The 72,089-nt window shown below is 42.5% G+C and overlaps 1 protein-coding gene across 2 annotated transcripts; it reads left to right on the top strand.

Annotated features, from left to right (window-relative positions):
* Positions 1-16,687: 16,687 nt before the first annotated feature.
* GRM3 (glutamate metabotropic receptor 3) lies at positions 16,688-70,629 on the top strand. 2 transcript variants are annotated; one of them, XM_009981514.2, is made up of 5 exons: positions 16,688-17,185; positions 34,062-34,917; positions 56,689-57,755; positions 64,876-65,050; positions 70,515-70,588. In XM_009981514.2, the coding sequence occupies exons 1-5, from the start codon at positions 16,688-16,690 to the stop codon at positions 70,586-70,588; spliced, it is 2,670 nt and encodes an 889-aa protein (XP_009979816.1). The 2 variants fall into 2 exon arrangements, with proteins under 2 accessions (XP_009979816.1, XP_086465829.1); XM_086609703.1 differs by lacking the exon at positions 56,689-57,755 and having other exon boundaries at positions 16,718-17,185; positions 70,515-70,629.
* The last annotated feature ends 1,460 nt before the right edge of the window (positions 70,630-72,089 follow it).

The following is a 72,089-nucleotide window of genomic DNA, read 5'->3' as shown; positions in this document are numbered from 1 at the left end:
TCTGCGAACTGCAGTTCTTTTCCCCTCCAAACTGCCGTGTGGTTTAAAGATCCAGGATGTTCTCAAAGCTACTATTCTGCCCCAGAAAATAAATTTCAAAATTTCCCTTCAGAATTCCTTCACATTACCATACATGTTCCCCTTCCACAATTTCCCTCTGTCCAGGTGCTGTCAGTGAGACCCCCAGAATTTGTCCCCAAACTCAGCAAGGGCCTGACCTGCTGCTGAGCTATTGCTGGAGCAGAGCCACTTGCAGGGCTGCTGTTTGCTTCCAGACTTTTATCCTTGCACAAAGACATCTCTGCCATTCATCATCTGTGATGTAGGATCCGGCTTAAGAAGGACATGGACCTGTTGGAGCGCGTCCAGAGGAGGATCACGAAGATCATCAGAGGGCTGGAGCACCTCTGCTATGAAGACAGGCTGAGAGAGTTGGGGCTGTTCAGCGTGGAGAAGAGAAGGCTCCGGGGTGATCTTATAGCAGCCTTCCAGTACCTAAAGGGGACCTACAGGAAAGCTGGAGAGGGACTTTTCACAAAGGTGTATAGTGATAAGACAAGGGGTAATGGCTTTAAACTGAAAGAGGGGAGATTTCAATCAGATCTAAGGAAGAAATTCTTCCCTCTGAGGGTGATTAGGCACTGGAACAGGGTGTGCAGAGGAGTTGTGGCTGTCCCATCCCTGGAGGTGTTCAGGGCCAGGGTGGATGAGGTTTTGAGCAACCTGATGAAGTGGCAGGTGTCCCTGCCCATGGCAGGGGGGTTGGAACTAGATGATCTTTGAGGTCCCTTCCAACCCTAACCATTCTATGATTCTATGACTCTTCTCAGACCCATGGGACTGGCATGGGGGGTAACACCACAGTCTGAGCCTCCACCCACTCATTCCCTCCCCACACATCTGCACAGTGGGAAGAACAGATGATCTGCAGAGATCATTCTGCTCCATCATCTTCCTGCCCCATGAAACAAACTGTGGATCTAGAACAATATGCCCTTGAGGGGAATGCAGCCTGGATCACAATCTGGCACGTGCAATTCCTAACCTACTTTCTTCGCATGCACCTGGTCTTGTGGTTCCCCAGCTCACATTTTTCAATCACTGTTCGACGGGAGAATTTGGGGCAATTATCATGGAATAACATTCATTGTGTGCCTGCTGCCAAGTGGACAGTTCTGCTGGTGTTCCTGCGGTCAGTAGAAATGTTGGCAGACACTGAGCTTCTCCCCGACCAAAGTCGGAAAGTGCAAGTAAAGCAAAGAAATCCTCACCCCTGGTTCAGTTTTGTTAACAAATACAAGTAGTGACTCTTGGCCAGTTCCTGAATTCTTTAATAGGATTATTATTCATTCATGCTGGCCTCAGTGAAATTTAGGATATAAGTATTAATCTTAAATTGCGATGAATATTGTAATAACAAGAAAGCTTGTTATTACAAGGCACACAGGCCACACAGAAAGAATATTCAGCTCTGGCCCTCCCAAAATAAATCAGATCCAACTTTTCCTGGAGTGAGAGAGGAGTACATCCCTAGTGTGGACCGTACCTTTCAAAGAAATAATAAACCTCTATACAAACAGCCATGCAAAACAGTGTTAACTCTTCCTTGACCAAAACTCTCTGTCTACTGTCTCTACTCTCTGTAAGGGATGAAAAGAGCACAGTTAAGACCTGGATTCATCCTGCTTGGCTTTACGCCTTTGAAGCAGTGAAGTTGGGGTCATTTTCACCCTAAGCTTCTGCTTTCCACAGTGGAGGAAGCACCTGTAGAGCGTATTTCATCCCACTCAGGACAGGAATTGCCATTTGGAGGTTCCTATCTCCATTCATGCATTGTAAAGAAAACCAAACAAAGAATCTGACTTTAGATATCTAAAATTAGATATGAACACTTGTTTTTAGTGCACAATTTTGGAACTTGCCTTATCTCTCCTAATTATCATCCAGACATATTACCTTTTTCAGTATAAGAATGAGGCGACATCAGACAGAGATAGAAGGAGGCAGGTTCAAATAAATAGGTGTGTTTTTACCATGAAAAAAAAGGTGTTTTTCCTAGCCAAGCTCCTGAATCCCATTTCAAAGCTTTAAAAGTCTTTTGGTGAATGTTGATAGTTTCATGGGTTCAAAGGGAAAATGTACAAGATAAATCTATTGCTGGTTAATAAATTCACAAGAAATCACATGCAGCACAGGAAACCCCTGAGTTGTAAGTTGTTGGGAATTGAGAACATGTTCATGGGAAGTGGTACAATTCACTTGTTCAATTTTTGCTCACTCTCGTAGGCATCAACTTTAACCACTGCCAGAGAAGGATATAATAGGGAAGGTGGCCTCACGCAGTGCATCTGTTCACAATCCCTCTACAAATTAAGGTCTAGATTCTCACTACTAGTGCACTTCTGTCTTCCCAGTGAAGTCAATCAAGAGACACCAGTTTCCACAAACTGTGAAGCAAGTCTTAATTCAGTAAAGTCTCACAGCCCTGTGCTTTGTAAACAGTGACTATGAGGTACAGAGAACTTGGATTTGCTGTCTCACATATTGCAGCACACTGGCCAGCAGCAAGAGTTGAGCAGCTGTTGAGCAGCTCAACAGTATCCTGGCAAGAGAACTCCTTGCCTTCACCTATTCTGAACGTGTAACTGACTGCCTACCCATGTACTCCTTCCCTCTGTAGCAGAGGAGACAGTGAACGGTCATCACCCACACCCTCTTGTTCTTCATCCAAAAAGTAAAGAACAAATAAGCATACCTGCATACCTGATCTTGTCTTATGTAAGATATGGCCATATGTAAGAACACAGAGTAAAGTTTGTGCAGGTTTAGAAAAAAAGTAAGCGATGGACTGAATTGCCAGCTAGGCAATTCACTAGGAATTTTGGAGATTTTAAGTGTTGGCCCTTCCTCTGCTCGATCATCATGTCTGAGATTTGGCACCACAGAGCAGCTCATCGCAAGGAGAACTGTCACAGACATGTGGTGTGCTTTATCCTATGACTCAGCCAGGTCTTTCATCTACCATCAGGCATGTTCATGCAGAACACTGGTACCATTCAAGAGACTCTAAACAGGGCCTATACCTTTCCTTGCCTTCATTAGGAAGAAATTCCCCCCTCACACTATCAGACCATGAAGTATTCTGGCAGAGATATTGAGGACCATGCTGGTCAGACTGTGGATTTGGTTCTGTGGCTGATCAGATGGCTGAAATGCCATTTACAGTCAGCACAGAGAAAAAGAAAAAGAAATCTAGAGTTGGAGAAAACTATTTCCCATGCCACGCTGAGAAGAAGGTGCCAGACCACAGGTGGCAAGGTCTCCAGGGTGTCCTGGAACAATCGCCGACTGGAGCCACGGCAGGTCATCAAACCATGGCTTTACGCTGAAGGCTGTCACATATCTTCTTTCATAATGTGTGCTAAGTGCCTCTCTAAATTTTGAGTTAAGCAGTTGTTGCCATAGTGATGGCCATTTAGAGCGAGAGAAGCAGCAAGCGTGTTGGGGATGAGAGGTTCTGATTCTTCACATAAAATATATATATACTCGTGTATATACACTGCTGTGGGGCTGCATGAAAGGAGCCAAGCAAACAGCTTACACCAGATCTGAAGGGTGGATGGGTGATACGGAAAAAGGAGCAGCTTGCTGCAGTTCAGAGGTGTTCGTTTCAGGAGGGACCTTCACCTGCAAATAGCTGGGTCCAAACCGCAAACGAGCCTGAGCGGTGACTGACATATTTGGTTTCATACTGGTACAAGTCACTCCCCTGGTCAGGATGAGGCGTGTTTGTTACTGCCTTTGTAGGATACCTCTGCAGAAATAGGAAAAATTGGCTTTCACAGGTTTATTTTTATTAAAAAAAAACACCTTATTCCTGGCTTTTTAGTCGGAAATACTTTTCAGCCATCTACTCCCAGTGTTTATACTAGTTTATTTGTCAAGGCACAGGCTGCCAAAAAGTCAATAAATAATGCGAGTACTGTGTTTCTTCATTTTAGAACCTCTTCTAAGATTTTTCTGCACTCCTAGCACTTGCATTTCTAGCAGTCACAGCAAGACAGAGTCAGAACTCCTGGGGTTTATTCCTCGCTTTATGCCACTGCTTTGTGGGGTGAGAAAACAGTAAGAGCTTAAATACCTACAGTTCGGGCAAGATCCTGCCCACATACCTGAGCATATTTCCCTGGGGTCTTAGGCAGAGTTTAGTCTTCCTCTGACTAAATTTGGCTGATAAGTGGACTTAGGTGTCACCTTGATTAGCAAATGCAGGCAGTGGCTGAAGTTAAGTGCTTTGAGAACTCTTGGCCTGAGAGTGATTTTGAGGTCCCCGTAGCACTAACTGATGCAGAAGGGCAGGCGGTTTGCATCACTGACTGGGACTCGAATTCTTTCAGAGTCTCAAATCAGACTGATTGTGAATGGCCTTTTTTAAAGTCCATAAACTCATAGCAGAGCATCCAAGTTTGAAAAATGTAGCCATAAACTTACTGTGGCATACCTCGTCCATCCGTGAGGCCAGACAGGGTCACATACCAGAATTAGACATTACACAAACATTAACATATTCATCTTCCTAATACATATACATTGTTATTCTCTTAAATGATTGGTTAAGATTTCTTCGCCTAGAATGCAAATTAGAACACATGCTCAGTTTCCTACTGCTATTGTTCTCTTTGGAGTAGGTGACATCATTTGGGTAGGTGGTCAATGAGTCGGTGGTCGTGATCTCCCTCTGCTGGAATTACCTTTCCCCTACTTACTACTTTGGTAGTTTCAGATTGGTTTTCATGTGTTGCTGATTAAGCTAGTAATTCATCACTTTAAACTTCTGCTTTAGCCAGATACATACAATGATGCACTGTTTAAGATCCTGGTTCCACAATTTCCCTAAGTCTGGTAGAGTTAATTTCTAACCTGTAGTATTTCGACATCAGTACGAGTACACAATTTAAAGTTTGAAAATAATTTTGGGCCCAAAAGAGAGACACAAATGTGGGTATTTTCTAAGTATAGCTCTGTATTGTTGTTTGTTTCTCAGCAAATAGAAACCTCCAGCTCCTCTTCCCTATCAGTGACATCACCTGCTTCTAAGGGCAAGCCAAGTGAATGGCAGGTCTGAGAGACTGAGAATATTGTTTCCATCAAGCTTCCAGTGGTACTTTCTGGCAGAGGCAAGCCAGTCTCACACCTTTCTTTGCTGACTGGAAAAGAAAAATGCAAATACGATCTCTAAGTCAGTAAAACCCGTAGGTTTCAGTAGTTTACTGATTTATAATAGCTGCAAATCAAGTTCAGTAAAATTTTTAGAACAATCCAGCTTCTGTAGATAGCTGAAGGCAGCTTTTGTTTCCAGTAAACTTCTGTGACATTTGTGATTAAAACTATAAAGGCAGTAAGAGCAATCCACAATCAACTATGTTTTATTAATGGTTTTTTAATACACGCCACAGCCCAGTAATCATGAAGCTGTTCAACAGTGTTGTTCTGAAATCAGCTAATAGCAAGATGTAATTTGCAGCCATCTCTGCTCACTTACAAAACGCTTGCTCCGTTAATTGTGATTTCACACTCCACTGGATGCTGTAGCCTGGAGGTAACATTCGTGTGATGGAAGAGTTACCAGTCTGGGCTCTGGTGAGGGGGAAAGGATCATTTTGTGAGATGTTACTAATGTTAAATTTTTAATCTTTTTATGTTAAAAAAAAAAACAAAACCACCAGCAACTCACCAGCAAAAAGCTACAATCTATTGCTAAATAAATCTCTTCTTTCTTCATAAAACTGAATAGCCTTTCCCCATTTTGATCCCTTTCTAACGCTTTGTGTTGTTATCAAGAACACAGTAAAGCATAAATGACCCTGTTCGTGCAATTGGCCACCTACCTTGATCTCATCCTGTAGATGCTCGGTGAAGTAGTCTGCCTAAAGTGAGTGCCTGAGTTTTCCTTAGAAAGATTCTTGTGTCTTTGGAGGTCTCCAGAGACACCTTCTGTCTTTCTTAAATCAAATAGGCAGGAGATTCTCCTGGGGGAGGTCAAAGGTGCCTAAAACGTTGCCATATGTTAAGCATGCAAGTTAGGCAGATTGAATCTCATCAGTAAATGGTCGGTGGCGATGAGACAGAGCTCAGCACTACACAGCCATGGGCAAGGCAACAGCTCCTGCTCTGAAGCACTTCCAGTGCATATGTCAGAGGGAGAAATATTGCCTCATTTGACAAATAAGAAGAGCCATCTTAACCTGGAAAATTCCCAGCTGAGCTTTTGATATTGCTGTGGCAAGCTGTGAGATATCCCTTAGACCAGACAGGGACTGGAGCACCAACCTGGGAAGGCTTTTATTTGACTTGTGACTAAGTCATGGGAGGACAAGAAGGAGCCATGGTTGGGGATGTGGCAGGCACCGGGCCAGGTTTGAGTGATGCTACTTAGGGGTCCAGGCCAGGATTAGGTGTCCTTAGAGCAAACTAGGTCACAGCAGAAGTCATCCCATGTACAGATGGAGAAGACGAAGGGTGCACACTTTGCTGCTTTGCAAGGCTGGCATGACTCGAAGGCTGGCTGTGCTGGCAGCCAGATTACATCTCAACAATCAGTGAGAAAGGACTCTCTGCCCCACACATGCACAGAGGCTCAGCCATATTTTGGCCCCGTTGCTGCTATGTCTTGACAGAGGAGCAATGATAGTGAAATCTGGCTGATCACATCGACATCATTCAGAGGGAGCCAAGAATGCACAGGCAGAGCACAGGCAGAAGCTCACGGAGAGGTCTGGGCGCAAGAAAACCCCTGTAGATGTTGCAGAGAGCTGAAAAGTGATTATGAGCACAAGACAGAAATGAGCTGCATGAGGGCAGAAAAAAATAGATGCTTAAAAATCCAGTAAGAGGGAAGGGCTAAATACTTGTCCAAAGACTAAATGCACACAGTCCTTGGAGGGCTATACTTAGATTGGTGTTAACTTCACTTAGTTAAGCTTCATTTGCTTTAAGCACAAGTGTTAAAGCTCCTCTTAGCTAAAAGTTGCATCCAAGGACATGATGCTGAAGACGCCACAGTTCACTTTGTGCAGGACAACTCTACACTTATGCCACTGCTGCTCTCACTCAGCCTTTGGCATCGCTGACCTCAGCATGGCAATGATGTCCCTGCAGCACCTAGCAGGAATAATTGCTGTGGCATCCACAGGTCACAGAAGCCAGCTGCTCCTTTGTCCCCAGAGTCTCTATACTCTCACTTTTCCTCTTCCATGTCTTCCTGGGACCACACAGAGACACAGAAACTAAAGTCAACTAGCATGCAGTCAATAAGCAGACAGCACTTGTCTCTGCTGGTATGCTTTCAACTGTCACCAATGCCCAGAAGAAATAAGCAGATGGATAAAAAGCAGTAGGATTCAGCTCAATCCAAAAAAGACAGACGGGAAGATGGTGGGACTTTCAAAGGTCTAACTCTGCATTACATCAAGATCATTACACCACAAATCGTCCAGATGGTGCAAAGCCTCAGGCTCATGGCTGGACTTCTCAATACACTTGAATATACTTATTATCAAAGTATGGAAGAAACTCTAACGAGTTAGAAGACTGCATGGCCTGACCCAGATCTCTAGCTCTGGTGGTCTGCTCTTTCCAACACCCTCTCCTGAGGCCAAACTCACTATAGAAGGACTCATCCAGTGCCAAATGTACTTTTTTAATTTTACAAGTAGCAAAGACCCATATTTCCACCACACGTTAATGTCCGGTAATATCCAGGGGCTCCTTGTTCCTCACAGGACTAAAATGACCTCACAGGTCTTGTTCTAATCTATAGGGTTCTTTAATATCTAGAAACTTCAAGAGTATCACATCAGTGACATCTGTTTTCCTGTATGATTAATATTTTAAATTCTCTTTTAGAAACAGGATGAATATATCATACATCTCTGAGGAAAGGGCTGGGCATCTGTTGTATGTTGACATTGCAGAAAACATAAAGCATCACTTGTTGATGTTAAGAGAGTCAAACAATAATGCAGTGTTCTGATTTTTTTTCTTCTCATTCTAAAGGAACAGAATATGAGTTTGTATTTTAAGAGGAATGGTCTCCTTCTACACTGACATATGATCTCTTGCTTTATATGTCATTCTTTATATTGAAATTTCCCCTAAGTTTTTATGGCTTTTCAAACTCTTCTCCAATATGCTAGGGATGGGATGAACTTGTATGGCTGTACTCTCACACTGCTGGCAGTGGTAATTGTATTAATTACTGTTTTTCATGTATGGATTTTTAAGTTAAAATGAAAGGCGCAAAATCATCTAGCTGTAAAGCCATTTTTGTCATTTTTCCCAAGGAAAGAAAAAAAATATCTGAGATATAACAGGCAGCAATTGGAATTTGAAACATTTTTATTCATTTTCAAAAAATTTATGTGTCTGCATCTGATTAACATTTCATGAAGGAAATTTCTTCATTTCCATAGAAGAAATTTACTTGTTTTCTCTCCCTCACCACACAACTTTTTCCTCTTTTCTTTTTTACTTCTTTATTTAAGTTATCAGATTCCAGCCAGACAGAATCAAGATGTGACCACTTTGTGTACCTGGCACATATCACTGTAAGGCTAGGGTTCCTTTACAGATATTTCTCTTCCAGAGTTAACAGAATCTCTAATTACAATTGGTAAGGAGACTCAAGATTGTCCATCACTTTTTTCCAACAAAGTAAGACATCTTACTTTTCGGTGCAGTTCTCATCAGGCATTAAGGTCAAGTTCTGGCAGAGCACGTATAAATGTGCCTAATCTGTTGGATGAGCAATGTTGCTGTGCAAGTTATCCATGATCTCTGAGAGAAAGAAATCATGGCATTTAACTTGTTGTGTCAGTCTTAAAAGATGTTTCACATTTTTTGAGCCAAAATTTGAATATTTTTAGAAATGTGCTTCCCTAGGTTAAGATTTGTAGGGCACAGCAAGGGCTTAGGGAAAGATATCTCTCTGATGGGGCGTCCTTGGAGACAGATATATTGATGGAACTATTAATTTAAATGTTGTAACGGGCCACAAGAGCATAGGCATGGGGAATCTCCCTTGTGACCTTCCACCGAGCACAGACCGCCTCCAAATAAAGTTTACTAAGAGTGGTAGGTGATAACAAGTTGACATATGGCTCCAGGCACCACAATATCACATAACAGTTCTGAATAATGCAGTAAAAATGCATGACTGCCAAGAGGGAGCCACCCACAATAAAGCTAAACATAATCTTCTCCAGCACCCACATCAGCTCTTGTTACATCCTTTCTCAGGAAGCTCAGTAAACTGACGAGCCCTGTGAAGTACTGCAAAGGGGAACGAGGGTGGAGGAATTTAGGATATAGCACATGGTAGGGACGAGGGGAAAGCCCTCCAGAGTTTTAGCCTGGTCATGTAAATTGTCCTATTTGCTAGTAAATGGCATTGAAAAATAGCTAGGAGATCTGAGGTGCCTCAGCTCTCAATAAAGTTTCCCATTCTATTCTTATAAGTGGAAAATTGGAAAGTCTACAGTTGTTGGATAGACTTCCAATGTCAACCGTTGGTGTTGATATGGTGGAAGGTATCAGCAAACTTGCCATTGATGTATGAACAATTATACTTGACTTACAAATCATCTAGCTAAATGAAAGATTTAACTGCACTTCTTTTTGGATTTCGAAACCTAGAAAAACAGACTGAAGACACTTAGCCTAATAAGAATTCAACCCTGTGGATAGCACAGGTGGAGTTACTTTGTAAGCTGAAAACAGAAAACCTGCAGAAGACCAGAGCCATCATGTGAGTACAGACTTGGAAGAAAGCCATGAAAGACAGGTTTAGTTTTGGAGATTATATTGGTGAGATACTGAATGGGGAAAACCCAGACACCCTTTCTTATTCTAGCTGCTTTCACAGAAACAAGAATGTGCACGTCCTTAGTAAATAAGCCAACTTGCACCAAGAAATACTGGACTTGTGCAATCAAGTTTTTATAGGCACAGAAATATTCCACCAAAACTGATTATTCAGATGAAGCTTGAAGGTTGTTTTCAACTAGAGCAGCACAAATGCCATTTAACACGACTAAGTGAGTTGCTTTTACTGAGGGAAGTGCTGACAGTGTCCCCCAAGAGCAGATGTAGCTCTGCCCTGTGGACCTTTGCTGGTGGAAAGAGAAGGAGGTCTGGAGTGCCAAGTGTAGGTGTTTCACAAGATGAGTGCTGCTGGCTAAAATTCACATAGGGAAGTGTTGGCAGAAGCCTTCTGATCGAGACATGGAAACTTTTGTCCTTCTACCTGTTTCTGCTTGTTTTTCATTTTGATATATGGATTGCTTCTACACGTAGGCTCTACATCTATTTCCACCAGGGATCCAAAGCCCATAGGGTTGAAGGGCACATACTTTTGATAGAAACAGAACGCTTAGAACAGTATAACCCTGCCTGTAGCTGGAGTTCAAACATTAAATACAAACGAAAAACAAAAGAATTGGAGCTTAATCAAGAGATACTTTTATTTTTTTAAAAAAAAAAACGTCCCAGAAACATGCTTTTAGTAAAAGAGTTTGGTAGGAAATGGCAAATCTCAACTCTGGGGTGCTACTTTCATCACGATTAAGGGAGGAATACAGGCTGTATCAGCCTGGAATAGGTACAAAATATTTTTTATATAGTACTGAATTATGCAAGCTGCAGAGAAAGCATGTGGGAGGTGCATGCCGGAGACAACAGGAGAGGAACTGAGCTGCTAGCCCATCTTTGCAAGCTGCTTTAAAATAACCTCCCTTCTTCACATCGAGCTGCCTAGTTCAATGTCACCATAGTGATGCTGCTCACCGGCCACCCAAACCTGCCTCACAGCTCCCTTCAGCAGTCCCACTGCCGAGAAGCCAATGCTCCTGGAAGCATCCCTCCCTCACTGCCCGAAGGAGAAACCTCCCCTAACAAACCAGCCTTGGCATCAATGCCTCCGCTCGCTGGGCTGTGCACAGCACCCTTGCTCCTCAGCAGGACACAGCGATGCCGCTGCACGGGCAGCAGTGCACCAGCTCCCAAGACTGCAGAAGGAGAGAAGCACGCTTGTTATGCAAAGCTGTGTTCTTGGTAACTGTCTCCTATTTATAAACAAAGGACTTGAACAAGTAAGATAGGATGATCGTGTTTTCCTGGAAAGCAGGACTGCACATGCGTGGTGTCTCCCTATGGTTTCAAAGCCCCTGTGAAAGGCTCAGACGTTCACAGGAACTGCCCAGTGGGGAGGCTATGGTGGGTGGTGTGGGTGGGTGTCCCCTACTTTTGGGAATCCCTTGCCAAGCTGTGTGTCCCCAGATAGAGCAGAGTCATGGGGCTGAGTCATCACCAGCCCAGCTGAGGTTCCTATCATCTCCCCTCTTCATATCCCTGGACACCTTCAAACCGGTGCTCTCGACACAAAGCGACAAGGAGGAAGCAGAAAAATGGTCATGCCTATTCCCAATCCTCACCTTCTCCAGTCACTCCTTGACTTTTTTCTGGGACTGATCCTCTGCTTTGCCATGACTGATTTTGATTTCCCTCAGCAGGGCGACTGTCACAAGCTTAAGTGGTAAAATACAGAAATCCTTTGCATTCTTTGCAGGGAAAATCAGTTCTCTCTATAGCATCATTCATTTTACATATATGCTTTTTATCTGCAATGTCAAAATAGTTTTCGGTACCTTTCTAGACTTTATTGCTGACGTACCAGAGGCGCATCGATCCCCCAGACACAGGTGGGATGCAAAGTGGAGGGTGACACTGTTCGCAGCAAGTAGCAGCTATGAAGGAGTCCCTTACTGTTCAGGGTAAATCCACTGTAGCTTTAGGCATGTCCCAGACAGGTTTTAGAAAACCTTCTAGAGGATCCCATTACAAGCCTTTTCTTTGGCAAAGTTAGTTGTTCTTGGTAGTGTTGAAGGGCTGTTGAAAACAGGCTGGTTTTAATATGACCTTACAAAAGACTCAAATAAAAAACAGAAGAAGCAATGGGAAACAAGGGAGGTTTATTGTTAAAGTATGAGAGGAGCACAGGAAAAGATCAAAGTTTGGTTCTTGACTGTGTTGATGACATTAGGTAAGTCATTCAGGAACAGGCTTGGAAGAGACACCAGCTTGCTTAGGAAGTTTTTCAGCGTCAATGTCTCAACGGGAACCATGGGGTACAGGGCACAGTTGAACGGAGGTTCTTCAATTCCTGAGGGAAAGCAGAGACCTTTTCAAAGTTTGATAGTGATTGTGAATGCTGAGTAAATCAAAATCTGAAGTTAGACTCTTCTGAGAATCTCATTTCATCTTTCTGTGCCTCTTTTTCCCCAAGTGTAAAGAGGGAAAATAAATATTTTACCAGTGTTGTAAGGATAAATGTATGAATACTTGCTGAGACACAGTGGTGACAGAAGATGAAGAACTAAATAAAATGGATATTGCAGTCAAAAATATCCAAATCCTGTTTTTATCCAAATGGTGGATTAGTGACGAGAACAATGGACATCAGTCCAACTGAATTATTAACCACACAACCTTTTATGTGACAAATGTCACTTTTTTGTCCTATAATTATTTGCAACGGGGTAGTATCATAGAATCATAGATTCATAGAATCATAGAATCGTCTTGTTGGAAGAGACCTTCAAGATCATCAAGTCCAACCATTCACCCTGCACTGTTAAGAGTCCCTAAACCATATTGCTCAACACCAAATCCACACAGTTTTTAAACACCTCCAGGGATGAGGACTCCACCACTTCCCTGGGCAGCCTGTTCCAATACCTCACAACCCTCTCTGTAAAGAAATTCTTCCTGATATCTGACCTAAATTTCCCCTGGTGTAACTTGAGGCCATTCCCTCTCATCTTGTCGCTCATAACGTGGGAGAAGAGACCGACCCCCATCTCCCTACAACTACCTTTCAGGTAATTGTAGAGAGCGATAAGGTCCCCCCCGAGCCTCTTGTTCTCTAAACCCTTCACTAGTTTTGTTGCCCTTCTCTGAACTCGCTCCAGCACCTCAATGTCCTTCTTGAAGTGAGGGGCCCAAAACTGGACACAGTACTCAAGGTGTGGCCTCACCAGTGCTGAATACAGGGGGACAATCACTTCCCTGCTCCTGCTGGCCACAGTTTCTGATACATGCCAGGATTCCGTTGGCTTTCTTGGCTGCTTGGGCACACTGCTGGCTCATGTTCAATTGTCTGTCGACCAGCACTCCCAGGTCCTTCTCTGCTGTGCAGCTTTCCAGCCACACTTCCCCAAGCCTGTAACGCTGCAGGGGGTTGTTGTGGCCCAAGTGCAGGACCCGGCACTTGGTCTTGTTGAATTTCATACAGTTGGCCTCAGCCCATTGATCCAGTCTGTCCAGGTCCCTCTGTAGAGCCTCCTGATCCTCAGGCAGATCAACACTACCTCCCAATTTAGTGTCATCTGCAAACTTGCTGAAGGTGCACTCAATCCCCTCATCCAGACCATTGATAAAGATGTTAAAGAGAACAGGCCCCAACACTGAGCCCTGTGGAACACCACTGGTGACAGGCTGCCAGCTGGATCTAACTCCATTCACCACCACTCTCTGGGCCTGGCCATCCAGCCAATTTTTGATCCAGCGAAGCGTACACCCATCCAAGCCATAGGCAGCAAGCTTCTGCAGAAGAATGTTATGGGAAACAGTGTCAAAGATTTTGCTAAAATCGAGGTGAATAACATCTACAGTTCTACCCTCATCCACTAAATGGGGTCATTTTATCATAGAAGGAGACCAGGTTGGTCAAACAAGACCTGCCCTTCATAAATCCATGTTGACTGGGCCTCATCATCTGACTGTCTTGTACATGACGCATGATAACACTAAGGACGATCTGTTCCATGAGTTTAACTGTCACTGAGGTCAGACTGACAGGCCTGTAGTTCCCTGGGTCTTCCCTCTTACCTTTCTTGTAGATCGGTGTCACGTTTGCCAACCTCCAGTCAGCTGGTACCTCCCCTGTTAGCCAGGATTGTTGGTAAATGATGGAAAGTGGCTTGGTAAGCACTTCCACCAGCTCCCTCAGAACTCTTGGGTGGATCTCATCCGGCCCCGCAGACTTCTGCACATTTAAGCTGTGCAGCAGCTCACTTACTGTTTCCTCTTGAAAGAAACCTTGATAAAGCTCTCCATCTCCGCCATTTGGTTCTAGAGGCATATCACCCATTGAGTTCATCTGACCACTGAAGACTGAAGCAAAGAAGGCATTGAGTACCTCAGCCTTTTTTTCATCTTCAGTTGCTATTTCTCCCCTTGCATTTAGCAAGGGGTGGAGATTCTCCCTAACCCTCCTTTTACTGTTAAGGTATTTGTAGAAACTTTTCTTATTGTCTTTTATGTTAGCTCTCAGATTAAGCTCCAGCGGGGCTTTTGCCTTTCTAATTTTCTCCCTGCACCAGCTGGGCTTTTGCCTTTCTAATTTTCTCCCGGTAACAACATTTAATATGCCCTGTATATGCTTGAATAATATTTGGTACATTATCGTACTGAGTATGACACAGAAGGTACTACTGAATAGAGCTACTTCATTACTCTTCCTAATATTACCAGAAAACATGTTTTCTGGACCTGGTTAGTAAATTGCAGCAAACTAACTTACTTATATATCAGTGAGGGATGATGAAGCTTGTTTTCCGTTGACATATCACTTATTTCTGAACGGAAAATTCTTCTGAGGCAGCCTGCAGCTCAGACTACACACATGTTACCAGGATTGCAGAGAAAGACCTTTAACAGTGCATCTGTCACGCTATTGATTTATGAGAGAACAATGTTGGACTATATATGAATAAAAAGATATTCTTTCACACAACTCGGTACAGAAACATTGAAATTGTACCGAGAGAAACGACTGCCTTGCAATAAACAGGCTCATCCATCATTCAGTGTTAAATCTTAGTTGTTGCTTATTTCAATTTCTGTGTTTAAAGTGTTTCCAAATTATAAATAACTCTGAAACTCTAATAATATATACTCTGTTAAGGAAAAGGTAAGTACAGGAATAAATTATTAAAGTGATCTATTTAAATATTACCACATGATTTATCTGTGGATCTGGAGATCAAGACAGCCACTCTGTCATATTTGAAGAGATGTTGACAAGGACTCTATGGACAAATCATGCATCTTTATTGCAGAACTAGGCTTTGTGTATGCATATTTAGTTACAAAATTTTTACATGATCTTCACTGTAAGGGTTGATTTTTCTCCTTTTAAGGTCATTTGCAAAATGTCTTGACCTTAGTGAGAGTAAAATCCTATCCTGAGTACATACATCACCGCTCTGTTCTCCCCTTGATCTGAGCACTGAGCTGTGATTAACATTAAAGAGAGCAAGTCCAGCTGTAAGCATTTTCATGCCCTAAGCAACCATCAAGTATGAGACTCCTTCTTGTCATGTCTCTTCTTTTTCTCTTTCATCTCTCTTTTTTTATTATTATTTTTTTTTATTTAATTTGCTTGCAAGAGAATCTTTTGTGCCTTAAGGAGGGATGGGTTTGTGATTAAGGCATTTGATGGAGAGCCAGGTTCAATTTCCAGGCCTTCCATATAATAGCTACCCTTGGTAGGTCACTTAGTAAAGTGCCTTACAGAACTGCAGTGGAAATAATGAAATGGACCACAGACCATTCTCTGTTGGTGATGTCAACCAGCATGAAACAGCCGAAACACTGTGACTACATGGAAACTGTTTATTGGGAATGTTCTCCAGTCTCTGCTTGTCCGTGAACCATGCCTAGGCACTGTTTAGAAGAACACTAGTTGACCTGAGTCAAAACTATCCCAGGGAACATGTTAACAGTTAAATGGTATGACATGGACTTGATTGCTTTTCTATTACAGACACAGCCTTTATTTGCCACCCAGTGAGACATCACTTCTCCTGTGTTTCTAAACATTTGTCACAGCCCAAGTTTAGAGGTAAACCACCAAGGGTTTTCTCCCATCCTCTCATTGCCTGCATCAGGTGAGCAGGGCAGTTAAGGAAGGCAGGGAAGGTGGACTTCTGCAAGAGACCTTGGACCTGAAGGCCAAATGCTGAGTTCAGAAAAAAATAGCAGCAAGGACATAACACTATCACAGTGCTACAGCTGAAGGAATAGTAAAGAGAGTGCAACAAAAAAAAAAAAAAGAAAAGAAAAATTTAGTAAGGGAAGGCTGAAAGCAGCTGGAGACAGAGTGAATGAGAATACGTCAGACTTTGAGTTCAGAAGAGAAAGAGAACAGTATGACAAAAATGTCAGAAGTGGTCTCTGTCCTTGCAAAATGTAAAACATTATTGAGCAGTGATCAACATCAGATATATCACCCCATATCGCTATGGTCTTTGTGCAGAGCTGTCACAGCAGATGCTTAGCCTGTAATCAGTTATGAAGCAAATGGAACAAGGTGCTCTATGACGACACAAGACAAATATATATCTTACTTTCTACACCACCCAGCAATCCCTTAACAGTGCTCTTGAATGTTTTATTGATAAAAGTTTTGTAACAGCTCACACCTCCTTTTGCCTTTACTAATTCATTCCATCTCTTTTTTAGAGGTCCAGTGGAAAAACTTGTTGGCTTGTTCTTCAGAGGCTTGTGGGACAGCACTTCAAATTTGGCAATGGGTCAGAAGGACTGAAGAGCACTTTTGCTCCCACCAATGTTTCTTAGAGCTGCTAAAATAGGACCAATGAAGATGTTCACCAGACTCCAAGTCCTTGCGCTAGCTTTATTTTCCAAAGGAGTTTTCCTTTCCCTAAGTGACCACAGCTTTGTAAGGAAGGAAATTAAGATAGAAGGAGACCTGGTCTTAGGTGGATTATTCCCAATTAATGAAAAAGGCACCGGGATAGAAGAATGTGGTAGAATCAATGAAGACCGAGGCATCCAGCGCTTGGAGGCCATGCTGTTTGCCATTGATGAAATCAACAGAGACAACTACTTGCTGCCTGGAATTAAACTTGGAGTTCACATCCTGGACACATGTTCCAGAGATACATATGCCTTAGAACAGTCTTTGGAGTTTGTCAGAGCATCTTTGACTAAAGTGGATGAAACAGAATATATGTGCCCGGATGGTTCATATGCCATTCAAGAGAATTTACCATTACTCATCGCAGGAGTCATAGGCGGTTCCTACAGCAGCGTCTCCATACAGGTAAGGCACAGAAGCCCCATCAGGTGAGAATCATTCGTCTGCAATTCTTGTGAGACAACCACTGCTTACATAAGTTTGTCAAGAAAGCAAGTCTTAGCTCGGTCACTTTACCCTAGGGGTCAATCTAGCATATAATATTTGCTGAATTTATATTAGCTTGATTCACTCTTTAAAACACTTGTTGCAGTTTAAACCTCTGGCAGCTGTCCGCTTCCTCTAGTTATGATGTATCCTGAGGGCATCTGAAGTTTCCAGAAGTCTTAGTATTTATTTTGAACTTTGGATTTCATAAGACTTTTACAACTCTAATTTCAGATCTCTGCTTTCACATCAATAATAAATTATACCTCCTATATTTCTGAATATATGTGTGCCTGCCATGCTGCACATACTAACATTTGTTATTTAAACAATCAAGATTTAAAATGGAAGAAGAAATCTTCATCTTACTTCCAGGCAGAAATAAATAAAAATGGCATAATAGCCAGAAACTTTAATTACACCTGACCAAAAAATTGCAGGTTTTTAGTGTCTAATTAAGCACAGAAGCCAATGAAAATTATTCTGTTGACCTCAGTGAGTGAGGTCTCAAATATCCCATGCAGGCAGTACAACTTCTGAACGGATTCTAAATTTGCTCTTTCCTTTTGTTTCCCTATATAGTTCATATTAAGATAGTTTTTGCCAGGAAATGTTGCCAGGCAGAGTGCAATGTAAGCACTGTCAGAAGTCCAGCACGGAAGACAGATGTCCTCAGTATATCTCGCTCCCTCCTTCTGGCACATTGCAACTGCAGCCTTCGATTTCAGAACATTAGTCCCAGGCAGGGTCTCAGTAGGTTGTTGGAGAGTATTTAATGACTTGTAAAGGTGTAAAGTGGCAGGTGGGTTAAATGCTCCATATATCCTTCCAACTATGGTTTTATTGCATGCTTGATTTCAGTTGCAAGGGGCTAAACATAATGTTGAATCCTTTTGTCTTGCCTTCCATTTTTTATAAATTCATGATAAAACTTAAAGTCCTTGGCAATTTTTTTCATTAAATGAACATGAAAAACATATGCATCCTCTTTTTTATCAGAATTTCTGTATTTCTCCTCTCCAGAGTAGGTATTCCTACGGCAGTGCAGCCTCAGATGTTCTAAAGTTCCTGACCACTGCCACTGTGTACCATCCGTGAGCAAAAATATTGCCTAGCTTCACTGAAGCTGCCAAATCTACATATATCTCAATATTTTGGGCTAAATTAAATAAGTCAGTTCACATCACTCATAACCACAAGTGAGTGGTGTCTTAAGCCCAGATTCAGGTAGGTTAAGACCTTGCATCTAGTATTTCCTAATGGAAATAGCTGTAGATTTCCAAAGACACCAAGCCTTGGCAGTGCTGGACATGACTGAAACATGTCACTGGACTGCTATGAGCAATACGATTTTTCCAAACTGAGTACAAGCCCTAATTACTGCATCAGTGTCAAGAGAGAAAGATGTTCTTCTGTACTGTAGACCATCCATGTGTTTCTGTCACAATTACATTGCAGAACTGGCTCCTGCTCTTGTCAAGACATTAAATCTCATCAGCTTAGGAGCAAGGCCAGTTTCCATCAGACACACATGAGCACAGAAGAAGCATTTCAACACAATACATTTTATTCCCTTCTGTGTTCCAGTGTGTGGCTTGTCTGCATATTCATAGTAGGGAATACATGGGCAAACAGTTACCCGTACCACAGGCAAACAGCTTCTGCAGAGCAGAACCTCAGTCATCTCTTGCACTAGGAGTGGTTTTGTCCCACTGTGGACCAGCTAGGGTGGCAGGGATGTATCCTTCACCAGTTACATGGGTCTGATCACTTGGAACGCAGAAAACAAGTTCCAGGGCTGAAAAAGAGATATCTGAAGAGGAGAAATGATAACTACAAAACCGTGGCCAGCACAAACTGTTAAGAAAATCATTATTCATTGTCTCTTCCAATCAGACAAAGAGTACATCAAGTGAAACCAGCAAATGGTAGGTTGCTGTGAATGCTAAAAACTAAATGTGTTCAAGAAGTGACTAGAAAAAATCAGGAAATTCTCTACAGATACTACCTCTGTCTCAGCAATTCCCAGAGCTGCAAGTATCTCAAAGCTGGTAAAATATTCTGAAACATCATATGCTTGCCCTATTCCACTGGTAGAGAGGTGGCAGTGGTTTTGCTGTACCTTTGATCTAGTCATTTGTGGAGATTCTTCTTCCAGTTCACCCTAAATTCAGACATGACCAACGGACATGAAGTAGCCTAAAAGGCACATCCATAAAGTAGTTACAGCTGAGGAAATCGTACAGATACTTCCTTCCCTCTCAGAAACCCTGAAGCAGGAACACCACACTACTAAAATGACCTGGGGCCTCTTGCACAACTTCTGTTAATCTGTCCCTTTGAAGCCAGTTTGTGGTGATCAATGATGTAAGACTAAATCCATATCTGAAGCAGCAGATTGGATGCAGTACACACTGAATGTACATATACATAATATATACCAACATTTCAAATTCCAAAACCTTGGGTGTGGAGCAGCTGTCACATGGAAATACAAAGTCCTGATAAGAAACATTCTTATTCAGTACATGTGAAAAATGGAAATATAGCTGTATGTGTATCTGTATGTTGCACAATTTTCAAGACTCATGAGAGATAATGAAATAATAGTCATATCTAATATTGATCTATATAGCTTCGTTACAGTTGCCAATAGTTGTTCAAATGTAAGATCTTTCTCACATAGATCTTGAGAAAAATAAATAAATAGGTTCACAAATCGTTCAATGTGTCATCAAGCGTTTTCCAGCTAGAAAAGAAGCATTCAGTCAATTACTTTCCCTTGACACATATTGGGATGGCCTTCCTTCAGTCTCTCTTTTCCAGCTTTCCTCTAGATTTCAAATTATCTGGAAAAGACGCAATTAAGCCATTCATTCCTTCACTCATCTCATTAAGATAGCTAGTCATGAATTCTGTTTCAAAATAAAATCCCTGTCAAGAATGACAGACAATGAAGACTCAAGCCTGAAGGTGTAAGGACTTCAAAGCATTAAAGTCGAGCATTTTGGTGCCGTGCCAGAAGAGACGACCAAATTTCAGAGATGGCCAGCTGTACAGAGTAGCACCAGCAGCAACTGGAATCTCACCACTGCTGAACATCAAACTTCTTCGTCAGGCACGTGTGTGAGGCTGAGCACCCCCTTTCCCCATGCTTCCAAACAGCACTTGAGTGCTGGATGCTTCCAGATGTAGCCCTGTCAAGCATTTCTCTTTTGCCTGAGAGCTGCAAACATCGTAAAGTCCACAGCACAGTTTCTTAGCCTTAAAATAAACCATGCTGAGCTTTTCAGACAAGAAATTTATTATTTCTGCTTTTTTGTTTCCCTCCTGTGAATTTGCTGTTATATTTCAATACCTTTTCTTTCCCTCCTTTCACCCTCCCTCTCCAGATTTTTGTCTGGACAGCTGTCTGCCAAATCACTTCATGATGCTCCTGCTGTCAAATTTCTGCTTCTTTCATTATCCTTCCACCAAGGAAAAAAGAATTTGCTGGTAAATCAGCAATGAACACCCTCCCTACTGAGTCAGTATGTGCGATAGGCATTTTTGCAGAGAGTGAAAACAACGAGAGAATGCAGAATCCTTAATTATTTTCTGGTCAGACTAGGCTATTATCGTTAATGATGATCTGGATAATTAGTTTTTAGATGTTGTGTTTAAATTAGCAGTGAGCCCAATCTGCACAGCATTTGATCCCTCAAAACCCAAGCCAGGATTCTCAGTCAATGAATGAGCTCATATTAAAAAAAAAAAAAAAAAGAAAAAGAGATGTTTTCATGATATAAAGTTCTGACCTGAGCTGAATCTAGGATCAAACGGTGAATTCTCCAAAGTTTGGAGGACTTTATTTTGGGTTCACGGCTTCTCAGTTGAGCCAGATTATCCACTCTGTCCTAGTTTACAACAAGAATTTCAAACATATTTTCCTTGGAAATGTTCAATGGCGTTGTAAAATGGATAAGAAAAAAGCACTGTTCATTTGTACAGAGGAGCACCTGCATAGCTAATTCAAATGTCACCTTTAAAATACTCAGGTCAGCTCTGTCAGGAATATGCATGTGTAAGCAGGAATACAACCATTCAAGTGCTAGATTCGTCCATCCATTATCTTCTCTGTTTTTGAAAACTGGACCCATCTTCTGAAAATGAAGATTGGAGTCTATGGATGCCCCATTCCTTGAAATGTTCAAGGTCAGGTTGGATGAGGCTTTGAGCAACCTGGTGTAGTGGAAGGTGTCCCTGCCCATGGCAGGGGAGCTGCAACTAGATGGTCTTTAAGGTCCCTTCCAACCCAAACCGTTCTATGATTCGATGATTCCCTCTAGTCAGCTCTCTTACAAACATTAAGACATTTCCTTAGGTGGACTGGTTTTAGCATTTCCATATCCACTGTATTCAAGTTGATGCAGGGCTTTAACCCTGTGTAAAATTTCCTTTATGCTACCAACCCACAAGACTCCAGATCGCAGTCATGAAAGTTACTCCCAATTTAAAGCCTCATCCAGAAAAAATGGCAGAATAGAAACCTGTACCCTGCTGTCATCTCTTGAATTCCTTGCTGTGTCTCAAGTAAACTGTAGCAAAACCACTAGAGAAGGTTTAAAGGTACATTACTGCTATCAAGACAGCTAAAGCCTCTCTCCTAAGAGAGTGACCATCTGGCATGAAATTCAGAATATGTACTCATTTACTGGCAGTCTTTTCCTGGCTGTCATTTCTCCTTAGCCGCATAAGTCTGCCAAGGGCTCGTGGAGCCTGAAAGTTAATCACGTCCATTTCCTTCCTTCAAGGATAAACCATCTTCCAACCAGAGTCTTAACAATAGCTTGTGACTTCCATAACCACTGAAAATAGTGTGAAATCCTTAGAACTATGTGCAATAAAACCCCCAACCCGTAATATATGGGGCTCTGTCCCCCTGTGCATGGATCTGACAGGGATACAGGCAGGAGAAATATGCAGGGGGCTGCAGAGGTTCACCAGGGACCAGATCCTTATTAAAAGATCTGTTCTGTGAGGTGGACCACCTGCCACCAGCATTTAAGCTACACATGCACTTGCTGACTTCCTGGTGCCTCCTTTAAACTCTTTCCTTCTTTTATCTCTGTTCTTTCCTTCCCTCTGCTATGTCTCAGCCAGGTCCTTGTTTGTTCCTGTCTTTGTTTCTATCCCACATTATGAAACTGAACAGTCATGAGGTTGAGATTTTTAAAGTGCCCAAACAGCACTGGACATGTCTTTCAAAGAAATATGAGTACCACCCTCTGGCTGGCTTCTTTGAAAATCCCAAGGTAACTGATTCCTTTTCAGGTTTGGGGTTTTTTTTGTTTGAGATTTATTTTTTCTTCAATGTGAGTATTTAAACTGCCCTGAGGAGCGCAGCGACCCGGAGCGCTGCGAACAGGAGCGGGCAAACAGGGGCGTGGCGCGGCAGAGTGAGGGGCGCGGCAGTTTGCGCGGCAGTTCGCGCAGGCAGGGCGAGCAGACAGAGCAAGCAGGCAGAGCGTTGAGCCCGGTCGGAAGTCCCTGACTGACATGGTGGTCACTAGGCATAAAGCGAAGGCTGCCTCCAGCCCGGTGCCAGCCAGGACCGACGCAGCCTCCCAGACGGACCCCCGCTGGGTGCACGCTGCCACCCAGGTAAGCTGCAGGTCTTGTTCCCCAAGTGTATTGGCTCAGGTTGCCACCGGGGAACTCACTTGTGGGAGCTGTGCCAGGGTGGAGGAACTCCTCCGCCTGGTGACAGAGCTCAGAGAGGAGGTAAGCAGGCTGAGGGCCATCAGGGAGTGCGAGAGGGAGATTGACCAATGGACCAGTACTTTGTGCTCCCGCCCGCAGACCCAACAGGCTACCACAGCTTCTCAGACTGAGGAGCCCCCAACCTCTCCCCTCCTGGCCGGGAAGAGGAATCCAGGTGGGAATGAGCAATGGCAGCAGGTCCCTGCCCGGCGCGGCAAGCCTGCCCCCTCTGCTCCTGCAACTACCTCCCAGGTTCCATTACACAACAGATTTGAAGCTCTACAAGTGGAACCAACACCCAGGGAGGATGATGATACACACACGCTAGTATCCTTCCCTAGGACCACACGTATCATCAAGACAGCCTCAGTTAAAAAGGAAAGGCGGGTGATTGTTTTAGGAGACTCCCTTTTGAGGGGTGTGGAGGGCCAGATTTGTAGACCTGACCCTTTACACAGGGAGGTCTGCTCCCTTCCTGGGGCAACAATTAGGGATGTAACAAAAAAACTCCCATCTATAGTCAGACCCACTGATTACTACCCTCTTCTTCTTTTCCAAGTTGGTATGGATGACATTAGGAAAAGAAACATCCGGACTATTAAGAAAGATCTCAGGGTTTTGGGAAGAATGTTGAAGGGATCGGGGGCCCAAGTAATATTCTCTTCTATCATACCGACTCTAGGACATGACACAAGATGGAAAACAAAGATCGAGGATTTAAATAATTGGCTACAAAAGTGGTGTGAGGAAAACAACCTAGGCTTCTTTAACCACGGGCTGACCTTAATGCCAGATCTTCTATCTAGGGACGGGGCGGGTTTGTCTCCACAGGGGAAAAGGCTGCTCGCTACAGAACTAGCTGGGATCATCAACAGGGCTTTAAACTAGATGTGAAGGGGGTGGGGGGTATTATCAGACTTAGAGGATTAACAGCCGAGGACGGCCCTCCATTGTCTGATGAAGGGAGTGTAGGCAGGTGCCTTCGGCCTGCTGCCTCAGTGATACTAGGGGGTGATATGTGTAGTCAAGAGCAACACACAAGTTGCCTAGAGGTTAAAGAGAATCCCAAAAATAACAGCTCAGGTAATAAAACTTCCCCCGCTAGGGGTGCCGTGGGGTCGAAAGCCCAACTTACGTGCTTCTATACAAACGCACGTAGTATGGGCAATAAACAAGAGGAACTGGAAGCTCTTGCTATCCGGGGAAACTACGACATAGTTGCCATCACTGAAACATGGTGGGATGACTCGTATAACTGGAGTGCTACCATGGATGGCTACAAACTCTTCAGGAGGGATAGGAGAGGTAGAAGGGGTGGTGGGGTTGCCCTGTATGTAAGGGAAGATCTAAACTGTTTAGAGTTAAATGTTGGGGATGACCTAGTAGAATGTCTGTGGGTGAAAATCAAAGAGGGGCCTATGAAGGCGGATATTGTAGTGGGTATCTGCTATAGGCCACCCTATCAGGACAGTGAGACTGATGAGCTATTCTTTAAACAACTGGGGGAAGTCTCGCGCTCACTAGCCCTTGTCCTTATGGGTGACTTTAACCTGCCTGATGTCTGTTGGAAGTATAACATGGCAGTCAGGAAACAGTCTAGGCGGTTCCTGCAGAGTGTGGAGGACAACTTCCTCTCACAACTGGTTAGTGAACCGACTAGAGAAGGAGCTCCCCTAGACCTGCTGTTTGTGAACAGAGAAGGTCTTGTGGGAGATGTGAAGGTTGGAGGACGCCTGGGGCTTAGTGACCACGAGATAATAGAATTCTCAATTCTAGGGGAAGTTAGGAGAGGGAACACTAAAACGGCCAAGCTGGACTTTGGGCGAGCTGACTTTGGGCTGTTTAGAAGTCTGGTTAACAAAGTCCAATGGGAGACAGCTCTCAAGGGTAAGGGGGCGCAGGAGGGATGGTTACTATTCAAAAAGGAAATTCTGGAGGCACAGGAGCGAGCTGTCCCTGTGTGCCGGAAGTCGAGCCGCCGGGGTAGAAAACCAGCTTGGATAACAAAGGAGATTTGGGAACATCTCAAAAGAAAAAGGGATGTCTACAAGTCTTGGAAGAATGGGCAGGCATCCAGGAATCAATACAGGGAGGAAGTTAGGGCATGTAGGGAGATAATCAGGGAGGCAAAAGCCCAATTGGAACTTAGACTAGCCAGCTCCGTAAGGGACAACAAAAAGTCTTTCTATAAATATATTAATAACAAAAGGAGGGCTAAAGATCACCTCCAGCCCCTACTGGACTCAGGGGGTACGTTAGTCACTAGGGATGAAGACAAGGCTGAGGTCCTTAATGCCTTCTTTGCCTCAGTCTTTAATAATAAGGTCAGCAGTTCCCAGGTGAGCTGGCCTTCGGTGTCTGAGTGCAGGGAGGGAGAGCAGATCGAAGCTCCTGTGATCCAAGAGGAACGGGTCAAGGATCTGCTCCTTCGGCTGGATGCCCACAAGTCTATGGGGCCTGATGGTATCCACCCGAGAGTCCTGAGAGAGCTGGCGGATGTCATTGCCAAACCCCTGTCCATTATCTTTGGGCAGTCTTGGCTCACTGGGGAAGTTCCGCTGGACTGGAGGCTGGCGGATGTTACCCCCATTTACAAAAAAGGGCGGAAGGAGGATCCGGGGAACTACAGGCCTGTCAGTCTGACCTCGGTGACGGGCAAAGTCATGGAACAGGTTATCTTGAGTGCTATTAATGAGCACATACAGGTTAACCGGGTGATCAGGCCCAGTCAACATGGGTTTATGAAAGGCAGGTCTTGCCAATCAAACCTGATCACCTTCTATGACAGGGTGACCCGCCTGGTTGACGAGGGAAGGGCTGTGGATGTAGTTTTCCTGGACCTCAGTAAAGCCTTTGATACAGTTTCTCATAGTGTTCTGGTGGAGAAACTGGTAACTGCTGGCCTGGATAGGCACACCCTCCTTTGGGTTAAAAACTGGCTGGATGGCCGGGCCCAAAGAGTGGTGGTAAATGGGGCTAAATCCGGCTGGAGGCCGGTCACCAGTGGGGTTCCCCAGGGCTCAGTGCTGGGTCCAGTTCTGTTTAACATCTTTATCAATGACCTGGATGAGGGGATTGAATGTACCCTCAGTAAATTTGCGGACGACACCAAGCTGGGAGGCTGTGTTGATCTGCTTGAGGGTAGGGAGGCCCTTCAGAGGGATTTGAACAGACTGGATCGTTGGGCTGAGGCCAATGGCATGAGCTTTAATAAGGCCAAGTGCAGAGTCCTTCACTTGGGGTATAAAAACCCCAAGCATCGCTATAGGCTCGGGGAGGAGTGGCTGGAGAGCTGCCTGGCGGAAAAGGACCTGGGGGTGTTGGTTGACTACCGGCTTGATATGAGCCAGCAGTGTGCCCAGGTGGCCAAAAAGGCCAATGGGATACTGGCGTGTATCAAGAATAGTGTGACCAGCAGGAGCAGGGAGGTGATCCTGCCCCTGTACTCGGCACTGGTGAGGCCGCACCTGGAATATTGTGTCCAGTTTTGGGCCCCTCGCTTTAAGAGAGATATTGAGCTCCTGGAGCGAGTCCAAAGAAGGGCGACTAAACTGATCAAGGGGCTGGAAAATAAAACTTATGAGGAGCGGCTGAGGGAGTTGGGGCTGTTTAGCCTGGAGAAGAGGAGGCTGAGGGGAGACCTGATTACGGCCTATAAATACTTGAGAAAATATGGTGGGGAGTTAGGGGAAGGGCTCTTTACATTAGTGATGGGAGATAGAACAAGAGGAAATGGGCATAAGCTTAGTCAGGGGAGATTCAGGTTGGATGTTAGGAAGTATTTCTTCTCTGAAAGGGTTGTCAGCCACTGGAATAGGCTGCCCAGGGAAGTGGTTGAGTCCCCATCCCTGGATGTGTTTAAGAATAGGGTGGATGAGCTACTTGAGGATATGGTTTAATGGGGATTAGGGATGGTTGGACTCGATGATCTCTAAGGTCTTTTCCAACCTAGAAATCTATGAATCTATGAATCTATGAATTTTACAGAGATTGGTATGTAAGCCCCATCCCTGGAAGTGTTGCCTCATCCCTGGAAGTGTTGAAGACCAGGTTGGATGAGGCTTTGAGCAAACTGATCTAGTAGAAGGTGTCCTTGCCCATGGCAGAGGGAGTGGAACTAGGCGATCTTTAAGATCCCTTCCAACCCAAACCATCTGTGATTCTATGATTCTAAGTAACTCATGAGATCACAGGTAAGAAAGAAGGAGCCCTACCATGTTACAGGTGGGAAAGGATGTAACTGCAAAAGAAAGTGGCCGAAAACAGGAACCGGTTAGGGACATCTTGACATGACCCACACTCATTCCATCCCTTTTGACAAGGACTTATGCATCAGTTAATGAGTCTCAAATAACCATATTTATCAACGACGGTTCTTTTAACTCCAGAAACCATTTCATGCTTTTAGAATCACCCAACTCAGTTTTAGTCCCTTTTCTCACCATGTGTAAATGTGGCATGAGTCACTCACAGTCAGGTTTACCAGGGAAAAGTTGCACTCCTCATATAAAGCAAGGTCTTCTGCATAGAGGTCTTCTCAGTTTGCCAACTTAGTGCTTAGCTTACTTCTCATCAACAGCAAATGCTGTATGGAGGCAGAGTGCATATGCAACAGCTCACTGTGCTATCCCCTGCAAGAAAAGAGGAAAAAAGATTTCCAAACAATTCTTCTCTCAGAGAACAATTCTCTGCATGTCCTTGTTGGTTTGTTTTTCATTACACAGGACAGGCATATAAAAAGAAATTCCTAGGTGCTCAGCAGAAATCCTAGATGTTATTCTGACAGTATTCCCTACTTCTGATGTTCATTTCACAGATGCAATTATTTCACTGTTCAAACACTGCTTCCCTGAATGTGACAACTATTGAGTCTGCTGTAAATATTTAGCTGTATTTTTCCAGCTTCATTGCCAAAATTTTCAGACTGAAAACAACATTGTCTTCTCCCCTCCCGCTACTAACAAAAAACGTCACATTTTTATTTGTTCCACGATGAAGTGTTTTTTCCTGAGTTATTTACCTTTTGGAAGGAATTTTGTTAAGCAACAACAATCACTAACTAGTAAACAGCTCTCTTAATACCAAAGAGAAAGAAAGCTGATGGACACCACTGCTTCAGTCCTGCAACATGTTCAGAAGATTACACAGGAGCACAAGCCACTCTGAGACTCCTAAATAACTTCACTGCTTCTGGCTTAGTTCCTTGCAACTGACCTTTAACAACTAAAAGGACTGGGATGTCAGCATGGCCGATGCATTCCTGGAGTTAGAACTTGTAGTCCAGCTGAATCCAAATAGGGCGTTTTTGGTTGCAGGTGGTGGCATAACCCTAGTGTAGAGATTGTCTATCATAGTGCTTGTTATGATACCCCAGACATGACAGCCATAGTTTTAAAATCAGGAATAGACAGAAGACATTCCAGGCTGATAGAGGTATTCCGACTCTGGAACCAGTAAGGAACTTAAGCTCCTAATTTCCCTTTGAAAACAAATCAAAGTTTGGAGTTGTCCTGGTCTTCTTTGGTCTGAGCTGAGCAGCTGTGTTTACATTACTGACATCTCCCCTTTCCCAAATACTGCCAAACCATATGAGCATGTCAGAAGTGCCCAAACTGAGTCACGCTGGGTCAGAGCTGTACCTTTGAGCCTACTGAATGCCAAGAGGACAGGGAAAGTTATGGTGGAGCCTATCTCTTCAGTGTTGTTGATATTTATTGCCAATGATGCGATCTGGCAGCACTGTAGGCTCAGAGCATGCTGAACTGGATCTACAGAAACATATCCAGTAGATGCATGGAAATTATTATTTCCTTTTATTCTGTTCTCATTAGACCACATCTGGAATACTATCTCCGGCTTTGGGTCCTCCCAATAAAAGAAAAATTTAATTAATACAGAGATACGTACTCTACAAGAAGATACTGAGGGAACTGAGCGAGTTTAGCCTGGAGAAGAGGTTTTGTGGAAACCTAATATAAGCTTTTCAGCATGTACAGGTTGGTTCTCAAGAAGACAGAGCTAAGGTCTTTACTGAGATGCATGACAAGAGGACAGAAAGAAACGGTTGTAAATTGAAAGAAGAGAGGTTCTAATTCAACATAAAATGCAAGCCAGGAGCTGGGATCATGGGGAAGGTGTACAGGCCAGTGTAGGCAGATGACTAGAGACAGGTACCTCATTTATGTTTTACATTACATTCGTGCTCACCACTTAACACACACCCACACTCCAGCCCATTCAGAACTAATATTTCTTTCCCGCTTTTCTAAAATGACAATTTCTGCCAAAATTTTGGTAAAATGTTTTTAGATTTAAGAAAAAATTCCAATAAGAAAAAAAAAACATATTAACTGGAGCAAATGTTTTAGCTGTAGTTTGACCTGCAGCTGCTCAAATAATAACAAAAAGCCTACACTGTAAATTGTCATGATTTAGGAACTAGATACAACATACACTGACAGCAGCACACATCTCTTCAAAACAAAAGTTCAGCTCCTGGGTTATAGCAATGATCTAGACGTTAGGAAGTTCTTGGGACATGGCTTTGCTGTGGTCTTGCTATAGGAATCTAGACAAGTAACTTATCCTCATGAATAGAAAAACCTCTTTCAGGTGACCAAAGGCAGCAACTAAATTTTCATTAGGACAGATTGCAGTGCAGAGAGACAGGGATTTCTCCAGTTTCTCAAGAGACAAACCTCCTTTACCTCAATCCTATTCTGCTCAGCAGCCTAATTTACTGTCTGTTCAAAACAGCCACAGGAGCTCTTGCCTGTCTCAAAGGAGCTCTGTGAAATTAGATTAATTAAGCGATGTTAAGTGCCATGAGATTCTTGCATGTTAAAATCTTAGAAGTGCAGAGAGCACTGTCATCTAACAAGGGGCCTCTTCTGTCCAACAAATGTGTGGTACATATGTATTGTGTTGAAGAAATCCTTTCTGTTCTAACGCTTTTGAGATACCTTTTTCCAAAGCGTTTCCTGTGCTGCCCAGGCCTGTACACATTCAAACAACCCATGTAACAGCCTCTGAGCCATTGAGAGGGAAATTTTAACCAAAACCGTAAGAATAAATCCTACTGCCAGCGAAGGAAGTCCTACAGAGGACAGGCAAAATGCTTGATGGGATTCAGTAAATCCATATGAGTTTCTGAGACATATAGGCGTCACCTACCTGACCCCATCTATTATCAGGACTCTTGAATGTCCAGAAATATAGAACCATAGAATTATAGAATCATAGAATGGTTTGGGTTGGAAGACACCTTTAAAGGTCATCTAATCCAACTGCCCTTCAGTGAGCAGAGACATCTTCAACTACATCAGGTTGCTAAAGCCTTATCCAACCTGACCTTGACTGTTTCCAGGGATGGGGCATCTACAACCTCTCTGGGCAACCTATTTCAGTGTTTCACCACCCTCATCATAAAAAATTTCTTCCTTATATCTATATACTCAGAAACCGGATTCACGTCTTTGATATCTGTACCTGATTCACTACTTCTTGCAATAAGTTGTTAGGAAGTGACAGACATGGCTATAACGCTATGAGAGGGACATCAGTCTCCCCTGGCACTGCTCTGGCCACTCCATCTGCAGGATTTGCTGGTGCAGTCTGTCCCCACGGAAAGACATGGCTCACACTGGACTTTCTGTCGTGCTCATGTTGGGCAGCTCCTAATGAATCACTCACCATCCTAGCAGCTGGGTGAGAGCCAGGGTTGCTCGGGAAGTGGTCACTTTAGCACAGGACAGTGGCTACACTAATAAACCCAGCAGTGTGAGGGCAAATAAAGGTTTCCCATTATGCTGGAAGCTGACTATATTGACATGCTTTGTTCACCGCAAGCGGTGCAAAGTGGTTGTTTTAGGGTTTCAGCAACGGAACATCCAGCCTTGTTTTCAAAGGTGCTAAGCATCTGCAAAACCCACTGCTTTTGACAGCAAAAAAAAACCAAGCTACTACTGCTACTTAAGTGCCAACATAAGGATTTCAGGCTTTAATTGCATGCACCATGGCTTGATTAAATTGCTGCCAGGAGCTTTGCCAAAATAGATTATTTCACTAAGCAAAACCTGGATCTACATGGCAATTCTGAAGCTGTAGCACACATCCCGAGCCAGCTTGGAGCTACGGCGTGGATATGCCTCACGTGGTCCAGTCTCAGTGCGCATAACTCTCGTTCACATTGCACCGTTCTCTACTACACTGAGACACTGCAGGATAGACATAGCCTTAGATATCAGCTCCTCTCCAGAACCTGTTACCTGTGCCTTTATCTTGTTGCTCGTTTGATCAGGTTCTGATTTTCAGAATCAGGTCAGCATGGAAATGGCCGAAAAAAGGGACCATTCTGAAACTGGCTGCATCAGCCAAAAGCCTGAGACCTGAGCTCTTTTGAAAAATTAGTCCCCAAAATCAAGACGATATAACGTTCCAGAAAATCTCCAACTTCACAATTTCCAGAAGTGTCCCCTCATCTGAATTAATAACAGCTACAACTTCATTGAGTTCCATGATCAGTCACAGCTCTCAGGGACAATTTGGTCATTATCCTTTATGATTAATCAAACTATCTCTTTTTATTTATTTATTTTTGGCCTATGAAAAACGTACCATCTGGACAACATTGCTGTGAAGAGCATTACAGACAACATTGCCACAGGAAAGCTTTCTTCTCCCCATAGCACAGGAAGCGGAATTACAGGCAGTTTGCAGGGACTCTAGAAGTACAGCGACCTCCAAAGCTCAAGATCCCCTTGTGAAATGAGGGTGTAGTTCTGTCTCCCCGCATATGGACACTTTTGCTGCTTAGACTAAAAGAAATAAAAAGAAACAATAGAAAAGCTGCTGTATTTTTAGAAGTATTTTTCTGTAAGCTGAAGGCTTGACTACACATTGAATAACACTGCTTTAGCTATAAAAATGGACTTCTCTTTTAGCTAATTTGGGGGAGAAAATGTAGAATGATATGTGTGCACATCCTTATTATGATTTAGCTCAAATAAAATAATTCCTGCTAGAATAAACTGAGACAAGAATAGCAATTCCAACCCACACGGTTCTGCAAGAAATGCTCCGGAATAGCTACACCGAGGACATTCTTATTACCAACTCAAAGTGCTCTTTTTCAGTGAGGACAAGTGAACCAAACCATGTGGATATGTGGGCATGTAATCAAAAGTTACAAAGTCTGTTAAGCCAAAGTGGCTTAAAAACACTCAGCAACCATTGCCCCTCGGTGAAAAAACAAGCCTCTCAGCTCACACTGTTGCTTTAAAGTTGTTATTTTAAATCACCACAATGGAAATTAAATCCCATATTTCCAGTATAAGGCAGTTTAATGCATGTTACCGCTGAGCAGATTGGTTAAAGACACATCAGCTGTTTCCTGATGGACAGCAACTTGTTCAGCCACAGCGGTTCCCAGCCACGTGCCTACACCCACAGGTAAAACAGCAGGGTGGTAGCCAAAGCTCCCTGGCAGGATACTCCTTCCAAGCAACGCAGAAAAGATTTTATTTTAATTTAAAAAAAACCAAAACCACTCTCAGGGGATTTTATGAAGACATACTTCAGCTCCCCAGATACAGACACTTACTTAGAGACCTGAGATGCCAAGGCATCCCACCTGCTCTTCCCTGCTGCCCCAGAAGGACAGGAGGGCAAGGGTGTCCTGAAGCTCCCTGTTTCAGATGGCCCAGGAGATTGTGAAAGGCCCTGTGCACATACGGTTAGTCAGCAGAGTCTGGCCCAGAGAAGAGATTTCACCAGTTTACAGTGGGAGACTGAGCCACAGCAGGACACTGGTCCGGTGTCTGCATTACAGAAAAGACACAACCTAAATCTATAAAATCCCAAGAGACATGGGTTGCTGAAAAGCAATAAAATTTTTTTGGTTTTTTTTACTAGACTGTCTATTTTGCTACTGACGTCTGAGCCTTCAAAATTTGCCTTGTTTTGCAACATTTTTTTCAAAGCAGTCCTTTGCCTTTGAATTCTCACAGACGTAGTTTGTGGTCAGAGAAACGTTTGGGGAAAATATGAAAAATTAATTGATTGGGCAACTTTTAAGAAGTTTCTCTTGGGAATCTCAAGTACACTATTGCTTTTCAAATGGTTTCGTCAGACTGTACTCCAAGATCAAGTTTAATTTACCGGACACAACTTCCACGCACCATGATCAGAACTCCAAAGTCTTCCTTTTGTCATTAAAGAAGCAATCACAGGAAAAAAATGCCAAAAACTTTATTTATTTCTTTCCAGAGGTAATCAGGAGCTACACTTCTATGAGAGTAACAGAGTAGACTTGGGAATATTTAAGCAAGGGACATAGCAAAAAATCAAAAAGAGAAACAGGACTTTGGGCAACATAAATCACACAAAAAAAGGCAGTTAGAGATTATTAAAAGTTTTTATCATTTATGAAAAGCTGTAGGTGAACATGACATTGTGCAGCACTTAAAGAGTACTAATATGCAGCAAATATTCCATCTCAGGAGGACTGTAGCCAGAATACCTATGAAAAATGAAAAGTTTAAAAGAGTAAAAGTAGGAGAGGTGGGAACTCATATAGAGTTAGAAAGTTCTGTGAAAGGCCTGGACACATGTATCTGTGATATTTGCATGAAAGAAATTTGTGTCTTGCTAGTGTATTTGGTTATCAAATACGAGTCTTGAAGAAGATGAATCACACTATGAACAGGAAAAGCATGCAAATCTCCAGACATTAGTAAGGAGCTAAGTCTGAAATATTGTCCATTTGTGTCAAATTCTCTTGGGTTAAAGAGACTCGACTCAACAGAAATAAAAGGCCCATTAGAGTCCCAGTAGGACTCTGGGAATTAAGTGGGCAGGAGAACAGCTATCCTACATGTGCATAGTGCACTGCTTTCACCGGGGTATGTTATCAACATCCTCTACCAACACCCTTAATTTGCAATCGTCAGAACACCTCATTAAAAACCGCTGTTTATGCCGTTGCCTGGATTTTTCTTTTCAGTTTTATAAATACCACTCTTGAAAATATCTGTGTTCTCCCCCTTCTCTCTAGGTGGCAAATTTACTCAGACTCTTCCAGATCCCCCAGATAAGTTATGCCTCCACCAGCGCCAAGCTGAGTGACAAATCCCGCTACGACTATTTTGCACGGACGGTGCCCCCTGACTTCTACCAAGCGAAAGCCATGGCTGAAATCTTACGGTACTTCAACTGGACTTATGTGTCAACAGTGGCTTCAGAAGGAGACTACGGGGAGACAGGGATTGAAGCCTTTGAGCAGGAAGCTCGCCTCCGCAACATCTGCATTGCCACCTCCGAGAAAGTCGGCCGATCCAACATCAGGAAGTCCTACGATGGCGTGATCAGAGAGCTGCTCCAGAAACCCAACGCCAGAGTGGTGGTGCTCTTCATGAGAGGCGATGACTCTCGGGAGCTCATTGCAGCTGCCAACCGCTTCAATGTTTCCTTTACATGGATTGCCAGCGATGGATGGGGAGCACAAGAGAGCATTGTCAAGGGCAATGAGCACATAGCTTCTGGGGCAATAACTTTGGAACTTGCTTCCCATCCAGTTAAAGAGTTTGACAGGTATTTCCAAAGCCTCAGCCCTTACAATAACAGGCGCAACCCCTGGTTCAAGGACTTCTGGGAACAAAAATTCCAGTGTAACCTTCAGAACCGAAAACCACATAAAAAGGCTTGTGACAAGCACTTCACCATCAACAGTTCCAACTACGAGCAAGAATCCAAGATCATGTTTGTTGTGAATGCCGTGTATGCGATGGCCCACGCCTTGCATAAAATGCAGCGGACTCTCTGTCCAAACACCACCAAACTCTGTGATGCCATGAAACATCTGGATGGCAGGAAGCTGTACAAAGATTATCTCCTGAAAGTAAACTTTACAGGTAATAACTTCTCTTTTGTTACATGCGGAATGTCACTGTAATTAACGAAATGTTCATCAGTCACAGTAAGAGCCAGATGAATTCCCAGTAACACCTATTATCAAAGTTCAGACCAGGGTGGTACCCAGGCAAGACCACTCCTGTCACAGGAGGGGAGAAAGAAGAGGGACAGGGAGTGTGGTGAGAACTCTAAAAAAAAAACAGGCTTGATGCTCCTCCTGTTTCTAGCAGAAGGAAGAGGTGGAGGTGGCAACAACTGGTCTTGGAAATGTTACCTTTCATCCATTAAATTTCCACACACCAAATTCCATTTCATTCACAGCCAGTTTGGCTTCAACTGGGCGAGTTTGGAAGCCAATGGTCATTTCACCACCTGCTGTACTAGGCAACTGCTTGCTATGCCTATACCAAGACTTGGCCTTCTGTTCCTCATTTTTTTATGAATTTACATCATAGCTGGATGCTGGTCAATGGCTAATGGCCTTGCAATAGTAAAGCAACAATTCCTACCATAGAGCCAAAGCAATATAAAATATTTAAATATGTGGGATAGTACCATTGCCTATGTTACAGATCTTTAGGCTTGATGACAAAGTGTAGAAAGCTAGATAAAACATGTGCAGGAGGCTTGTGGAGAGAGAGCGGATGATCTGGCAATGATATAAACAAACTGCACAGGGACCGGCTACACAGCACATGACATCTCTGTGGTTTTGCCATCACATCTGACTGAGCTTAGGTTTGTTACTGATGTTACACCACAGCAAGGCTAAATAGAGCTACAGGGGAAACAAAGTGTAGAGCATCATGTCTCTTTGTTGTTACATGTCTAGCTCTCTTCTGAAGCATCTAGGTTGAGCTTGCATTTCTATGTATTATTAAAGTGATATTCTCAGCTGACCGAGCTGATCGTAAGGAAACATCATGCTGTGCTTTGTATGAGAACTATCTGCAAGAGGAATTGAAGGATAAATATGTGTGTGATACAACAAGCTCAGTCCCAAGAGACTCTCAATAACGGTACAACATTAATAACACTGGAAACTATGTAAAGTTGTCAGACTGGAGCTTTTCCCTCCTTCAGAGGTCTTCTCAGCATTTGATTCAAACCATCTCTGGATACTACCAACTATAACCCTAAAACTTCCCTCACACCCAGTGGGGTATGGCTGGTGTAGCCAAGTACCTCACTTTCTTGGGTGCGTGCAGACACACTTTCCAGCACGTGCTGCAGAGCTCCTTAGGACCCCTGCTCTCCCAGCACCCTGCTAACTGACATGTTTAGAGCACAGGAGGGCTTCCTGTAGCCCACATGCCTGCATTTCTTTATCATGGAAATCAAGGAGGGCCAGATGGGACTGATCATGTCCTACATCTTAACTCATTCCCCAGGAGATGAGTCAGGAGGACTCAGGAGCTTGGGCATGTTCTGGTGGTATGGATTCGGTCATAAAGAAAAAATAATGCTCTCGGAGGAAGAAGCTGGAGGTTGAGACGTTTCAAAACCCTCATGTGAGTGTTTCGTGCAATGCATCTGAAGCCACATGCCTGGCCTGAGCAGCATGATGCTTTGATCTTCTCCTAAAGACTGCTGAGTCACTAAGGATAGTCACATACCATGACATGTACGGATGCATAGACAATGTATATCTACCATATGATGTGCTGCAATTGCATTTGATTTATTTATTAGCTTCTTGTGTCACAGGCAACAGCACAAGACAGAAGGAATGAACCTTTTAGTTTTTAGACCTATGGAAAATAAGAACCATCATTTCTCCTCCACCAGCACTTAATACATGGAAACTATTTTCTTATTTGTCTACATTTATTCTCAGAGATACTTGAATGTCTTCAAATTATTGAAGTTACAGTGTTTTAGGAGCACAGCACTTCACAGATCTGGTTCCTGGCAGACTGATCACAGCGATGGCAGGGGTGTGCAACGTGCTTCTGCCCCTACCAAGGAAACACTTCAGGATAGTAACAACCTACCCAAACGAGGAAGCATTTCGATAACTTAAACTTCAATTATTTTGAAATTTTTTCTGACATTCCAGGTATTTTTAAGGGCTTAAATGCATACACTCTTAATAGAGTACAGCTTTAGTCTCTCACTAAACTATCTTGGTTCCAATATATGATTCTAAATGTTTCTCTATCCTGCAGAGATTTTTTAAGCACTTAAGCATTTTGCCAGTCGGCATTTAGATATAAAGTCAAAATAACCACAATTTGCTGTGAACGAAACAGCCAGAAAAATTAATTTTCATGTTGACTGAAATATTTTTTATAGCTTTTATGAATTGTAAATTGATGCTCTTCAAGCTGACCAAAAAAAAAAAAAAATTCAAAGTCTGTCATTTTGCAATTTCGAAAACAGAAGGCTCTTTTTTGAACCAAATTAATTTGTTTTAAAATAAATGTGGAAATCTTTGAAACTCCGAAGAGCTTTAGATTCAGTTAATTTTCATTTCCAATTTAAAATATTAAAAACCTGTCAAGTTCTTTTCCAAAGCTTTGTTCCATATCTATTTTTACCAGGTTACAGCATGATTTGCTCATTTCCTGTTTCTTTGTTAGCAGTTCTTTCATTATAATGTGAATTCATGTTTTAATATCAGTGATTTTTGAAAGCAGATCAGACATTTTTATGTAGTAGAGAAAATCAACAAATCTCCCTTGTCTTCTTCCTTTCAGAAAGGTGTGGAATTTTAAACATGTAAGTCTTGTCATTGATTTCTCTGGGACCAAGAGCTCACCTTTGCTCTTTTCTGGTTGAAGAAGTCTCTGAGTGCATTGTTAATACAATTTCAGGACCCTGCAGCACGGTACATGTGATCAATGATACTCTCGTACTTCCAGCTCCAAATCTGAGAACGTATCCCCAGCGTAGGGAGAGGATGGCATAGAAGCTACCAGCCCATCAGGTACACTGCAACTGAGTCAAACTGGGGATTTTCTTTCTTCTTTAGCTTAGGTAGTGATCTGCACCCACCAAAAGGAGCCAGGCAAGAAACAGACAGCGATAACCATGTTCACACATACATGAACAGCTGTTTAAGCAATGTTTCCTCTGCTGAAAGGAAAGGTTCAGATAGATGAGCTCTGTATGCATAAACCTGCAGCTTGCCATGAAAAAAATCTGATGAATAGCCCTGAATGTATTCTCCCAGCTTCCAGGAACAGGTGACAGAGCATTTCAAACACACCAGCCTGAGCAAATGACAGGGTGCATTCATATGACTGCTGTAGGACTGTGCAATTTTAGACATTTACCCTACATAGCTGAATTAGTTTGGGTTAGTCTCTGATTGCAGTTAATGGAGGGGATCAGCATTTGCAGACTGCGGTTCAGCCCACGTGAGGTAGCCCACATGAGATACGATTTGCCCCTACATCACTTGCTATTGACTGCAGATGGAGCACAGAGCAACCGAGATTCTCATTTGCCATTCAACTGAAAGCCTGAAGTGAGACTCTCAGGCATAGTAATAATGGGATCTGTAGGGAAAGACTCAGGGACCAGCTAACAGCAGGGTTGGAGTAAAGGACTGATCAGGATTTGTGCACTCTCATGCTGCCACTGCTACTGGCATGCTGTGTGACAGGTATTTCATTAGCATCTCCGGGGTCCTACTTATTTCTCCTTTTTCATTAAACTGAAATAACTCCATAGAGCTGCAGTGAGGCACGAAGGCAGGGTGAGATTTCACTCCTTATTGTCTGTGAGATATACCGAGCACATAATTTTCTTGCAAGTTAGACATAGACGACAAATGTCATGATATCCTGAATCTTTTCAGGAAGGGAGAAAAGAGATACTTATGCCTGATTCCCCCTTCCAGCAGCAGGATCTGAGAACGCAAAGCCCAGCCTCTAGATAAACACCCTCACTCCATCTCAGTGCTTGTTTGGTCTTTCAAAGAGATATAGGCTGGTTTATCTTCTTGATCTTCCCATGCTCTGTGTTTCCTCCTGAGGGCACGAGTTCGGCACTTGATGTTCTGAATCGTGATGCTCTTCTGCTGATAGAGATGCTGGTTCAAGAAGCTGTTAGCTTGTATTACCAGAACAACAAAGAAGAGCTGAACAAAAGCAAAGGGCTCCATGGGAGAGAGCAGAGAGTAAACTCAACTTCTTACCGACACCCAGCCACTGCTTAGTGGAGAGCAGGGTGTGGAGGAGATTCTCAGGTGGACTGTGAATTGGGGATGAGCCCCAACATGAGGCAGAGCTCCACATATCCAGAAGCCTCCCTCCCTCAGAGGAACAGAGGGGCCAGTGTAGCAACCAGCTCTGCTAACTCTTTTAGCTCCTTTAAGCCACCAGGAGGACACAGAAAAGCAGCGTTATCATCTCCCGCAGTGCTATTGCAAGCCTCACAACATTTGACATGTGCCAGGACAGTGAACATTAACACAAGGAGTGTGAAAGAAATGTCCATCATTTGGGATGAAGTGGCAGGGTGCTGCACAGCTGTGCCCCACATCTTGCTACCTGGTGTAGCTGCTCCTCCAGGGTGCTGGGCTCCAGGTTGGCCAGGGGTGAGGAAAGGCAACAACTGACGTTCAAGGACCAGCATTAGCTCCACCTGACCCGAGGCTGCCAAGTTGACCTTGCAGTGTGACAACCTTGTCACCCAAGGGTGTGGACCGGGCTTCAGCGTTTCCCACTGCTCAGTCAGCAGGGCTGATGGTGGTGCAGAACTAACTCTGCCTGGAGCCTGGCATGGGAGGGTACGGGCAGAGGGAGGTTGGATTTAGGGGTTAATGTATGTCCACCTGTCTCTGCAGCTTCCTGAATCTCCACAGCAAATGGTAGGAGGAATTCAGCTGAAGTCATAACCCTGGAAAAAAAATCATTAAAATTTTAGGTAATACATATGTTTATAGTATTCAGTGTCTTTTCCTACCTTGTTCTTCCTCCACAACTATGAAAGTCACTGTCATGTTCCTCCCTGTATTATGTTCAGAAATCCAACTCTTCTACAGAAAAGCCTATATCATCAAATCTAGCTTATACTGGGCAAAATCCTCTCCTGTGACTAACCAGAATGACAACTCAAAATGAGAAAAGGGTTGTAAGTCAGGTCTGATTCGTCCCCTTTCATCCACTGGATTTTATGACAAAACTTTTATTCCTGCCTGATCCTAAGTTTCTGTGTGATTTATTTTCTTTTTTTTTCTTCCTCCCCACTCAACATTCAAGTAATATGAAATGGAAACACAAATTCACCTTCACGTTTACTCTTGAGCATCGGTGACTTCTATGATGGGAACATACTTTCATGGGCCATTTCCATCATAACTGTACCATCCAAGTGGGAAAGAGCTTAAAAGTCATGGTCTGCAACAGGCAGATGCTACACCACTTCTGAACACAGCAGCATTGCATGGTCCTTGCTTTGGGATTTAGCCTTAAATATCTCCTATCAAAAGTCCACTTTGTAACTCAGTGCCTTGCCAGGTTTGCATGGAGCAGAGACCAATAAGTCATATATCTGCTATCAGAAGTAGATTATGGATGCAGAAACTCCAAAGGCCAGGTATAAATTTACAGCAAGGAGCATCTGTCAGTAGACGTGCAGGGTAAAGCTAGAGCTCATACCCCAGGCTTCCGCAGCAGATGGCCCTGCTACTCCGTCATCTCACCCAACGGCTCCTGCTCATCAGGTCAGATCCCCTTTGCCTCCAGCACTCAAACAGCCAGCTGTAAGGTCCTCCTGGCCTTGCTTGTAATGATCATTTGTAAAACAAGCCAGAACACTGCTTTCAGCTGAATGTAAAATTTTCACAGGCAGAAGGCATCTAATATCTTCTTAATCATAAAAGTTTTAAAAGTGCAATTCATGATGGAGTTGTGGCCAATAAAACCAAGGAAAATGTAGAGCAAATTTCCCAATATATTCATTAAAAATGTACATGAAAGAGATGTCTAGGATTTATACGAAAAATTACCATCTTTTCCCGGGACCATAGATATGTCATAGCATTTAAAACCTTGAAAGCAGCTAAGGAACAGTCTCTGAAAGCATGCTTGAGACTTGCTGTTTCAGAGCAGAGGAATAGTTGAACCTGCACAGTATTTCCCCATATTTCTCTCTAGATTAGAATTACATTGGTATATACACACACAGAGGTGTAGTGAGATTTTAACAGCCTGGTTTTCCTGATGACCTCCCTTACTTTCTCCTTCTTCCAGCGGCCTCTTTGTAGATCTAGCTGCTGATGTGGATCTGCAGTTCCTTTCCTTTGAGCAAACTTACCCTTCCAACAGGTTCCTGGGCAAAAATCTTTGATTAGCCCTTCCTGAAGTTTTTAATATATGTGTAAATTCATATATTTATATATGCATGTGTATTTTCATACATATATATTTCAGCATGTAATATGGACTCATAAGATAGAGAATCGTTACGATTAAGTGATGCTGGAAGGGACCTCAGGAGGTCTCTAGTTCAACCTTCTGCTGAAAGCAGGGTCAGCTGTGAGACCACACCAAGTTTCTCAGGACTTTACAGATGTAAACTGGCTGAAATTAAAATACTGTGGAACCTTTTCATCCTCTAGTTTAGGTTTGAGGTATCACGATGGCAAACAACAACCCCATTTGCACCCTGGATGCATTGTGTGTGACATGCTGCACCATGTAAACCGGATACTTGGGCTTGCAGCAGGACACAGACATTGTCATCTCTAGGGTACAACTTCCAAACAAAATTTTCATTAAAACTTCTCTTGCCATGATGGCAGGTCAGTGACCTACCTGTTAACAGTGTCTGTTTTCTAGCTGGAGACTGTCATAAAATGCTGTCTTTCCACACTTTCATTTGGTATTAATTAACACTAATTGGCCTGAGTGAGCCGGAGAAGAGGCTGAATTGTGTTCTTACCTCTTGAGATAAGCTCCAGCAGCAGAGGCCAAGGTGTGCTGGACCATTGCTTCCTGGATGACCAGCGAGCAAGGTACATCTACCTGCTGCCACCACTCTTCTGCCTGACTTGGGCACTGAGCTCCCATAGACAAAAAGATGAGAAATGCAGCATTAGCAAAACACAGAGCAGGAAGAACTTTTCTTCACAGTCCTCAGGAAGACTCTGGAATATCTTGCCTTTGGCCTTTACCCAGCTGGATGCTATTCCTGGAAAGTCCAGAAATCACAGGCCTGCAATCGCCTCAAATTTGTTACAGCAGCATATTTAAGTGAAGGTGATTTGACATCCCTAAAATAGCAAATAGCTCTCCATCTCAGTTTCTTCTACATATTTATACCACCCACCACTTCAGCTGAACTATGAAATAACTACATACAAAGTTATATAGTCTGTGCCTTTTCTGCCAGCTGCTTTGGTCATATTAATAATGTGGCCTTTCGGCATCTTATAAATGTCTAGATTGCGTAGCGCCCGCGCGGGTGTGTAAATGAGGATGAGATTAGACACTCTGTGTTCACGGAGAAACACATGACTGAAAAACTGAGCAACGATTTTCTCTCAGATCACATATTTGAGAGACAGAAGGCTCGGTAACCTAATTTCTCTAAATCACAGACTTCTGTGTTTGCCTGCTGCTTGTTTTATACTATTTATTATTTCATCTTTTGTTTCACTGGCAAATGTCACATGAATCCCAAACACCGAGGGTCTGCACAGCCAAAGTGCTTAGAGAAGCAGAAAGAGTTGTACAGCCTTTTCATCCCCCGACCAAGCACACTCACTTTTCCAATTCCACTGGTCTTAACAATAGGACGACTCAGGGCATACGGTGAGATTAAATTCTTATTCTTCATGCAGATTTACCTGTGAGAGACATACACACATAGCTGAAAAGATGTCAGGTCTGCATCTTTCTCCTTGTGACCTGGAAGAACAAGATATGTGAGAAGAGTATGGTTGAGGTTTCCTACCCCTTACATTTTAGTTTCTAATTTGGCTCTGAAAAGCCAACAATAGAGCCAGATTCTTTTCTATTAACTCCCATGGAAGAGCACTTTAGCACTTCCAGAAGTAATCTCAGTTAGTCTCACTTGCATGCTGAGGTGCTATTTTAGGGGCTGGAAAAGGGAGAGGCTGTGCTCAGAACATGACCACGACAGTGTTAACGAGGATGAGGACAAGGAGAAGATTGCACAGGGACACACTGGGAACACAGAGACATATAGGGACTCATTCTATGATTGGGACAGTGTGTCACATTGGGAAAATAAATTACTCTCTTGAGTAATCCAGGTGTGTCCTGGACTTCCAGTGAGTCCCTGAGAAAATTGGTCTTTTCAAAAGGTGATGAAGAAAACTACAGAAAGTCACAAACCCAGATGTCTAATCCCAAAGACAACTAAATGTTACCTTATTTTTTACCAGACATCTATTGGCAGATAATAATTATACTAGAAAGGCAGAACTGAAAGTATAATCTGTAGAAAAGTATCTTTTTTTCCTGATATAACCTTAATATCACTACGTCCCTGGAAGACATCTTCGCTTCACCCGTCAGAGCAGAGTGCAAAGATACTCCCAGGCTAATGCTGACTAAACAGGAACTGGTACCAAACCAGTATAGCTGCATTAACGTGACACCAACATTCGGCCCAGCCTGGTGCTGCAATCTAGACATGTATCTTGGTCTGGATGATGATCCTACATCACTTCTACGTAGCATGTTTCCAGGCAAACCTGTCGCAAGCTGACTGCTGTACTTGTACTTGTTAAACTGCAGCCCAGATGAGCATGTGAATCTATTCCAGCTTTCTACGAAGCCTGAACTATTCCCTTCAAGCTTGTGTTGCCCGTTTCTGACTTCCAGTGCAGAAAAGAAGCAGCTCAGTTATACAGTCATGTTTCTCTATTTAAAAGGGAGAAAGGAACTCAACCCAACCTCACAACATCCCTTGCATAAATTTTTGTGTTAACACGCTGTTTTCCCAAATATTCACAGCCCTTCCCTTTGTGTAAATGGTCTCATGAATCAAAAGAAGTATTTAGGGCAAAAGTTTCAGAGGAATGACTGAAAGGATGTCGTCCTACCACAAATTTACCTTTATTATTCATGCAAGTGTTTGTATTTTTATTTTAAAAAAACCAAAACACTCAGGCCAGTAGGTCACACCTATCTTCTAAAAGAGAACTCAAAAAACAATAAGCTCTGCACTTTCATGGAGCAGAAACTCCTTGTACATATGAGTACTCTTCACAAACTTACCTTCTACGTTACTCCCCTCAACTGCAAACTGGATGGACCTGGCAGATAAATGTGTTAAAAGGTGACTTTTTTCATTTTCTCATTAGAGCCACATTTCTAAACACCTCTGAAAGCATCTCAGAGAATGTCTGCCTTGGCATCACTGCAATATTTATGGCTATTTTGTTAGATAGAGAATATAATGCAAAAAGAGATTTTATTGCTGTTATCTGGGTGAGTCATTTCCTTTTGTTTCCTTCTTCCTGCCATGAAAGTGTATTTTGTCTGAGGATATAACAAGTGAATACAAAGAATACTAAAATTCTTCAAGGCAGGAGGCACAACACACATATTCATGCACAAGGGTATCAGAAGCAAAGAAACTTCTAACAAAAATGTCCACAAAATCCTAGCTGCAGTGTGGCTCAGGCAGAGGAGCAATCCTTTAATTTGCTTTCTCACCTCTTGCTCCAGCCATGGAGCAATAAATCAACATCAACTCATCTGCTCACTATTGGGATGCAAAGGGCTTCAGCACTAAGGCAGGAATGACAAATATCTCCAAATACAAGTCCTCAAGCTTAAGGCATATAAATCCTAAAATAGTCACCAAGATCATTAAGTTGGCTTGTTGGGTCTCCACGCCAAAACTCACTCTCTCCTTAGTGCATAGGAGCACAGAGCCAAAAGCGCTGGTGATGTGAACGGTGGTCTCGAACACCCAGTACATAGAAAGCAGAGGTTAATGTACCCCACAGCTTGAAGGCCCCTGCACCCTCGGTCTTGCATCCACTTTTCATCTCCTACAGTTTCGCTTTTCTTGTTACAAGCCCATCTTTCTACTTGCCACAGTATGAATCATCTCATCTCTTCTAGACTAATGGCACCTATATATCTAGCAGTTTTCCTACAGAAGAAATCCAAGAGTACTTCTGAAGGCTGAGAGATATTCACTTTCTAAATGTGTATGTACAATTTCTCCTCAGTTCAATAGGGGCTCCAAGCAGCACATTTTTCTATTTGCTGCTATACACAGATTTCAGATAATTTGATGGACAACAGAATAAGCTAGGGCAGCAATTCCTTTGTACGTATGAAATATTTACCACTTCTGCAGCTGAAATATGAGGCTCAGCTAAGAAAACACTGTAGTTTTAGCCAGGAAAGGAATTGGCACCGTGCGCAGTGGAAACAGGGAAACTATTAGTGTGAGAAAGCTGAGCGGAGCCTTGAACAAAGTCGTCACACAAAATGTATGTGCCACAGAAATCCTGTGTATTGTAGCCGAGAGCTTTCGGACTTTCAGGGTGGACTGTATCTGACATCACTTTGACTCCGTGACTCAGTATCAACCACACTGTCATATGGGGAGCTTGAATCAGGAAACACACACAGAGGCACACACACATGCACACAGACTCACAAGAGCACTCTCTTGCTGTTCTTTAAAATTCAAATTTCCTTAACCCAATTCTACAGTAAAAGATAATGCTTGATGTATGATTGTTGAGTTCGAATAGGCAAAAAGGGAACAGTGAATCAAAAAGCAGCAATCTTTTTATATGGACGAAGAGGGAGAATCTCCCAGTGTTTGGGTACCAGCACTGAAGAGTTGTAGCATTCACAACCAGGAGACAGTCCCAGAGTTATTCTTTTCTCAGTTTTCCTTTTGTTCCTTTTCTTGCAGAGGCAGTTACTGTCCTTATAGCTTCTTGTTATCTCTTTTATCTTTTCGCCATACACAGGATGCTTTTCATATGTTCTTCTTTCTATTGATTATGCCCTAAAAAACATCCCTCCTTGTTGTCAAGGTTGAATTTCTTCAGTGATCAGTAGTTGATTGTTTGAGTGTAGCTCTGGAGCCTCAACCATCTTCCTGTGCTTCTGCTACAGAACTCTCCCACGCTCTTCCTGTGGGAACACTTTCTCTGTGGCTCTTTATCTTGTACAGTAGGTCTTAAATTTACTACAAAACACTAGAAAATTCTTGATCATATGCAGAAGTGTATGAGATGGGTTTTGCTGGACACTTGTAGTCTAAGCAACAATGGCATAGCCACCCGTAACAGCGAAAGGTTGTGCCCTTAGGGTCCGTTCCAAGTCTGTTTCTTTGACATAAATAACTGTACATCATGGGATCCTCTAAATAATTTTTACCTATTGTTCCTCCAAAAGTAGAGTTTTTCCACGCTATTTCTCTGTGGCCCTGATGGATGGAGCAGCTGATCACCACTCCAAGATCTTGATGTCAGCTTGACAGCAGAGATTTACCAGGACAGATCTCCATCAGAGAGTGGCAAATATGACACTATATGAAGCTGCTATTAGGAACTGACGAAAATGTGCCGAAAAAGTTTGTTAAACGTGCTTTATTACATTTGCACATCTATTTGATTAAATAGCTAGTGGCTAGTTAATGGCCCAGTAACTGAGAGAATAAAAAGCCCATCTTTAAAGGCTCTTTAGAGAAAAAAATATCTCAAATCAGATAAAGGCTTGAGGCAGGGCTGTTAATGTCCTTTCTAGATCTTGGAAACACTTTATCAGTCTAAGCCTATCAATGTGTCTCTGTTTCCACCATTAAACAGGCAACTAAATCAACATTTTCTTTTTACATTTTCCCCTGAGGTTCAGTGATTGCTGATGCTGTTGCTGAACTGATTCAGTGGAGCAAAACATTAGCAAAAATGATTCTGTGCTCTCAGCTTTATCTTTTCTTCCTAAGAGCAGAAGAATTTGCAAGTGTTAATAGGACACGCAGCTTGCACGTTGTATGATAGTGCACACCAGTGAACACTGATGATGTTGAGAGAGGTGACGTGCCACCTTTGCAGCTGGTGTGTGATATACATGAAAAATCTTACAAGTCAGGAGTTCTTGTCTTTTATCTCACCATCTTTTTACTGAGATTCATTGCTGCGAGTAGCCCACTTTCACCTCTCGATTGACTGACTCGGCATTTGGTCATTCATAAGATATACTCTGCTGAGTACTGACTTAACCTGTCATTTCAACAGATGTGTATTTCTAGCCATCACGTTGTGATATGGAAATAAGTAAAAATAAAATCCAAACTCAAACATTTACAAAGGGAGATGAGTCACATTTAGTGTGTGTGGTGAGCCTTACTGAAAACATTAATTTGGTGATTTTTCCATCAGTGGCCAAAGTTCAAGTGAAATAGCTTTCATATCTGCTTTGATACAACTTGCTTTGTATTCTAATAACTGGAGAATTATCGATGGAGGAAGCTACCCACATTCCTGATGGCAGCTCAATCTAGCCACAGCCCACCTTTGGAGGTGTCTATTTGTCTCCACTGATTTTAGGAGCTCCGTAGGAAAACTATATCTTAATATAGGCACTCTAATTAAGTTTAGGTTAAAGAAATATAGGCCACCTTTTTCACGTACATGTTATATTCACAGAGAAAACTGATCAGCTCCAGAATCTTACACCATAAGATCTGTGAAACATTTACATTTCCAGCTGAACTCCAAGTCTTCGTCTTCCACCATTATGTCAGATGTGCCAAATACTATAACTGAGCTGCACAATATATCTGAGCATAAAAGTTCTTGTGTGTGTTTCTGTAGCACTGTTTCTTTATTCCAGCTCTGAAGCATCCTACAACTCCCTTTTTTTCACAAAATGTTCAATAAATTCGAGTTTCAGTTACTTCAAAAAGATGGTCTCGTTAGAATTCACTACTTATGGAAATACAATTTTGTTTTGCAAATTACCTCATTATTAGCAATTTGTAGGGTGATTGCTGAGAGTTTTCGGTAGCTTCTTAACAAAAATAATAGCATAGAGTCATAAGATTTGTAGGAAGAGGCAACACATTTATTAGACTGCCCACATATCTGGAAAAAAACAAAGAAGCTTTTGGCATAAAATCTCTCTGCCGTATCTTGTCTAGCATCTGGATCAGACCTTGTGTTTCTAAACCATATACTTTTAAAGAAGTGAACAAAAAGCTCTCAGCAATCACTCTGCAAATGGATTGCAATGAGGTTGTTTGTAAAGTGAAATTGTGTTTCCAGGAGGAAATAAAAACCTGATACACTGAACTACAAGCAGAGCTGTTCCTTCAAAATAATTGAAGATCAAATTTATTGAGCAAATTTTCTGATGACCTAATGAAGTGACCTTGTGCCTGAAACCTTGTGCACTTCTTCTATCTATAGACTAGTCTAATAAAAAATACTGCCTTTCGTATGGGCTTGAAATGTCTTGAATCTCAGACCATCACAGCCGAAGTATTACTACTAATAAATAGTAGTATTGCATTATAGGTAATTAAATCTATGTCAGCCCACCTGATTTGGGAGTGTCTTCATATCAAGTCAATTAGGAAATAACAGCCAGAGGGTCTATTTCATGGTTCATTGGTTCTGATCTCTAAGGGCAAACTATCTAAATTATTCAGAGAACTGTCTGGAAACCTCTCTCTAATCCTCAAGTCCCCACAGAGGAGAGAATGTTTTAACCAACTTCCTTTAATATCTTAATAACTGAATCTATTCATATTTCCTTCAGGCTGACAAAGCAGGACAAAAACATATTATTAGGTATTCAACACTTCCTTAGCCATCAGCTACTATATGCATTCTGGGGGTGGAATTAGCACATCGTGGAATGGTGCCTCCAAAAATAGAAAGATTCATGTCTCTGTGACATAACCGAGTCCCTCACTTAGTCCAAAAGTGAATTTTAGCAAAATTAAAACACAGCTTCAACCTCTTTCAGCTGCACCCTCAACGTATTGAGAAGAGAGGAGTAAGGCACGGCACCAGTTTCCAGCGCGGAGGTTAAATGAGAATATCCCTCACCCAGAAGTCCAAATCGAACTCATAACCTGGGGACTTGCAGGAAGCCCCAACCAAAATCTCAAGCTCTGAAAGCAATTTCAATGTTCAGCAATTGGCAGATAGCTCACCAGCAAACTTATATTTTTCTCAGACCAGAACATTTCAAGAGATACCAAAACTTATAGTTCCAGCTCCCGAGCTCTTGTGTTGTCACCCTGACAGTGGCTGTAATTCTTCATAATAGGATTGGGTTCCCCTTGCTTCTGTTTACAAAATGACTAGTTGGCCTGAGGGAGGTGTCAGGCAGTTTAAAGTCATGGCTTAATTTCCTTTGTAATTGAGAGTTGATTGCTGGTATAAATTACTTTGCCTGCATTTTGGTACTTTGCCAGTCATTTCCTAAAGTGGATAATCTTAAATTAAAAGAGTGGTACGAATTGAAAGGCATTGCCATATTGGAATCTCACAAATCATTCATATCAATTAGCAACCTTGTAGACTTATTACAAAAAGAAAAACACCTTGGATACTTCTCCATGAATGCTTGATTTATTTTTAAGTTTGACTAATGTAACTTTAACCAAAAAGTTTCAAGAAATTTTCTTCGTTTCAGGGGATATGCTTTATATTTTTAAGGAGAAATATAACAACTGTAAAACTTTATATGCTTTCTGTCTTCCATGTCTCAAACTCCGAATCCTTTAAGGAATCAGAAATGCCCTTTTTAATTCCTGAAATTTCCTTTAAAAATAAGAGTGATTTCATAATTTCCTCGTTGAAGGATTGTACTTTAGCATTTAGTTCATTCTCCCCAGACCACACAAATGCCCAAGGGCCACACAAGCAAGAGAACTCCATGTAAATGTAAAACACCCTGCTCCAGGCAAGTGTTTCCCAGGAACCGCAGCCAGGGAGTTCTGCGTTCAGCCAGGCTGAGGAGAACCAAGCTGAATTAATCCCCCTAATCTTTCCGACCCTTCTTAGTTTATTTTGCCAGCATCCATGTTACTTTTCTGCTGGACTGTTCTCTCTGATAGCCTCCGCAGTGGGCACGGCAGCCTGTGCAGACAGCTTGCACAAGACATCCCTTCACAGGTACATCGTGGAGTTGCTGTCACTTGGCTCTCCAGCTGCAAGTCTTTCAGTTCCAACTGTCTGGGTGATACTCATCTCGTCTAACTTCAGATCCGTATATGGTAGATGTATTTTAGCTAGTCTCTCTCATTAAAGTCAGCAGAAAAAAAACAAGTACAGTTCAGCTGACCTATGCTAGATATCTAGTCTAAGATGAACCCTAGAAATACTCATTCTCTTTTGTAAGACAGCAGCTTGGGATAACGAACGCATATGCAGATACCCATGTGATAGACCTTTGCAACTAGGCCTAGGGAAACATTTCTGTCTCTGATTACTGCAAAGCCTATGGGGGTCTATGGCATGTGTTAAAATTCCCTACAGCAAGTGAGTTTCTAACCCGAGAGAGGAGCCACGGAGCTGAATGGAAAATCTGTAGACATAGATAGGAAAACTGCATTTGCAGAAGACTTATCGGGGGTGGTCATAATCAGGTGTGACCCTGTGCCTCTCTCACAAAATGGCTTTACACCACTCAAGATTCTACACGTTTGCATGTACCAGACCTCTCCATCAAACCTTGCCTAAGCTGTTTCCAGGTAAAGCTGAGCCTAGGGATAAGGCATTCACAGGTTTGTGCGTGTTTCTGGAATGAGAAGCAGCAATACTGCATATGACCCAAACACATCCAGAAATGATGGTGCAGATGTTATAAGTGACTACTTGTCTCGTGAAAACTTATGTTCTAAGCCATTCACTATTTATTTATTTATTGTGGAGAGGTACAATTCAGTGACACTTCACTCTGGGCATTCCCTATACTAACTTTTAAATTGCCAAATTTCAATGTCACTCCTGCCAATCAGGTGTGAAACCAGCTGCCTTATGCTGAGATAGAAACAAGAGTGGGTGCATCAGGTCTCGATTACTCGGTCTGGATGTTCAGCTGAGCAGAAATAACTCACTTTGACCTCAACAAACCATATCTATCTCAAAATAAAAGCAAATTAAAAGATATATGCATTCTTGGGGTCCTTTGTGATACTTTTCAAGATAAGGCATCACACAGATGAGTCCGTTGAACAAACACACCACATCCTGTTGTTGTATTATTATCAAACCTCTTCCTTACAGTGCTTTAATAAGGAATTGCCCAGGATATGCAACAGGAAGGAGCAGAGAGCATTAAAAAAACTGTATTTTTCCATTACATAAACAAATGTCTTGTTTTTCAGTCTTAAATCAGAAATTTAGAGTTTTTGCAGCACCATCTAGTGAGACTAAAGAGGTTTTACTCAATTTTTCAAAAAATCTAGCCTTTTCCCTCTTTACAGTTGCATTTCTTTTTAATCATGATCTCCTTATAGCCTATTGGCTGAAAGTCTTTGGGGCCAACAAGCTGTTGAAGAAGATGCCTTTGGTGCACACAATAGTCCTTTTCACGTTCCTTTCTGAACGGCATGAAATCCCACAGCTTTGCAAACTGCTGAGCTGAAAAACTGCAGAGCTTTCATCAAGTCTTGTTATTAATGAATTGCCTCCTAGCAAGTGAGCTGTGCCTCTGATCTGTACCTTGTTTTGAAAGAATACACTTTACAAGCAAAGAACAGATGTGTGTTTTGTTGGAGATGAAGGACGGTCTCAGATGTAGGCATACCTGTCATTATTCCTACCAGGAGGTGGTACAGATGATATTTTCTATAAGACAACATCTATACACTCAGCTCTGTGCCAGACACATGCAAGACTCTGTATGCAAAATATCGTTCCTGGCCCAAAGATGTTACTGGCAAACAAAACTTAGTCTGATTCCAAGCCAGTTAAGATGACTCTCATCTTTTTTTTAAGCTGCCCTGTCTCTTAAAAGTTTCCCTATGCCTAATTAGGGATTAAAACTGCTTTGTTTTCTTCATCTACTCATCCCTGGCTAAAAAAATCCTGGAGTACTTTCACCCAACTGAGCCAGTATGCAGAATCAGAAGCATTTCAAAAAAGATTTCCCATACCATCTTTTAAAATAATGTTTTTGACAAATAAGGAAATTAATCCTCCCTTTCAGAACTTTCTGAATTCTTTCATGTCACCAAGAGCTGTATATCACTGACACCAAAAATAATAGAAATTTCCAAATCATAGAATCATCGAATGGTTAGGGTTGGAAGGGACCTTAAAGATCATCTAGTTCCAACCCCCCTGCCATGGGCAGGGACACCCTCCACTACACCAGGTTGCCCAAAGCCTCATCCAACCTGGCCTTGAACACTTCCAGGGATGGAGCATCCACAACTTCTCTGGGCAACCTGGCCCAGTGCCTCACCACCCTCAATGTAAAAAATTTCTTCTTTATATCTATATCGAAATCTCCCCTCTTTCAGTTTAAATCCATTGCCCCTTGTCCTATCACTACACACCCTTGTAAAAAGTCCCTCTCCAGCTTTCCTGTAGGCCCCCTTTAGGTACTGGAAAGCTGCTATAAGATCACCCTGGAGCCTTCTCTTCTCCAGGCTGAACAGCCCCAACTCTCTCAGCCTGTCTTCATAGCAGAGGTGCTCCAGCCCTCGGATCATCTTCGTGACCCTCCTCTGAACTCGTTTCAGTAGCTCCATGTCCTTCTTATGTTGGGGACTCCAGAGCTGAACGCAGTATTCCAGGTGGGGTCTCACGAGAGCTGAGTAGAGGGGCAGAATCACCTCCCTCAACCTGCTGGCCACACTTCTTAAGATACAGCCCAGGATACAGTTGACTTTCTGGGCTGCCAGCGCACATTGCCGGCTCATGTTGAGCTTCTCATCCACCAGCACTCCCAAGTCCTTTTCCTCAGGGCTCCTCTCAATCCATTCTCCGCCCAGCCTGTACTTGTGCTTGGGATTGTCCCGACCCATGGGCAGGACCTTGCACTTGGCCTTGTTGAACTTCATGAGGTTCTCAGAGGCCCACCTCTCCTGCCTGTCAAGGTCCCTCTGGATGGCATCCCTTCCCTCCAGCGTGTCCACAACACCACACAACTTGGTGTCATCTGCAAACTTACTGAGGGTGCACTCGATCCCACTGTCCATGTCTCCAACAAAGATGTTAAATAGCACTGGCCCCAGTACTGACCCCTGAGGAACACCACTCGTCACTGGCCTCCACTTGGACATCAAAGCAGCTCACCTGCTTCTAACAGCACATAAGCACATACTGGCAAGTTATGCAATTATTGGAAAAGATGACCCAACTGTAGCAAGATGGAAACAAAAGGACATAATTCACTATATAAAAGCTATTATGTTATCTCATGTTCTTATCCATATCTGCTACTAAAATAGCCATAAAACTAAGTAGTCTTTCCTCTCTTATCTGAAGCTGAAGGAGTTTGTCCTCCACTTACACAATGTGATCCTCTCCTCTGATAGGGGAGGGCTGCCTTCACCGCGGCTCCATAGGTTTCTGTCTTCCGCACTCTGTGTACCTGAGCGTTTCTCCTGTTATCATAAACATCACTGCTGCTGCATTTCACTGCTGAAATGCTGCAAGCTGGAGCACAAAGCATCGCTGGTTCATCTTTAAGGCACTTTTAGTTATCCTTTCTTTTCCTTGGTAACTTCTTTTATAGAATTTCTCTTGGATAACTGCTTTGCATAAGGATAATTCCTTAATTAAGGAATAATACTTAAGGAATAATTAAGGAATTAATTAAGGATAAGTGCAAAGGGAAGAGAAGATTCAAAGATATTCCTCAAAGGAAAGAAAGTTTGTATTGTCATTCAGATAGCCTCTTAGCTAACAGCATGGGTAGACCCAGAAAGTCTTGTCTCTTATCTCCCAAGGGACAAATACAAAGGAGCTAAGCTACAAGAATACAAAGGAGCTTAGCTACAACTCTGAAAAAGAGCTGCCAGAAATACCTGTCATAAAGACTGTCGGTTTACTCTCAAAACTGAAATTTAACTACCAAAAAATTCTCAGAGTGACTTATGACATAGCTTGACTACATCTCTAGGAGAAACATCTATCAATATGCAAAAATTATTCTTTTTATTCTAGAACATAAAGTCCTGCTTTCTTATGATATTACATTCTTGCCTATAAGTATCTTATTTTTATTATTATTATTAGATCATATTTTCTGAAAACATGACCTTTTGGAAATGTTTCCACAGGATCTAGAATAAGCTGATAAATATCAGTTAAAATGCCTTAGTGATTTTAAATGTAATCAGTGAGTATATTAATTGCTGCCACCTAGCAGGCTCATTTGTAGGCTTTGGCTTACCATACTATAATTTAATACATCATTGTTTGGTTAAATGATTTCATCATCTCTCTCTGAAGGAGTGTGATTTATTTTCCTCTATCAGCAGCCACTAAAAATGAATGTTTCAAGGTACAAGCTGTGGTTGACTTAAAACGTACAGTCCTACAAAAACCTTTTCTTCATATTTGTAGCTTGGGAACAGCCCCATGGAAGGCAACATATACAGGAGCTTCAAGCTAACTATACATGAGATTACCTCCTGTGCCTTCCGGACATACCTGACAAGTACAAGGCAAATACTTTGCCCTATTTCAGTGATAAATATTGTATCAGAACTAAGAAGTTGTTAAAGATGCTACACAGAGAGAACTCTTCCCTGAAAAGTGCTGGCATTTCTGACCCTCACGTAATTTGGACCAGGGTACTCATGCACTTGAAGTTATGCACTTAACAGAAGACAAGCCATGCAATCAGTTTGCAGATTGTCTTGCTTACCTGCGGCTCCGCCGGTGCCAGCAGAAGTCACAGGCTCTCAGCACGCCCCAGGAGCTGGTCTGTATAACACCAAAGTGAATAAATTGGCTCTTAAAACTGGGCTGCTGTGTTAACAGCTTCTGCAATCTATATAAGTGTTATGAATAATGAAATAAGACACTGGCAATGACAACACATTATTGAAGAGCTGTTAAGTGCTGCATTATGATTTCATTTTAATGCTGCTCCTGGATGAGGGAGCTTGCATGCCTGTGCATGAGGAGGAGGAGGGAGAGAAGGGAAGCTGCTTAATCTTCTTGTTGACCTATATTTCGTATTTAGCTACCTGTTTAATTTAGAGCATGCTATTTCCAGGAGGACTTGCCATTTGGGGAAGTATTGTGCTGCACTTAATTTTTTATACACTCAGAGGTCTTGTTGGGCTAAACAGTGGTACAACTAGATGCCAACAGTGAAGAAAAAGAGAAAATAATCTTTTTACACTTTCCTGGCTTATCCAGACCTGGTCTATAATCGTGCAAGTCAAAGCTGTCCACCGCTGTAGTTGACACGGAGGAGGTGGTAAAGCGCAGGAGAGGGCAGGGATAAGAACAGACAGAGTCTTGGCTCAAACCCAGAAGAGACTATAGCTTGGCATAAATTATCTTCTAACCTTGCCCTACAATGAGAAGAAAGTTGAGAAACAAATGCATTCCAAGTCCAGCACATGGGGAGGTGCAGGTTATGCATCAATCCTCCAATCAGGGCTTCTGTGCCAAAAACACTGTCCCTTTTATTAACCTTAGTGTGAGTACTGCAAAATAAGGTAATGCTCTGCAGGAATAAAGGTGAAAGAGTTTGGCCTCAGTGCTTTATAGAAGCTAAATAAATCTACTGCAAGATACCCAAAGTATGTGGAGGTTGAAGTGGAGGAAGATATTACATCCTCATACAATATTGCTCATGCTCAAGCACAGCATGGGCACAGATGCAGGGAAAGAGATTTATTCCAGCAATGACAGTGGAACCACTTCTGTAACCAAAGACACTGGGGAATGAAATCACCTTTATTGCTCATCAATGGCAAAAAAAATCCCCCTTTGCTTCCTGCCTATAAAGCTGTTCACATTTGATGCTACAGCAAATGACCAATAAATCACATGGTAAATGCAATTTCCTCCTACATTTTTAATATTTCTTCATTCCCTGCATGAGCCTCAGCTGGAGGAAAAACAAAAACTCTCCAGAGCTTACCAGTTGGAAGTGTTACAATATTGATTTCACAGAAGGTCACAGATACTGTTTGTGGTTTTTTCATCTATTCCCCAAACAAGATATAGGACCAAAGTAGAACATGCTGGGAAACTCAAACCAAACCAGAAATATCAGAAACTGATAAAATTGAAGCAAAATAGAAGGGATTTAAAACTTCCTACAACATAAGGAGAAGTGAAAAAGACATAGTAAGAAATTGTTGAGGAATTCGTAGTTACTCTTCCATCATCCTTGAAATGAATCTTCTATTCAACTGCATTCCAGAGTGTTGGTCTCAAAATTGATGTTTATTGATCTGACAATTTGAATTTCCTTATATTATGACTGTCTAATTTCACCAAATAATGTTGAGTCCTAGTTAGAAGCAGACCTCTTCCTTTCAAAAGAAAATGTGAAAGGTACCAGATGTTCATACTGGGGGAAATAATTGGAGAAGTCGTTTGTATCCAGGGCAAAAAAAAAGTAAGGACATTGGTAATCTAATGTAAGTCTCCACATTTACAAATATATCTCATGCAGTAAAGTGAAACAGAGTTCTATTATCTGAGTTCTTTTCTTTTTTCAAGTTCAAAAATGAGACAGATACAGACCTCTCGACTTACCTATTGGCACTTGAATTGGATTCTGTAACCTGTCAGGTATCTGTGCTTGCCAAAGGGATGAAAAAAGTCATCTGCAGCTTTGATAACAACGTTTTCTGTTTCTTTTTTTTCACAGCTCCATTCAACCCTCCCAATGCTGCAGACAGTATGGTCAAATTCGATGCCTATGGAGATGGGATAGGACGATACAACGTGTTCAATTTCCAGTACACTGGAGACAGATACTCCTATGTGAAGGTTGGTCAGTGGGCAGAAACCTTGTCACTTGAGGTAGACTCGATCCACTGGTCCAGGAGCTCTGTCCCTGTCTCCCAGTGCAGTGACCCCTGTGCTCCTAACGAGATGAAGAATATGCAACCAGGAGACGTCTGCTGTTGGATTTGTATTCCCTGTGAAATCTATGAGTATCTGGCTGATGAATTTACCTGTGCAGACTGTGGGCCTGGAAAATGGCCTACGGCTGACCTGACTGGCTGTTACGACCTACCAGAAGACTACATCAAGTGGGAAGATGCTTGGGCAATAGGTCCTGTTACCATTGCATGCCTGGGCTTTATTTGTACTTTTATGGTCATTGCAGTGTTCATCAAGCACAACAATACCCCCCTGGTCAAAGCCTCTGGCCGTGAACTGTGCTACATACTGCTCTTTGGAGTCTTCCTGTCTTACAGCATGACTTTCTTCTTCATAGCCAAGCCTTCTCCAGCTATCTGCACCCTGCGTCGTTTGGGGTTAGGAAGTTCCTTTGCTGTCTGCTACTCTGCCCTTCTGACAAAAACAAACTGCATAGCCAGAATATTTGATGGTGTAAAGAACGGTGCTCAAAGGCCTAAGTTCATCAGCCCCAGCTCTCAGGTCTTCATCTGCCTGAGTCTCATTTTGGTACAGATCGTGGTGGTGTCTGTGTGGCTTATCTTGGAGGCCCCTGGCACCAGGCGGTACACTCTTCCTGAGAAGAGAGAGACTGTCATATTGAAATGCAATGTCAAAGATTCCAGTATGTTAATCTCCTTAACATATGATGTAATCCTCGTAGTCTTATGCACTGTATATGCCTTCAAAACAAGGAAATGTCCAGAGAACTTCAACGAAGCCAAGTTTATCGGTTTCACGATGTACACAACGTGCATCATTTGGCTGGCCTTTCTCCCCATATTTTATGTGACATCCAGTGACTACAGAGTAAGTCTTTGGATATCTGTTTCCATAAATCATGTGCATCACTTTAGAGGACTGTGTCGTCATTCACTAAAAGCTTCTTTCACTTCTTTTGTCCCCTGGATCCCTCCCAAACAAGCTCTGTTTCAATGTTAATGTCCACTAAGCATATTTAGAAAATTTAGCTTATTTCTGAGAAAGATGCTCTCAGTTCAAAATGAACATGTACAGTTGAACGTGGAAGGGATTAACACTATCAGATTGTGGTAAAGGCATAGCATATGGATTAAGCATTCATACTGGTACACAAGTATGTGAAGTCATAGTCCTAACAGAAAAACCTGGTAGATCATGAGCTAGAATGAGTCATAATGAGTTATTTGGTGGAGGTGGGCCTTAAATTAAAAAACAAAACAAACCATTTCCCTTCTGCAAAAGAAACTGCCATTCAAACACAATATTTTTTTTCCAAATAAAAAAGGAAAGAATTCCAAAGCTTCCCATGAAACAGGACTGTTTAAAAAAAAAAAAAAAAAGTTTAACAAATGTTATGCTTGAATATAGAACTTTTTATTCTTTCTCCGCTTTGTAGGGGATAAAACACATACCTCACTGAACAGAAAATATTGGTCAGCCTTCACCAACAACCTTAAAAAACATTAAATTGTTTAAATTGTCACATAGTGTTGCAAAGCTTCCAGTTCAATAAAATCTTATTTTTGGACAGAAGGAAATTGTCTCAGGAAAAGATTCAGATCTGCTCCACTGGAAATCTCACAGTTATTATGATGTGAGAATTGACTGCTGGAGTTCGCCCTTACAACAGTCGGCAGTGAATTAATTCAACTTTCTGCCCAGAACAAAGGTAGATTAGCTTAGGGTGGTATTATTACCAGTAGTACGTACATGAAATAGCATGTAAAACTGTGGAGTTAATAATGTCACTCAGCATACTTCTGGAGTGACCATCCTGGAACAGTATATTTAGTACTATTTTCCTCAGCTTAGGAAAGATACTGAAAACCTGGAGAAAATAAGGATAGATAACAAATGGCACAGTAAGACACGCAGAGTGACAGTAAAAGAGCTAAATATATTTAGTCTAGACAAGAGCAAACCCAGGGAGACGTGATCACAGACTATAAATAATTTCAAAGCAACATAAAGAGAGAAAGGGATTATTCAGTCTCAGGAGAAGTTAGAATGGCGAGTAACGGATTGAAGCTAATGAAGGAAAAGTTTAAGGCACTGGGGAACAGCTCCAGACACTCAAAGTAATCAGGAAGATAGACACCGAAGGAGGGTAATATCAGTGCAGACAGTCACGTGAGTGGGCAGCACAGACACTAATGGTCAAGAGGAGCATGACTTGATTGCTCAAGCAGCATTTTTCAGCCTTATCTCTCGAGTGGGATTTTCAAACCACTCGTAGACATTTAATTTAAATACAAGGTTACAAATAAGCCAACTCAAATCCTATCAAATTGATAGAAAATGCTTTTAACACCTTTTTTCATACTTTCATGACATGTCCAGAGCTTTTTGAACATCCCATCCTAGATGTCTACACTTCTGGATTTCCTTTGAAAAGCCCATATTTAATTTCCATGCACTGTTGCATGTTGACTCTGAATCAACCTGTGCCATACTAGTGTACACCAATACTGATGGCATCACCAATAAACAACCACAGAAAAATAACAGTAGCAATGAAAAAAATGAAAGTTGACTGGCTTGAGATTTTATCATTAAGCACAAACATCACTTAGGACTCAATCTTCTGAAAAAAAATGGAGAGCTCCTGGAAATTTATCCAGAGATTTTGGGTTGACCCCACTGCAATAGTTAAAGAACAAACAAACAAAAAGTAGTTCAAAATATTATACATCCCTACCAACATCGAAGCAGAAATGTCCCTGTATGAACCCTATATGACAGGTGCCAGACATGTTAGACATGCTGGGATGGCCTATTATTGTATGTCTTACACATTCACCGACTAGATAATCCTTCTATTTGATTAAGGTCTTCACTGCTGTGAGAAGAGTCCATGGTATAACCACGCCTCCAGTACACACGTGCTTTGTTTCTATCAGACTAAGCTTGCTTATATTGGCACAACTACTTTCTTCTCCCTGAATCGAATAAATTTTAACAGCAAAACAAATTCTGAGGGAAGGGTTTACTGTAGAGCTCTTGGTGATTCAGTCATGACATCAACTGTAGGACTTTTCCGCACACAACATGTCTTCACATAATCACTAAGATTGGAAGGGACCTCTGGGGATTATCTTGTCCAAACTCCTGTGCTCAAAGGAGGGTCACCTACAGCAGGTTGCTCAGGGCTGTGTCCAGTCACGTTTTGAATATCTCCAAGGATGGAGACACCACAACCTCTTTGGGCAACCTGTACCAGTATTTGACCATCTTTATCGTTTTATTACGTTTAAACAAAATGTCCTGTATTTTGGTTTGTGCCCATGGCCTCTTGATATGCCACTGGGCATCACTAGGAAGAGTCTGGCTCCTTTTTTTTTTTGTCTCCTCATGAGGTACCTGTATGCACTGATAAGATCCTCCTGAGCCTTCTCTTCTCCAGGCTGAACAGTCCCAGGTCTCTCAGTGTTTCCTTATATGACAGTTGTTTCAGTCCCTTAATCATCTCCATGGACCTTTGCTGCACTTCCTTCAGTATGTTCATGTCTCTCTTGTACTGATGAGTCCAGAGCTGGGCACAGCACTCCACATGTGTCTCACCAGTGCTGAGCACAGGGGAATGATCACTGACCTTGAGCTGCTGGCCACGTTCTGCGTAATGCAGCCCAGTTGGCCATTGACCTTCTTTGCTGCAAGGCACATTGCTGGCTCATGTTCTGCTTTTTGTCCCACCAAGACCTTCAGGATCTTCTCTGAAAAGCTGCTTTCCAGCTGAGTGGCCTTCAGCATATACTGGTGCCTGGGGTTGTTCCTCACAAGGTGCAGGACTTGGCTTTTCCCTTTGCTGAACTTCATGAGATTCCTGTCATTTCTCCAGTTTGTCAAGGTACCTCTGGATGGCAGCACAGCTATGTAGTGTATCAACGGATCCTCCCAGTTCTGTACCATCTTCAAATTTATTGAGGGTACACTCTGTCCCAGCATCCAGGTTGTTAATGGAGGAGTTATGCCGCATTGGTACCAATATCAATCCCTGGAACAACTAGTGACTGGCATCTGACTGGACTTCGTGCCACTGATCTCAATCCTTTGAGCCCAGCAGTTCAGCCAGTTTTCAGTCCACCTCACTGTCCCTTTATCTAGCCTATACTTCATCAGCTTGTCAATGAGGATGCTATAGGATACAGTGTTAAAAGCCCTACTAAAGACAAAATAAATAATATCAACTACTCTCTCATCACCCACCAAGCCAGTCATTTCACTGTAGAAGTCTATCAGGTTGGTTAAGCATAATTTCCCCTGTGTACATCCATCCTGACTATTGGCAGTCATGGCTCATCCACGCAGGCCTCTTGACACATTTACTTGACTTCCTGCCCATTGGGACAGGCCATTCTTAAGCTTGGACAAGGTGATTCTAGAAAAATAGCCAGGCCTCCTGGACTGCTCTTCTTTCTAGGGCCACATCCCACAGTATTCTTCCAAGACGTCTGAACAGGTCAACCTGCTCTGCAGGATGATGATCCAACTTTTGCCTTGCTTCCTCCTCTCGGGATCCTGAACTCCAACATTTACTGGTTGCAGCAGCCAAAGCTTTCCCTGCTTGTCACGTTCTTGACAAGCTCTTGCTTGTCTGTAAGTACGAGATCATGCTGAGCATCTTCATTCATCAGTTGCTCAACCACCTGTTTTAGGATGTTGCCCTCAATGTGCCACAAAAGCCTCCTGCATTGCCTCTGCCCTGCTGTTTTGTCCCTCCAGCAGGTACCAGGGTGATTGAACTGCCCCAAGAAGACCAGAGCCTGCAAATGTGAGATTTCTTCCAGTTGTCTAAAAAATGCCTCATCCACTTCTTCCTGATTATATGGTCTTTAGCAGACACCCACCACAATGTTGTCCACTTTGGTCTGCCTGCTAATCCTGATCCATAATCTATCAGCTGGCTCAAGGCCCGTTGCCGGGCAGTGCTCTGTGCACTCCTGCTGCTCTCCCACATAGAGTGCAACTCCCTCTCCTCGCCCTGCTACCAGGCTGCTGACCTATGCTGTAATTGCAGATCTGTGAGTAGAGCAGCAGCTATCTGCCTGCTGCCACAAGTCACAGGCTCCAGCCTTCATCTTCATGGGAGTTTCCATTTCCCAACTCAATTAACACAGGCTACTTAGTGCTTCTCTAGTACAGGTCAGGCTCTTGTACCTGCAGAGTGTTATAGAATCGTAGAATCATAGAATGGTTTGGGTTGGAAGGGATCTTCAAGATCATCTAGTTCCAACACCCCTGCCACCCTCCACTTCACCAGGTTGCTCAAAGCCTCATTCAACCTGGCCTTGAACACTTCCAGGGATGGGGCATCCACAACTCCTCTGGGCAAACTGTTCCAGTGTTTCACCACCCTCAGAGGGAAGAATTTCTTCCTTAGATCTAATCAAAATCTACCCTCTTTCAGTTTAAAGCCATTGCCCTTTGTCCTATCTTCTCATCATGTCTGATGTTGCAAATTCTGCTGACCTCCTCCGGTAGCTTCTTAACGTGGCAACAGAAATCCTCCATGCTTCCTGCAAAACAGGAGAGAAAATCCTCCAGCTTCCATGAAAGACCTCAGGCATCCCTGCAACCCCAAAGCTGCAGAGCTGCATCCTCTCTTGGGAGCTCAGTCTGGGTCAATCCTGACATGCCAGGGATAGCTGCCCTTGCGGGCACTGGGGACCCTACCCTGTGGCACCCCCATTGTTCTGCACACAAACACAGCCTTCAGTAAAGTTTCTAGCCCTCCTCCGTGCATGTTTCTGCACACTGCTGAACTTGTTAGCTGCCCAGCACCTACAGATGGCTCCTCCCAGCATCTGCAACAAGACTGTCCACCCTCATCTAACCAAGAGTTAGCTCAGACAAAGGCTTCAGGCTGACAGAGCTCCTTAGGAGCTGCTGGAGGTTGCTGGAACTCAAAACCTCCTTGAACAATCCTCTCCCAGCAGCAAGGCACCCTGATGTTCATCAAAGTGCTCCCAAGAGTCCTCCAAAGATCCCAGAAGTTGTTCTCAGAAGGTCTAGAAGATCTCAAAGCAGAGACCAGAAACTACTCTGCAAACTGCTGCATTTAGTGGCTGACTCTGTTAGCTGCACTGTCAAAAATTTAAAGGAGAGCTGTTGGAAAAGACAGGTTTCTCTGATGTCATTGATTTTCATGCAGTGCTCCGCATTGATTTCAGAATCAAAGATACAATGAAACCTGATATGGTTAAATAAGCACACATAACATAAATTCACAGCAGCCCCAATATCTAGCATATTTAAGGGAATTTTCAATCTGATCATCTTAGACAAAAGCTTAAGAAATGGAGCAGTAGCACAGAAAGGGAAAAGTCTGGCTGTTAAACAGGTTATCATTAAATCAGGTGTCAAAATCTCCTATTATTTAGACAGGCAGTTTCTCTGTGCATTTCCTTTAGGGGCAATTCTGGCTCAAGGAGCTCACCCTGCTGCCACTCGTTCCTGCCTGGTCTAACAGCATTGTCTCCTTTCTGCCAGAGCAACGGCATCTGTGAGGCCACGTTACACACTGAACTACTGAAGTGACCCGGGTTAAAAGCAACCCTGTGCGATGGAGTTGTTTTAACCCAAATCATTTTATTGATTGAGTGTATAATTGTGTCAGCACAGCTAAGCTGCTTTGGGAAGCCCAGGCCCTAGCAGAGCAGGGTGGGGAAGGAGGGCTATGTTCGTGAAGATAACTTTATTTGAAACTACTCCCATCATTTATTCTTGTTTTGTAAGAAAATTCCCAATCCTGTTTTACCTGTACAGAGCCTGTACAGCTTACTTGTACAGAGAGGGGAAGGAGAAAGTGGAGCTGGAAACATTAAGGTATCCCTTTCATATGCTGGGTCTTCCATGATCGCTCACCCTGTGAGAGCTGAGCACCTTTTGATGGCATTTGCCAAATCTGCCTTGGGTAAAGAGTGATTATTAGTTATATGATCACATTAATTATACTCACTGCTGACAAAGCACTTGGTGCTCAGTATGTATATAAAGCAACAAAGTCCATTCCCTACTCTATTTTTCATTTTGTACCAATTATTTCTGACAAGGAGATACAAGAAGCATTCCCATGGAAGAAGGCTAATCTCCAAGGACTGCAGGAGTGTAACTAAGGAAAAACGAGCCATGGCTGTATAAGCATTCAAATTAAGCAGTAGAGTTTAAAGCAGTTTGATTCAACATGTTAATTAAGGAATCTGCTTGGAAGAAAAGAGTATAAACTGAAAATGAGGCAGTAAACTGGTGTGTAGTTATACCATTGAACAAAAACGAAGAAAGATAGTGCCAGCAAAGTTGCACTAACAAATGCCCCAAGGCACTTAGAATAAAATCCTGTAGTCTTACAAACAATTCATTTCTCAGCCCAAAAACTTCTGTCTCAACGTCAGGACAACTTTCAGACCCAGTCTGACAAATGTCACTAGCTCTTACCTTTACTTCAAATCGCACTTATGTTCCTGCAAGGGATTTTTCAAGTTCTCTGATTAGGATTGAGGCTGGAAGCTAAACTGGTTTTCAAGTAGATGCTTTGCATGAGGCATCTAACATAACCCCACGTAAAGCATGGTACGTGCAAGTCTGTTTCCACTGCAGCCAGCTTTGCCCAGTTGTTGTTTGACAGGTGTTACAGAGAGCTTCCTGACCAATTTAGGAATCAAGGACATGCAGGATGAGAGAAAGAGCACAGAACCCTTCCTTCACTAAAGTAAGGGAAAACATGCTCAGTCAAACTCACCCTGATATGCAGAGACGTCAGCACCACGCACCTCATTGATACGGTCCTAGGATTGTGGAAGATAAGGATGCAACCGATGCTCAAGCCAGTCTGTACAAGTGCAAACCCCCAGGACTCTGGTTCCTACTGCTGTATGATAATTCTTCTAATATTCTGCATTTCAGAGCTTTCCATACTGAAATATAGCACTTTGCACCCGCTCTCTCCTAGGTGCAAACCACCACCATGTGCATCTCTGTGAGTCTGAGCGGCTTTGTCGTGCTGGGCTGCTTGTTTGCGCCCAAGGTGCACATCATCCTCTTCCAGCCACAGAAGAACGTGGTCACTCACAGACTCCATCTCAACAGGTTCAGTGTCAGTGGGACCGGGACCACTTACTCCCAGTGTAAGTAACAAAACTGCCAGCTTTCTATAAGGATGTAGGATTGTGGTGAGTTTGGGTAAAGACAAGATGGGGTTTTTACCAGCAACAGAAAGACCTTTATAGGATGGGTAATGTGTCCCGTGGAAGCATCACTTCATGTGTGTCTGGAGAGAAAAACTCATCCCTCTCCCATGGGAATCAGCTCAGAGCCCGCTCTGAAGCTCACTGAAGTCAGCAGAAAGCTTTCTGCAGGCTCTGACTCCATCCCGTTGCACAAAGCAAGTAGAGCCCGTTGCTCGCTGTCACTCTCACGGCAGCAACAGGAACAGATTGCCCTGGAGTATTCCTGTCAAAACGACACGCCAGCAGGACCTGGGCCACAATGCAGCATGCTCTCAATGACTCCTATCGCCTGCATTATAAGGAAAGGCTCCAAGTCTGCAGCAAACGCATACAAGGGATGCCATAAACTGCATCTGTATGCGGAGCGTTGAGCAATACCCTTTGTAAGTGCCACAGCCAGGAGAAGCAATCAGTGCTCTGTTGCAGGGACAGCTCATCTGCTCTGCCTCCCTCCTTCCCCTCATCTTCAGACTCTTCATCCCAAGCAGATTCACATCTGTGATTTTGATTTGGGGCTGTCGCTCCTCTTCTGGGTGAGTTGCTCAGAGATTTTTTGGATTTAAAAAAATTAAAGGTCACCTGTATGTTTGAGGTTTTTTGTCCTTGTCAAGCTTAACTAGTCAAGGATGAGAGCACACAGCACCTTGTTCACGGAGCTCTGCAGACAGCATGTCTAACCTGGAAATCCAATTGGAAAAGCACACTATAACAAGAGAGAGGCAAGGAATAAGAAACAGAGGAAAGGGCGGACACAGAGCAAGGCTTGCCAACAAGTTCACACTAACCTAGACTGAGGTTTTTCAGTATGATCTATGTTTCGAAATTGGCTAGAAATCTTTGGCACTTCAGGTTTCAGACAGAACGCAGAAGGAACTTGGTACCCTGCTGGCGTGTCATATTGGCAGGGATTAGGAGGTAAAGGTGCCCTGGCCATCTCTAGCACTCCCACCCCAAACCATACTGTGTGTGAATGCCCATAGCCCCTTAAAAAGATAGCAGCCATATGGCTCTACATGTTCACCATCTCATCAGAGTCAGGACTGCATCCAGACCTGACGTCAGAAACCAAAATCTCCTTGCTGTTTTGGAAAACTTAAACCAAGAGAGATGAGATGGCCCTAAGTGCTGAGCACTCCCAAAAGACTGGATTTGCAAGACCAATGGATTCCAAACAACCTTTAGAAGTTTGGTCCCCTGATGAAATGGTAAGTCCCATGAGATTGTTTTCATCCCTTATGAATTCTGCATAAGTGGTCTTTCCAAATTTTCTTATTCTCTCACACTACAGAATAAGCTTAGTCAGAAACCATTTTGATTCATGGATACTTACATGCAGGATTGCATTTTGGAATTTGATATTTTTATTATAACGTCTGGATAATACATGTGTGCGAGTGAGCATGCATGCAACTGAAAGATATCCTCAGTGCACATCTTTACATTAAAAACCTAGTTTTTCAAGTTTGTGAATAGCTTTAAGACATTAAGGCAAGCATAAATTTCCAGACTTACAATCTCTTGTTACTTCATTGTTTAGAAAGGCGGCCACAGTCATTTACTTTTCCTGCTTACATCTAACTGAATAAGAGCTGCTCATCTTTGTTCGTCTTTTTGGACCATGGCAAGACATGGAACTGGAAGTAGGTCACATACACAAGTCCGTCACATACAATGGAAAAAACCTTATAGTTTCCATCTAGGACAATTATTTGGGAAAACAACACTGAGAATTCACTGTCTATCACAGCACCAATATTTTTAAGAAGGAAGATTTTCCCTTACTCCCTTCCATTTATTTGTAAATTATTTTAAATAAATTTTCATTTAATCTTTTTTAACTGTTTGCTCATTTATAAACCTCCAAAAAGGTTGTCATCCAAATTGATTCTAATCCATGTCTAAAATATTCCTTTCATCAGTCCCAGCGATGTCAGCTTGTTTTTACTTTGGTCTTGATGGTGTTTTCATCAGTCAAAAACTGCTTAATATAAGTCAGATCAAAATTATCTCCAGGGCATTCAACAGCAACATCCAAAAAGTCAGTTCTTGTTCATTATCAGAGCTTCAGAGGACAAGGGCTGCTCAAATGGGCAGTGTGTTTCTTATCTCCATGAATTCTCACCTTTGTTGCATCTCAGGGCTGCCATCATCTCTTCACTCCATCAGTCATTAATGCCATGAGCATTAATGAGTGGGTCATGAACAGCAAGTAACTCACTGATGGTTTTTAGCACAGTTCCTTGAACCATAAAAACTGGCCAAACACTATGAGAAAAGGTAAGTGATGCTCATGATGCTCTTGGGTAGTGTTAGCTCTAAACATGTATTGCAATTACATCTCTAAACTGAGCAATGGAGGGAGGGCCTGAGTCAATGGTCAACCATGTAAGCTGCAGTGTCATACCGGTCACGAGAGCTAAACTGAACACCTCCTGTAGTCATCTGAATGCAGGTCCTTGTCTTTGTTACATGCTCTGCAGAAAGCAAGTAGAGGTGGGGAAACTTGTTTTAGAGGCACCCAGCCTTGATCATTTTGACAGCTGAAGTATGGACTACAAAAGAATATAGATTAAAACAGAAGAGACACAGGATATATGTGCTTCTAGGTATACGATATGTTTTGAAAAGTATATATCTATTTGAACACATCTATTTGAATCTGAAAACTAACATTTGGTAGAGCACTGCAGAAGTTCTTCCTCCCCTGCAGTGTTTCCCCCATGGGGCTGTTCCCCAGTTTTCCTTTGACCTGTTTTATGGGCTTGTCAGAGGTATTCCCATAACGTAGGAGGTCAGTGCTCGTAAAACTTCCCAGATTACTCAGGACTGAATTAAACACCTACATGATTCAGACCGAGCTTTTACACCCAGAAGGTGTCATTCATCCAAGTTATGTCCACATGGAGAGCTGCTCACAGACTTGAGCTCCTCCAGGTGACCTCCACAGGGGTCAGAAAAAGAATTGAAGCTACTGTTTATAGCCGGGCTGGTAAATTTTCTCCCTCAGAATTTATTTTCCCAGCCCTTGCTCAAAACTGGCCCTGATATATGGCTTTTATACATTATTAACTCAGTTGTCCTGCTGTGAGCACGAGTAGAGGAAGTGGCACGCAGACAGCAAGTTTGAATCTACCTGCTCCTGAGTAGGTAGGCATGCTGCAAGGTGTCCATAGCAGTGCTGGGCTCTTGCATTTTACCTCTGGTTCTTTGGCTTGGTTTATCTAAGCAAAATGAGTGGCTGCCTGGAAAGAGGAGGAATCCCTTCAGCTGCTGCTATAAGACGTGATGTGAAATTCAGAAGCCTACAAGGCCAGCGATTCACATAGCTGAGGTCTGTAAGGAAAAGCTAGATCTTTCATTCAGTCTCAGAGAGAGCTGGGTATTCAGGGTGAACACTTTACTCCACCCAGCAGAGCTAATAACTGCCTCCCAACTCTACAAGAGAGGTATGTGCAGTGGAGGAAGCCTGGGAACTCAAAACACAAGGCCACTTGTTTCTTGCCTACCACCATATTTCTCAGTCCAACTTCAACATCCTCCTGACTCAGTTATCATTGTATTTGAGCTATTCATGCTCTTCAATGCCTTGGACTCCAAGAAAAACCTTGAAGCTAAGAAAGTTCTGTGTGTGTGACTAATGTTCACAGAAATGAAATGCTTTTGCCTGTAGTCGTGCTGCTGTAGAACAGGGATTTGAATCAGGTCTGCTAAGCAGTACTGATTTTTCTATATGCCAACAATAAGTAGAAATAAAAACAACAACAATAATAAAAATTTCAGGTCAACGTGCTGATGGATTATACCATTAAAAACTGAATACAAAACATAATAGTTTTCACAAAATTATCGACATGATGCCCTGTGCTCTTTTACCTACAAATCACTGTTTTCAACACGTATCCAGGTTGTGAGAGATCAAAATCCATCTACCTAATCCAGAGCAGTGGCTCCTTCTTGGCTCACCTGTTTATCAGGAATATGTCCTGCCCTCTGAGTAATAGGTTAGTCTAATAAGTGCCTCTAAGTTTCTCTCGTTAAGGCAGTTCTGTTTTCCATTTATATTTATTCAGTCAATGAAAGAATTAGAAACAGAAGCTGATTCGAAGAAAGAATGATCTGTTCTGAAAATGATGCTGTGCGTCTTTGGAGAACCAGTCTGCAACTGAGAGTGTAGACAGCACCAGTTTTGGAAGACTGAACATGCCCTTGTCAGCTGTATAAATTGCTTTTTACACGGGATGATTGAGTTTACTAAGTCATTGCTTGCCATGTGTTTTCTTTGATGAAGGCATCACATTTCTCTGGGTCACTGTTATCATTAACCTAATGTATCTTTCAAAAAACAGCTTTATGATGCCGTGAGCAGAGATGTCACAGAGCATCTGAAAACACTTTCCTGATGCCCAATGGATAATTTTAACAAAGATGGACAAACCAGTTTGCTTTTAAATTCAAATCCACAAGGTTTTTGCAGAATGGTAATATATCCTACAGTCAAAATACAAATATATTTAGAAACAGATTCTGATACTCAAATTCAATTGTCATCTTATATCACTGAAGTAATGAAAACCTATTGTATAAAATATTAGGCAATGTAGACAGAGGTATCAAAATCTCGCCCTCACCTCTGAATGCATATTGAATCCTAATCCAGAGCTCCTTGAAATGAAGGGTAAAATGGCCAGAAAATATTCTGGGATTAGGTGAGAAATAGTCTTGCTTTCAAATTCAGTTATTAAATTTTTTTTTCACTCCATCCAACAAATACATAGAAATTTTTTTCAACTAAAAAGTAGACCAGCACACAGTCCTATTATGTGGAAATGGATTCTCTCCTGGATTTAAAAATGCATATATTTTATTTCAGGAATGTCCATTCCAATTATGTGACAGCTCAAAGGATCTTAGCATTTCTTGCCAGTAAAACATGAAAAATCCAAAGGTTCACTTTTTATCCTACCAGGATATCTTAGCACCACTCTAGCTATATTAATTCAAACTACCATGCAAAGTGCTACAAAGTGAGAACCAGTGGCCCAGAATCATCAGAAAAGCCTCACATATTTGTTCAGATACCTCTTGGGGAAGCTTAGTCACCCTGGGTGCTCTTCACGGTCTGCAAAGAGAAATGAGGTTCTTCCAGAAGGTGCTTCAGCCTCAGACCTGAACCGCCTTGCAGAGGTGCAAGCGGTACCTCTACCAGCTCCCCGGCTGACACAGTTGCATACAATGACTTTTCATTGGGCATCTCGGTCAAACTGGGTTAGATGGTCCAGATCAACATCAATTCTAACTCTGTGTGTTGTAATTTATTTGCTGCCTCGAAGTCAGTTGATTTTTCCCTCTCTTTCTCTTTCAGCATCCGCCAGTATGTACGTACCGACTGTCTGCAACGGAAGGGAAGTTCTGGACTCCACCACTTCATCTCTGTGATTGTGACTTGCAGTTCAGTTCTTGAGTTTTTAGACTGTTAGGCAAAATTTTGCACATGTTGTGCACTCCGGAAAACACCAGAAAACAAAAGAAATCAAAACAAAAATAGTACCTTTTTTTAGAAACAGTGTAATAAATTATTTTTGAGGATTGTACAGTATATAGTGATGTTCTGGAACTTTTTAGACTGATTTTAGCCCTTCTGTTGTTAACGGTTGTAAGGGACATGTAAATAGCCATGGTTCACAATGTGCATAGTCCTGCAGTAAGGGAGTGATGTGTTGCAAGCACAGTTGCAATGTTAGGTGACTTCTTTCCTATGAGATTTTTTTGTAGCTCCTTGTTGTAATTAACTTAGACTGCATTTCTATGTTGTATATTACAGTTACCTTACGTGTAACAGGTTGGTTTTCTCAGCACAAAACAGCAGTATTAATGTAAAGGCACCAATAATAAAAAGATAAAAGTTTTTCAGCATGGTTTCATTTTTGTTTCTTCCTCCCTCAAGGTCATCACATTTCCCAGGATAGTTAGAAAGGATAAAAAGTCTGCAGTACTACTGTGTGTACATACGTGTCTGTGCACGAGTCTGTGCCTGTGTTACAAAATCCCTATCACATGGTATGTGCTTATGATAAATGCTTTGTCAGGGTCAAGTATAAATTCCCTTTCTTTAAAAAAAATGTGCATTATTAAAGCATCTCAAGTGTTATTTTTGTTATTAAAATGTAGGGTAATTTTCAAAAGTGAAAACATCTAATTGCATCTCAATGAGATATGAGCAAAAAAATTTGATTGCTGGTTCACTCATTGGGCATTATTTATGGTGACATGCACACAATAGATTGGCAGCATATGAAAAAAAAAACAAAAACAGAAAATTTGGATTACGTTGGCTAAGAGACAGAAGAAAATGTCAGAAAATTGTCTAAGACTGCTTTATACCTCCAGCCAAAACAAAGCTGGTTCAGTTTGTCTGCATCAATGGTGCCGTGAAAGGTAATTGGAGCACCAAAAAAAGTGAAAAAAGAGAAATCCAGGAGACTTTTACACGTGTCTCTGGGGTGACCTTTGCATTCAAACCAAATGATTCAAGACACACATACCAGTTACTTAGACAACTGCAAAATACCTTTGAAGTCTGGCTTTTGTAACTGCACTCTTCAAGTCGCCCTCCCTCTCTGGAAACAATCTGAAATCCTCCCTTCCGCCAGATCCAAAAAGTCATTAAGGAAACAAACACACCTTTGATTAATATGTCTGGGCATATTTACCTAAGGGCTTGTTCCCGTTGATCTCATTCCAGCTGAGGTCAATAGCAAAATTCTCATTGACTTCAAAGGCAACACCACTGAGGCTTGAAAGGCAGACACTACAGATACACACTGTTGGATCTACGAGTTCTCTGGAGCCCAGTTCTCCTGCACTTCCACAGGTTTTTACACATTTCTGGAAAGGGGCAAGTCCTTAGGGCTGAACTGGCGAAGGAAGTAGCTCTTAT

The sequence above is a fragment of the Tauraco erythrolophus genome, chromosome 4, assembly GCF_009769465.1.
Source record: "Tauraco erythrolophus isolate bTauEry1 chromosome 4, bTauEry1.pri, whole genome shotgun sequence".
NCBI classification, from domain to species: Eukaryota; Metazoa; Chordata; class Aves; order Musophagiformes; family Musophagidae; genus Tauraco; species Tauraco erythrolophus.
Note: the sequence above shows the minus strand (reverse complement) of the source record. Positions and strands in the feature narration are given on the sequence as shown.

Bases quoted from the DNA above. Each gene is read 5' to 3' on its own strand.
- GRM3 (XM_009981514.2), top strand. From the start codon at position 16,688: ATGTTTCTTAGAGCTGCTAAAATAGGACCAATGAAGATGTTCACCAGA. The intron at 17,186-34,061 runs GTAAGGCACAGA...CCTTCTCTCTAG, and splicing joins ACAGCAGCGTCTCCATACAG to GTGGCAAATTTACTCAGACT. The intron at 65,051-70,514 runs GTAAGTAACAAA...TTTCTCTTTCAG, and splicing joins CGGGACCACTTACTCCCAGT to CATCCGCCAGTATGTACGTA.